Source organism: Gossypium hirsutum, chromosome A02 (genome assembly GCF_007990345.1).
Source record: "Gossypium hirsutum isolate 1008001.06 chromosome A02, Gossypium_hirsutum_v2.1, whole genome shotgun sequence".
Lineage (NCBI taxonomy): Eukaryota > Viridiplantae > Streptophyta > Magnoliopsida > Malvales > Malvaceae > Gossypium > Gossypium hirsutum.
In genome coordinates this window covers 75,247,678-75,314,453 of record NC_053425.1, presented here as the reverse complement: position 1 = coordinate 75,314,453, position 66,776 = coordinate 75,247,678, and the positions used below count along the sequence as shown (strand labels likewise).

Sequence of the window (66,776 nt, the reverse complement as noted above, 5' to 3'; positions counted from 1 at the left end):
TAGTTGGTTTATGACATCTTGGTCTATTCAAGAGATGAGACCGAACATGCTGAGCACCTGAGATTAGTGTTGTAAATTTTACAGGATAAGCAGTTATATGCTAAGTTCAGTAAGTGTGAGTTCTGGTTAAGAGAGGTTAGCTTCTTGGGCCACGTGGTATCCGCATCGGGTATTCGAGTTGACCCGAACAAAATTTCAGCCATACTTAACTAGAAGCCTCCGAGAAATATTACTGAGGTTCGGAGCTTTTTGGGACTTGCCGGTTACTACCGACGGTTTGTAAAAGGTTTCTCGATGATAGCCACACCGATGACGAAGCTACTTCAAAAGATGTTAAGTTCGAATGGACGGAAAAATGTCAGAAAAGTTTTGATCAACTGAAAACTTATTTGACCGAAGCTCCAATTCTAGTGCAGCCCGAATCAGGCAAAGAGTTTGTCATTTATAGTGATGCGTCCCTACTTGGGTTAGGTTGCGTATCGATGCAAGAAGGTTGAGTTGTGGCCTATGCGTCGAGACAATTAAAGCCACATGAGAAAAATTATCCGACCCATGATCTCGAACTAGCTGCCATCGTATTCGCTTTAAAAATATGGCGACATTACTTATTTGGTGAAAAGTGCCATGTATTTTCGGATCACAAATGTCTCAAATATTTGATGACTCAAAGAGACTTAAATCTGCGACAAAGACGTTGGCTCGAGTTGTTAAAGGATTATGAGCTTGTCATTGACTATCACCCGGGAAAGGCTAATGTGGTTGCGGACGCCTTAAGCCGGAAATCACTGTTTGCTTTACGAGCGATGAATGTACTCTTGTCTGTTCTACCCGACAATGTGTTAGTAGCTGAATTAAAGGCCGAACCATTATTGATTCATCAAATTCGTGAAGCTCAGAAAGTCGACGATGAATTGGTTGCAAAACGGGCTGAGTGTGTTCCGAACAAGGAATCGGAGTTTCAAATTGATGATGATGATTGTTTGATGTTCAGAAGTCGTTTGTGTGTTCCAAGGAATTCGGAACTCATTTCGATGATTCTGAACGAAGCCCATTGTAGCCGAATGTCAATTCACCCGGGGAGTACGAAAATGTACAATGATTTGAAACGTCGGTTTTGGTGGCATGGTATGAAACGAGACATCTCCGACTTTGTTTCAAGATGTTTAATATGTCAACAAGTGAAAGCGGAACATCAAGTGCCTTCAGGATTACTTCAGCCGATCATGATACCCGAGTGGAAATGGGATCGAGTCACAATGGACTTTGTGTTCGGACTGCCATTGTCAGCAAGTAAGAAGGATGGGATTTGGGTTGTTGTTGATAGACTGACTAAGTCGGCTCACTTTATCCCCGTGTGTACGGATTTTTCATTGGATAAACTAGCTGAATTGTACGTTTCTCAGATTGTGAGATTACACGGGGTACCTATTTCTATCGTGTCGGATAGAGATCCGAGATTCACCTCACGATTTTGGAAGAAATTGCAAGAAGCTTGGGTACCAAGCTGCATTTTAGCACTGCTTTTCACCCCCAAACCGATGGTCAATCTGAGCGGATAATTCAGATACTTGAGGATATGTTGAGATGTTGCATCCTCGAGTTCAGTAGTTCATGGGAACGGTATTTACCTTTGATTGAATTTGCTTACAACAATAGTTTTCAATCAAGTATTAAGATGGCACCTTACGAGGCTTTGTACGGTCGTAAATGCCGTACACCATTGTTTTGGACCGAGCTCGGTGAAAGTAAAATTTTCGGAGTTGATTTGATTAAAGATGCCGAACAGAAAGTAAAGGTAATCCGTGAAAGTCTGAAGGCAGCCACAGATCGTCAGAAATCGTATGCGGATTTGAAACGAAAAGACATTGAATATCAGGTGGGAGATAAAGTGTTTCTTAAAGTTTCGCCTTGGAAAAAGGTACTCAGATTTGGCCGTAAGGGTAAGTTGAGTCCGAGATTCATTGGGCCGTACGAAATCTCCAAACGAGTTGGTCCAGTTGCGTATAGATTGATTTTGCCCCTTGAACTTGAAAAGATTCACGACGTCTTTCATGTTTCGATGCTTCGACGTTATAGATCTGATCCGTCACACGTGATTAATCCATCAGAAGTTGAAATTCAATCTGACTTGAGTTATGAAGAAGAACCAATTCGTATCCTAGCTCGTGAAGTGAAAGAGTTGCGAAACAAAAGGGTTCCGTTAGTAAAGGTGTTATGGCTCAAACACGGAGTCGAAGAAGCTACTTGGGAAACCGAGAATGCCATGAAAGAACGATACCCAAACTTATTTACCGGTAAGATTTTCGGGGACGAAAATTTCTTAAGTGGGGGAGAGTTGTGACAGCCCAAAATTGACCCTAGTCGGGAAGTGGTTTCGGGACCGCTAAACCGAGTCACCGAAATGTTTGAATGTGATATTTATTGTCTAGAATATGTAATTATGAATGTGTGAAAATTTCAAGCTTCGATTTAGTCGATTGCATGTGAATTCAGTTAGTAGGATTTGTGTGACACTTTTGAAATGTGATAGGCTAATCTATAAGGATCTAATAGTGCATGTAATAAAAAGGGAGGACTTGCATGTCAAATTTCCCCCCTAATTAGTAGTGGCCGGCCATGCTATGAGTGGAAACATGTCACAAACATGTTATGTTAGTGAGGTATGTTAGGAAAAATAAAATAAGGAGTATGGGTAATAAAGAAATGGAAAAAAAAAAAAAGAATGTGTGTGAGTGTTCCCCCCCCCATTGCCGTGAGTTAAAGAAAAGAAAAAAAAAATTTGTTCATCCTTTTTCATTTCTTTTGGCCGAAAATTCTAAGGAAGGAGGAATTCATTTCTTTTGGCCGAAAATTCTAAGGAAGGAGGAAGTAGTTCTTGCTTCATGTTTGGTTTGGAAGAGGATTAGGAGGAGGTTTGGCCATACTTGTATCTAGATTAAGGTATGTTTGAGGTTGTGCCATGAGATTCATGCATGTTTTTAGTTGCTAGCTTGAGTTCTAATTAGCCCATGGTTCAAATCTTTGCTATGTCATGGGGATGATATTCGGCCTAGGTGGATTTTGTGTTAATGCCATTGCATGCTAAATATGAAGCTTGTTAATGATACATGTGATGGTGGATTGATGACTCTTGGATTTTTTTTTTAGCATTTTTGAGTGAGACATTAAGTTCTTTGTTTAACCATGACCAAAATTGAAATGGTATGGTGTTGTGATGTATTCGGCCATGGTATATCCATAAGTATTGTTTATGCTTATTGCATGGTAGGTAAGATTTGTGTTTTGGATTTATGTTCATGTTTAGTTATAATCAACTTTGAGATTCGGCTCTTGCACATATATATATATGTTTGCACATGACGTATTGGTATGACATATACAATATCTCAAGGTATATATTTACATATGATGGGGTTTCGGTTATGGAGTACATGATGGATGCGTATTGAGTTATAATATGTAATGCATTAGTTAGTAAAAGGTATGCCATTTGTGTGTGGTATTTAGTATATAATTGGCCTCAACATAGACATGCATAATTCGCCACATGAATGAGTACATAGGTTGATGTGTTGTTCGGCCATAGGTAAGCATATTGAAGGCTTTATCTTGACTTAGAAAATTCGGCTAAGGAGAGTATTAACTAATGTGTTGAGTTTGTTTCATGATTCCGTACATATGTGACTTTAATGTCTAATGAATATATGTGGGCCAAGTACCTTGAGTTCCTCTTTTCGATGCTCAAATGATTAAATCAATTTATTTGTTAAATTAAGCTCAAGAGCAAAGGGGAACTAAATCCGATAAAGGGAAGGAAAAAGTGGTCGAATAGCCATCGGAATCGTTCGACAACATCCGAGGTAAGTTTTCGAGTAATGGGTCTTAAATTATGAGTCGATTAGATTATGTCTTAAGTAAATCAAAATCATGCTCTTATATGTGGCTCTTGAGCCGAAATTGTAAATGTGATAAGTGTCTTGTGTTTGAGCTTTGGTAATGAAAATGAAATATGAATGTGTCATGATTTATTGATATATGTGCATGGTTACTCGAATGATATCCGGGCTAAGTCCCGAAGGCTTTTGTGCTAAGTGACTACATCCGGACTAAGATCCGAAGGCATTTGTGCTAGCGACTATATCCGGGCTAAGTCCCGAAGGCATTTATGCTAGTGACCATATCCGGGTTAAGACCCGAAGGCCTTGTGCGAGTGGTTATATCCGGATAAACCCCGAAGATGCTTGATTTGGGAACGAGTGATCTTGCTGTAAAAATTTAAATTAATACGCTCGTAAAATCCCAGCGATGAGGTATGTTTCGTGTGTGCTTTGAATTAGTTGATCCCTTACAAATCTGTATTCGCTCAGTCAATAAATGAGCTACCGGCCTTTGGCTAAGTTGATCTTTTGTGTATGAACATAAGGGTTGGTAATGTGAAGTAAGTATGATATTGAAAATTTGTGCATATGAAATTATCCGTTTAGCTATATGAATGCTATACTTTTGTTGTGCTGGAATCCCTTGCTCAAAACTTACTAAGCATAAATTGCTTACTCCGTTTCTTTGTTTCTCTGTTTTATAGATTTTGGCTCGTCACCTATCGGACTCGGGATTTTTGGAAGTCGAAGTCTCCCACACTATCAAAGCCCCCTTTTGGTACAATTTTGGTTGAACTTTGAAATGTCATGTATAGGACTACCCTTTTGTTGTTGGTCATGTACCCTTCGATTTTGTGTAAATTTGGATAGCCATGCGAAAATCGCTTAAATATACTTTGATCATAGCATTATAATCGTTTTGTATGTTGTCCGTCGAGAGGTATGGAAATGTTGGTAACGGTTAGCCATGGGAAGGGTTATTCTTGATCACTTTTGGAATATGTATGACAAACTCTAGTTGATCCATGGAGGATCATGAAATAGGTAAAGTTTACCTTAAAAAAAACAGATGCTTGCAGCAGCAGTGATGTGGATGTGAAAAATCACTAAAAATAGTAGGAATGGAATTAAATAGTGAATAAATTATGTAAACGAACCTTGATGAATCTATTTTCATAGGAAAGTAACGAAACGATCATATGGACAGTATGTTAAGAGATATTCAGGTTCTCGTGAGACAGGGCCAGAACGGTTTCTGGATTCCCTGTTCCGAATTTGGAAATTCATTATAAATTAACCAGAGATAATTAGAAGTCATGCCATATATTCATAGATTCATTTTTTAGTGTAGTTTCTATAGAAACAAACAACATCAGTATTGAAGCCCTGTACAGGGAGATATCCAAGTCGTAATGTGCAAAGGTCAGTGTAGTCGATCCCTGTAACATGGGAGACTTTGACTAATAAACTGTACTAATTGGCCCGAGAAAAAATTCTAGAAAAAAATTTGTAGATGCATCTATGAGTCTAGTTTCAGGGAAAAATAACGAAGCTGATTTTCGAGTTGTGAAACTCAAGATATGATTTTTAAGGTGACAGTGACGCAGTTTTTAGCTAAAATGCATTTTTCATCAAATGCATTTTTAGCTAAAATCATTTAACAAAACTTATGTAACTATCATCAAATATTCATTTTTCATCATCAAACATTCAAAAGCTCAAGTATTCATCAATGGCACTTCACAAAATCATGAACAAATTACAAAATCAAGGTATGGGCTAGCTAGAATACAAAGCAATGATTACAAAATCATAGAAATCATCGAAAACTGAGCAAAAAACATACCTTAATCAAGATCAATAAGGGTCGAACCCTAAAATGCTCTCAACCCTCTTTTATTTCATTTATTTCAGTTGTAAATTAAAGAAGATGACAAGCATTTTAAATTTTGTTTTGTTTTATTATACTAAATTCATAAATTACTAAATTAACCTTGGTTTATAAACATTTATATCATTAAATATAAGGCCATATTTTTCAAATTCCACTATCAATGGTCTAATAACATCATAAGGACCTTTCGTTTAATAAGTCATAGCAATTATGCACTTAAACAAATAAAATGCAACTTTTTGCATTTTACGCGATTTAGTCCTTTTATCAAATTAAGCATTCAAACGCTAAAATTATTTCACAAAACTTTCACACATATATATTCACATGTTATAAACACAAAAAATAATATTAAAATAATTTTTTGACCTCAGATTTATTGTTTCAAAACCACTGTTCCGATTTAGCTAAAATCGGGCTATTACAACTCTCCCCTCTTAGGGATTTTTGTCACTAAAAATCTTACTAGTGAATAGGTTTGGGTATTGGTTCCTCATAGCATCCTCGGGTTCCCACGTAGCTTCTTCAACCCCTTGTCGATGCCATAATACTTTCACTAATGCAATTCTCTTATTTCTCAGCTCTTTGATCTCACGAGCTAATATTCGAATCGATTTTTCACTGTACGATAAATCGAGCTGAATTTCAACTTCAGACAGGGAAATAACATGTGAAGGGCTAGATCGATATCTTCGTAGCATCGATGCATGAAACACATTATGCATCTTCTCTAATTCAGATGGTAAAGATAGTCGATAAGCAACTGGTCCGACTCGCTCAATAATCTCATACGGTTCGATGAATCGAGGACTCAATTTCCTTTTTCGACCAAACCACAATATATTTTTCCACGGCGACACTTTCAGAAACACTTTATCCTATATCTGAAACTCAATTTCTTTCCATTTCAAGTCTGCGTAAGATTCTGTCGATCTGATGCTACTTTCAAACTATCGTGAATTACTTTCACTTTTTCTTCAGTCTCTCTGATCAGATCAATCCCGCGAATCTTATTCTCGTTTAGCTCAGTCCAGTACAATGGTGTTCGATATTTATGACTGTATAGAGCTTCGTATGGTGCCATATTTATACATGATTGAAAGCTATTATTGTAAGAAAATTCAATTAACGGTAAATATTTCTCCCAGCTACCCCCAAACTCGAGAATGCAATGACGCAATATATCCTCAAGTATCTAAATAACTCGCTCAGATTGACCATTCGTCTACGGGTAAAATGCGGTACTGAAATGTAACTTTGTACCCAATGCCTCTTACAGTTTCTTCCAAAATCGTGAAGTGAATCTCGGATCTCTATCCGAAACAATAGAAGTAGGCACTTCGTGCAATTTCACAACTTCAGAAATATATAACTCAGCGAATCTATCGAGTAATAGTCTGTACGCATTGGAATGAAATACGTAGATTTCATTAATCAGTCAACAACAACCTAGATTGTATCTTTCTATATTTGAGTTAAGGGCAAACCTGAAACAAAATCCGTAGTTACTCTATCCCATTTCCCCTCAGGAATCATGATAGGCTGTAATAAACCTAATGATATGTAACGCCCCAATTTTCGGGAATTTTAAAAATGTTGGAAAATTTTAAAAATTCTGTGTCCTGTTTGTTTGTCGTAGGATTAAGTACGTTAGTGGGCCTCTAGAAGGCCCAAGCTTAAGGTAAAACCCGGTAGTTTTAATTAATTTTAATTCCATAAGAAAAAAGGGGTTCTGGGTAATTGGGCTTTTAGGTATTAATTGTGTAAAATAAATCACAAGGAAGCATGTGGTAAAGTGGCTAAGTGACGCCACTGGGAATGCTATAAGTGGCATGTGGATGATTGGGAGGACCCAGGTTCAAGTCACAATGACAGCAAATAAGGGATTAATTTTTATGAATGGAAAAGGTAAGTAGTGGAACTGAAGTGAAAGACTGTTAGGAAGAGTTGGAGTTGCTCAGGAGATTGAGTAAGGAGGGGATAAGGGAGAGAATTTAGGAGCTGATTAGGGAGAGCTGTGTTGGTCGAATAATGGACTCTTGAGGAGCAAGAGTTGGCCGGCCAAGGGGAGCTTTAGGGAGACAATTCGGCTAGGGTTAAGGTCAGTATAAATTCGGCATTAAGGGGAAGTTGGGCCATTTGCTGACCATTTCCCTCTTCATTTTTCTCCCCTCTCTTTATCAACCTTTTTCTTATTCTCCTTTCTCCTTCATAGCCGAACCCTTCTAACCTCTTGTTCATCTCCATCCTTCCCTTCAGACGTTTCAAAACCTTCATAGCCTCCATAAAAAGCCGAAATCCCGAAAGCTACACTTTCTTCTGTGCCGATTTTTCCTAGCAAAATTCTCTTATTTTGCTTATCACCTTTGGCCGATTCTTTCCTCCTTTAAACCTCAAGTTTTTGTCGACAAGACCACAGTAAAACCCTATTAATTCATCTTTTTCTACACAGTTGCAAAAAAATCGAAAACCCCACTTTCATAGGGACTTAGCCGAATATTGAAAACACTGAAGGCTTGACTTTGGTGATCGTTTGAGGGTAGAGCGGCATTGGATTTAAGTAGGCATCAATTGGAAACATTGGTCGAAGGAATCGGTGGTAAGTAGTTTCAAAACATAGTCTTTCTTTCGTATTTTAGGAAAGGCCGAAATCCCTAAATGTTAGGGAGGCTGTCGATTTGGACTTGTAGCCCTAAGGGGTTGTAATAACTGTTCTGCTTTGGTAAATGGTGTGATTTAGAGGCTGCTGATCAAGGGCTTGGACAAGTAGAACGATCAGATCTTTGGATTTAAGACATAGTTCGGCAACAAGGTAAGAGCAAGAAGGTTCTAAGCATGTTTGGCCGAATATGGTAAGGGGCTCTTTACTCAGTATTAATTTGATATCTAGAGTAATATGTTAGTGATTTAATTGTAGGCAGTTCATGCGTGGATCTCGACAATGAATCATCGCAAAACAGGTGTGTAACTAACACCCTCTCATAGACTAGATCGGCAAAAGCCGAAAAGCCAAAATGCCGGAAAGTTGGTATTTTGGGAATTTGCGAGTGTGCAAATGCTCGTAAGATAGTTGGGTTTGTATGTTTGGTATTCTGAAGGTAATAAACTGCAGTACGTGCGATTTCGTACATTTTGATAATGTGGGCTTAATGGGCCAAAAATCGGGTTCATGGGCCAACGAGCTCAATTTGGTAAGTATGCGCGGTAAGTATTCTGATAGTACGTAAATGGATAGGATATGCATGAAAACCCTAAAAGTAGCTAAATCACTACAATACCCTTATGTATGGAAAATTACCATGATACCCCTAAGTGTAAATGACCAATATGCCCCTAGGGTTAATTTTGTCTGAAAAGCATGTTGATTTAAATCTGTATGATGTATGCCATGAATGAATATTTATTGCATGGGGACATGGGTTATATTTTGGAGGAAGCGTCCTGGTGGCTATGCCACAATTATCTGATCTGGTGGCTCTACCACATATTTCTGTTCTGGTGGCTCTGCCACGATTATCTGTATCTGGTGACTCTATCACATTATCTGTTCTGGCAGCCATGCTGCATAATTCTGTGGCGTGTAGCGGTTGGGTGGGTCGAGTAGTCTCCCCACATGGTGAAAGGTTGGTAAGGGTGTGTATGTGGTTGGTTATGTGTTGGGTTTTGCATATACATGAAATATCTGATCTGATCTGTTATGGGCCTATGGGCTTAATTCTATATTCTGTTCTGGGCTAAGGCCAATTTATTTTGTTTCTGTGGTTTGAGCTGATATGGGCTATGGTTGGGTTAATTTTACACACTGAGTTTCCCCAAACTCATCCCCTATTTTCATCCATGTAGGTAATCCCCAGCCATAGTGGGCTTGGAGCTGCGAGGGATTTGGAGTGGCCACTCGTTCTGCAATATGGATTTCTTCTAGTGATTTGGACTTCAATTTTCTTTACTTTGACGATTTGGGTTTTGTTATGTAATAAGGCCGCTTATGATTATTTTTAATTGGGTTTCAATTTATAACTTATCATGATGACCTTAAATTATATTAACTATCAAAATGGGCTAGATCTAGGGTTCCTTTTCCAAAAACATAAACTGATTTCGAAGTAACACAATTACAAACAAGGCTTCTGCTATGATAACGTTTTACAAACTTAAATACGTTTTATTCTAAAATAGACATAATTTCAATGGTGACCTAAAAATATACGCGATGTTAGAGTGTGGCAATGGCGGTGTGCATGTCTAGGATTGGATCCGAAAGAGCTTGGTACTTAAGCAGTCCGATGGACTCACCTCCTTTTTCCGGTTTCCTACCTGGTGCACAGCTTCCATTCACTTTAACCCTCAATGAATTAATCCTTTGAACATCAAGTACGATTTCCTAGACTTAGAATGAAAAAATGTTTTAACGTTTTGATGTGGCACGTCGGATCCGGTCATAACGTCTAGGCCGGGTTTGGGGTGTTACATGGTACTTGATGCTCAGCTTTGCCTTGTTGACAAATCAAACATTTCGAAACAAATTCTGAGATGTCTCATTTCATGCCATGCCAGTAATTAAATTGTTTCAAATCATTATACATGTTCGTGCTTCCCGGGTGTACTGATAAACAATTATTATGTGCTTCATTCAAAATCATCTGAATCAACTCTGAATTTCTCGGAACACATATTTGATCTCTAAATCTCAAACAATCATCTGAGTCAACTTGAAACTCTGAATCAGAAATTGACTCACACTGAACCCGTTTAGCTTGTAACTCATTATCAAACTTTGGAGCTTCACAAATCTGTTGTAGAAATAAGGTCTCGCTTTCAACTCGGCTACTAATGAAACATCGTCAGACAAAGCCAAATGTGTGTTCAAAACACGTAAAGCAATCAAGGACTTTCAGCTCAAAGCATCAGCAACTACGTTTGCTTTCCTTGGATGATAGTCAATTACCAAGTCATAGTATTTTAGCAATTCTAACCATCTCCGCTATCGCAAATTCAAGTCTTTCTGAGTCATCAAATATTTCAAGCTCTTGTGATCGGTATAAATATAGCATTTCTCACCAAACAAATAATGGCGCCAAAATTTTAACGTGAACACAATCGCAGCCAATTCTAGATCGTGCATCGGACAGTGCTTTTTATACGGCTTCAACTGTCTCGAGGCATAAGCTACAACTTTGCCTTCCTGTACCAAATTACAACCCAGACCATTTAATGAAGCATCACTGAAAATTATGAATTCTTTACCCGACTCAGGCTGAACTAACACTGGACCTTCAGTCAATAAAACTTTTACCTGCTCAAAACTTTTCTAGCATTTATCTGACCACTCGAACTTAACATCTTTTTTAAGCAATCTTGTCATCGGGGTTGCAATCATCGAAAAGCGTTTTACAAACCATCTATAATATCCTGCTAGTCCCAGAAAACTACAGACCTCAGAAACTTTTCTCGGAGGCTTCCTATCTATAATCGCAAATATCTTACTCGGATCAACCCGAATACCATCAGTTGAAACATATGTCCCAGAAATCCAACCTCTCGTAGCCAAAACTCACATTTGCTAAACTTTGCAAACAACTGTTTATCTCACAAAGCTTGTAACACAATTTTCAAATGCTCGGCATATTCAGATTCATCACGAGAGTAAATCAAGATATCATCAATAAACACAACTACAAATCGGTCTAAATACTGCCTGAAAATCCTATTCATCAAGTCCATAAAAATAGCAGGTACATTCGTTAGTCCAAAAGGCATAACCAAAAATTCATAATGTCCATACCTTGTTCTAAATGTAGTTTTTCACACATCAGAGTCTTTAACTCGCAACTGGTAATAACCCGATCTCAAATCAATTTTTGAAAACATTGTTGCCTCTTTTAACTGATCAAACAAATCATCAATCCGTGGTAGAGGGTATTTGTTCTTTATAGTCACTTTATTCAACTGTCTGTATTTAATACACATTCTCATTGTGCCATCTTTCTTTTTCACAAATAACACAGGAGCACCCCAAGGCAAAAAACTCGGTCTACCAAAACCTTTATCTGTCAACTCTTGCAACTGAGCTTTCAATTCTTTAACTCTGCTCGGGCCATTCGTTACGGAGCTATCGATATCGGCATTGTACTCGATACTAATTCAATACCAAAGTCAACTTCTCTGATAGGTGGTAAACCTGGTAACTCTTCAGGAAATACATCTGGGTATTCACACACAACTGGTATTGATTCAATCTTTCTTTCTGTCACTTTCGTATCAAGAACATAAGCTAGGTAAGCTTCTCATCCCTTTTTCACAAATCTCTGAGGTAACATAGACAAGATCACAATTAGCAAACTATTCAGCTCATCAGATTCAATTCTAATAGTCTCGTTATTTTGACATTTCAGTTCAATTGTCTTTTGTCTACAATTCACTATAGCACTATGCATCGTTAACCAAAATCACATCAAATTCATCAAATGGAAACAACATCAGATTAGCCGAAAAACAAAAATCTTGATGCATTAATGGACAATTCTTGCAGACTTTGTCAACCAAAACACATTTTCCTAAGGAGTTCGATACTCTAATCATAAATTCAGTAGACTCTACAGGCAAAGTCTTACTAGATACTAAATTCATACATATATAAGAATGAGTTGATCTTGGATCTATCAATGCAATCACATTAGTATCATAGAGAGTGAAAGTACCGGTAATCACGTCTGACGAGGATGTCTCCTCCCATGCACAGATAGCATAAGCTCAAGCAGGTGCTCATGCCTCAGACTTCACAGTAGAGTCTTTTTTCGCTCTCTAACTACCACTCACATTACTAGAATATATGGGTGGTCTCCCTCTAACTGCAGTATTACTCAGCCTCATACTCTGAGCGTTATCTTTTTCAGCTAATTCTAGGCAACCTCTGATAAAATGATCTAACGATCCACATTTAAAACAAGCCCGATCATTCAATCTACAATCACTGAAATGTCATTTTTCACACTGTCTACATTTGGGTTGATTTGGTTTCACACTCCCGACACTAGCTATCGAGATAGCCGGATTATTAAAGCTTGAATGTTGTCTTTCACAATCTTTGTTTGAATGTCCCACTGATGCATTAGAATGATTAAACGAGTCTCATAATTTTTTCGATGAAGATTGATACGGCTTACTCATTGATTTTTTTCTCGAGTCTTTAGCTTTTGAATCTGCCTTTCTCTTTTGTTTACTATGATCCTCGGCTTTACAAGCTCTCTCAACTAGAACGACAAATTCTTTCAACTCTAGAATTTTGACTAGTAATTTTATATCTTCATTCAATCCATCTACAAATTGTTTGCACATGATTTCTTCAGTTGAAACATATTCTTGGGGATACTTGCTGAACTGTACAAATTCCCTTTCATATTCAGTGACAGTCATCCGACCTTGTTTTAACTCCTAAAACTCTTTATGCTTCTGATCAAGGAATCTTTGACTGATGTATTTATTTCAAAATTCAGATTGGAAAAACTCCCAAGTAACCCGTTCTCTAAGAACCACAGATATCAACATTTTCCACTAATGGCATGCATTATCTTTCAGCAAAGATAAAACACATTTGATAAATTCATTAGGAGTACAAGACAATTCACCAAATACTCTGATTGTATTTTTGAGTCAGAACTCAATCCGCATCATCATCAACAATAGCTCGAAACCCTTCAGCCTCATGTTTTCGAATCTTATCTACTGTCAGCTTGTTCATTCATATCGGATCTATAACTTGAGGAAAAACATGGATTGTTAAGGAACAGGTGGGGGTGGAGGTTGTTGAGTAGCCGGATTAGTACGAACGTATTGCGTAAACCATTCATTCATCATATGGAAAAAGGCTTCTTTAGCCTCACCTCCGTGACTATTCGACACAGGTCTAGATTCAGTAAGCGCTATCCCTTGAGCGGGAGCTGGCACATTACTTTCTACATCATTAACTATAGCTCTTTCGGGATCCATTGCTATACGAAAACACAGTTTAAACTGTCAGAAATCATCACACTATCGCAGAGTATATATAGCATGTATAGCTAGACTCACACACACACTAAGTTAGTCCTAGAATCGACTAAACCGTAGCTCTGATACCAATAAAATGTAACACCCCTGACTCGCATCCATCACTAGAATATGTTTACGAGGCATTACCTATCAAATCATAACATACAACATACATTTCTCATCCAAGAATCCATTAATACATAAACATCAATCCAATATAGTCACATTGTCCCTTAAAACTTGCATCACAAGGCCAAAAACACGCCCATGTGCCATGGTCGTGTGAAATCTAGAGGGTATATTGACTTGGGCATACGGCTGGCCACAAGCCCATGTGCCAACCCGTGTGTCACACACGACCAGTAGACATGGCCCGTGTGTCTAAGCCGTGTAACTCACTGACTTGTTTAATTAAGTTACAACAGACACACAGTCGAGTCACACGCCCGTGTGCTCAACCGTGTGGGGTGTAAATAGGCTTCGTTTAAGCCACATTTCTCACCCTCTTCAAGAAAACCAAAACCATATCATTTCATACCATTTCAATACATTTATAGGCAACCAAAACATGCTATTTCATATACAAATCATGTAATACCCCAAAAATTTTTATAGTAAAATATTATCCGTGATATAGTAAAATAAGGAAATAAAGTGACAAAAAGGGAATTTTTGAGTTATGTCAATATTGAGAAGTATATTATGATATATTAATTCAAGAAAGGACTAAATTGCAAAGATGAGAAAAGTCTTGTTGCACAAGAGTAAATACTTAAAATTTAAGGGGTTGAAGTGTAAATATAAAAAAGTTGAAGGACTAATGGTGCAAATATTTTAAGGGTGGAATGATCTAGAAACCAAGAAAAATTGATGAATTAGGACCAAATTGAATAGGTAAAAAATTATGAGGGACTAAATCGCAATTTTACCAAATTAAGTGATGACTCAATGATGGAATTCTAAAAGATCATGAAGGGCAAAATGGTCAATTAGTAAGCGAGAGAATTCTAGAATGTAATGATTATGTTGATGATATTTTAAATTAATTAATTAGATAAATATTATTTTATTAATATTTTATGAGATGTTTATTATTATATTATTATTTATTTAGTATAAAAGAAAGGAAAGATGAAGAATTATCAACACATTTCCTTTCCCATGCAAACTAACGTAAGATAAGAAGAAGAAAAGAAGTTTGTTTTTTTTACAATTTAGTCCTTCCACCAAAAATTCATTATTTTCACCTAAAAATTGAAAGAATTTCCATAGCCATCAAGAGAGAAAGATAGCAAGGAGATGATGGGGAGCAAGAATATCAAGTTGGATTCAATAAATCGAAGCTGGAGGAGAGAGAAAAATCAAGTTAAAGATTGACGTCAATAAGAAAAGGTAAGTACAACAAGATTTCAATATGTTTTTAAGTTTGTTATTATTGATAAAGCATGGAAATAATGTTATAGTAGAGTTTTCTTACATAAGGTCCTATGTTCTTGATATGTTAGTGAAAAAAAAAATAAGAGAAAGTGATGAGAAATGGTGTAGAAAAAAAAATAAGGATGTTATAACATGGTAATTAATATCTTGTACTAAAATAGTTCTGGACAGCAACAGTAGTCTAACTTTGAAAAATATCAAAAATTGTAGAAATCTAATTATAGGATGAATAAAATATAAAATTAAAGCTTATTAAGTCTAGTTTCTTATAGAATAAATTATGTATGCAATGGAATTCTAAATAATGAGATATGATGAATTTTGTGAGACAAGGTCAGAATGATTTCGGGTTCCCCTGTTTTGAATTTGTAAAATCATAAAAAAATTGGATAAAAACAATTATGGGCTTAAATTTATATGTTTAGAATCCTGAATGAGTATATTTTCAATAGAAACAAACATGAACATCATTCGAATTCTGTACAAGGAGATAATTAATTTTTAGTGAAGAAGGGTCACAACTGTCAGACAGCAGAATAGGGGTAACTTTAAAGAATAAACTGTACTTATTGACTAAACCAAAAATTCTTAAAATTTTCTGGTAAGAATATATATGAGTTTAGTTTCAGGGAAAATTAGTGGATCTTAATTTGGAGTCCTATATCTCTAGATATAAATAATTTAGTGACTATGACACAGATGGACAGCTTGAATATTCATAAAAGTAAATAATAAAGATTATAGATAATGTTACTTACAAGTGTGCTACATACATCAAGGATGTGGAATGGAGAGGAAGAGGAGGAAAACATATATGAATATTCATTAAGCATGGCTAATTTGCATATTTTAGGCTTAGGGACTAAATTGAATAAAAGTAAAACTTTATGGGAAATTTTGTAAAAATGTCAGAAATGACCAAATTGCATGAAATGGATTATTTTATTATTTAAATGACAAAATTGAATGAAATTATTAATTTAGTTCAAGATCGGGGGAAAACATGTTTTAGGGATTAAATTGAAAAGTGTTGAAATTATGGAAAATTCTGATATTTTATAGAATTCATGGACTGTCATCAATATATATGAGAATAATAGCTGGAAATAAGGATTAAATTGCAAGAATTTTATTTTCCTGACCCTAAGGATGAAATCGTCATTAATTAAAAGTTTAGGGGCAAAATGGTAATTTTGCCTAGAGCATTAGTTAAATGCATTAGAAGATGAAATGAATGAAAATGATGATCAAATTTATTTATAAAGATCCGAACGACTCAAATATGAGACTTGATCATGGAAAAGAAAAGATATCGGGTTAATGAAATTATAAACACAAACAAGCAATGAGGTAAGTTTGTGTAACTTGAATTGTATTTTAAATACTTGAAATATGTGGTTATGTGATGAAAATATGATTTGAATGTTCAATTAATGATGTTTAATGAAATATTGATAATACTCGATGTAAATTGAAAATAAATCTCAGTTGAATGAAAGGAAAATTCGATGGATCTCTAAAAAGGAATTGACAGTAAAAAGGATCTAGCCCGAACAGGTGATCCTATTCTGATATAGCCCTCCCGAAGAATACGTGTAAAATGGATTTAGTCCGGACGGGTAATCCGAATTAGGGTCTGAATTTAGCCTGGACTGGTAATTCAGATCCAAGCTCATTAGAGTAATTATCGTTGCAGGGGATTTAGCCTGGACTGGTAATCCCGACAATACTCTATGAGTTTATATTACAGGGGATTTAGCCTGGACTGGTAATCCCACTGTAAGGATGAGGTTCGCGGGAGTGTGCTCTCTGATATGAAATGTGTAAGACCATGGTTGAAAGATACCATGGCAGCCTGATATGAAATATGTAAGACCATGGTTGAAAGATACCATGGCAGCCTGATATGAAATGTGTAAGGCCATGGTTGAAAGATACCATGGCAACCTGATATGAAATGTGTAAGACCATGGTTGAAAGATACCATGGCAGCCTGATAAGAAATGTGTAAGACCATGGTTGAAAGATACCATGGCAACCTGATATGAAATGTGTAAGACCATGGTTGAAAGTGTAACGCCCCGTACCCGAGACCTTCGCCGGAGTCGAACACGAGGTGTTAACAGACTTAATTCATTACTTACACAGCTCAAACAATTTTTTTTTAAAATTTTCAGTCAAGCTAGCAATCTGCATCACAGTCGCTTAAAAATTCATATCTTGAGTTCCAAAACTCTAAATCCAATTCCGTAAATTTTCCCTAAAACTAGACTCATATATCTATTTACTAATTTTTTCTAGAATTTTCGGTCGAGCAAATTAGTATAGTTTATTAGTTAAAGTCTCCCCTATTTTAGGGTTTGACTGCTCTGAACTCTGTGTATTACAAATCAGATATCTCCCTATACAGAGTTGCAATGACTATGCCGTTTGCTTCTAATAAAACTAGACTCAATAAGGAATCTGTACATATAAATCATGACTTCTAATTATCTTTGAACAATTTATGGTGAATTTCCAAAGTTAGAACAGGGGATCCAGAAATCGCTCTGGCCCTGTTTCACAAAAATTTAAACATCTCATAAAATATAACTTATATACCTGTTTTGTTCCATCCATATGAAAATAGACTCATAATTCTTCAATTCCATATTTATTCATCATCTAATTGTATCTCTACTATTTTTAATTATTTTTCAAATTCACGTCACTGCTGCTGTCTGAATCTATTTTATTGTAAATTTTACCTATTTCATGGTTTCCATGAATTAGCTAGCAATTTAGCATACATAACACCAAATATGATCATGATTAGCCATTCCAATGGCTAATCATTACCAAGCATTTCCATACCACTCAATAACCATATCATAAGACCATATATACAAAATGATTATAATGCTATACATGCCATACTCAAAATATGCAAGCCATTATGCCAAGATGGTATACGGATAGTGTGAGCATGCCTCCGATCGTTCCCGATTTCCGAGCTGGCTTGTCAACACTACAAGGAATGAAAAGGAGGAAGTAAGCATAAATGCTTAGTAAGCTCACATGCAAATAGCAAGTAACACAACTATATAAGCAAACATAAAACATCATTTGCATAATCATCACCGAGACATTCATATCACATTTTCATTTATCATCTTACCATATTGTTGTTATATCGAGTTTTCAACCCGAGGGTTAAGTACATACCTGTTCAAAGTATTCATTTCACAACACTTACCAATACGTCCCTTTCATCTCGAGTATTTCTCCATTTGAGTAGAATTTTACCCGTTGAACACATCGGAATATAATTCGGATACATGTAAAGTTTGCACATAAGTGCCACATATGTAGCCAAGCTACCATGTAACCCACCCATAAGCGAACTCGGACTCAACTCAATGAGCTCGAGCGTTCGCATCCATAAGTGAACTCAGACTCAACTCAACGAGCTCGGATGCCTAGTTACATCTCTCGAACTCAGACTCAACTCAACGAGTTCGAACATTCGCATCCATAAGTGAACTCGGACTCAACTCAACGAGCTCGGATGCCTAGTTACATCTCTCGAACTCAGACTCAACTCAACGAGTTCGGACATTCGCATCCATAAGTGAACTCGGACACAACTCAACGAGTTCGGATGCCCAAATATCCTAGTGACATGTCACTTGTATCCTAATCCATTCCTAAGGTTCAACGGGACCTTTTTCCCAATCATGTGTCTCAACCATCTTCTACGGAATGCCGATACCGATACTCGGTAGTATTTCACATTTTCCAAGTATATCACACAATTTGACATATTATCAAACAATTATCACGAGTATAATATTTCATAATAATTATCATATCATTTAAATAACATAAAAACATTTAAAATAATAACTATGTTACCAACATTTACATATGAACTTACCTCGTATGTGAAAATGGCTACTTTTACCATTTCGTCCACAACTTGGTATTTTCCCCATTTTAGTCCGAATTTCAGTTTTCCTTGCTAATCGAGCTTGGAAGCTTGAAAAACCCTAGCCATGGTTTCTCCTTGCTATATTCGGCCATGGGGTTGAAGATGAGCAAAATTGGCTTTTAATTTTGTATTTTAATTCATTTTACCCCTAAATGACCAAAATACCCTTACTACTAAACTTTCCAAAAATTCCATCCATGTCCAATTTTTGTCCATAGACTTAGAAATTGGTAAAATTGCTATTTAAGACCTCCTAATTAATATTTCAAAACAATTTCATACTAGAAACTTCTAGAATGCAAGTTTTGCAAATTATTCGATTTAGTCCCTAATTTCAATTTAAGCACTTTATGCATAAAATTTCTTCACGAAATTTTCACACAATCATGCAATCATATCGTAGACCTAAAAATAATCATAAAATCTTTATTTCTATCTCAGATTTTGTGGTCACGAAACCACTATTCCGACTAGGCCCAAAATCAGGATATTACAGAAAGATACCATGGCAACGTGTTATGAAATGAACAAGACTGGTTGAAAGATACCATGGCAACATGACAGAAAATGAGTAAGACCATAGTTGAAAGACACTATGGCATCATGTCAAAGATAAATAAGACCATGGATGGGAGACGCTCTAACATCTGTTGAACAATTGATATTCAGGTAATATGTATCAGATGACGAATGGTTATATGAAATAATTATGCAGATAGATAAACGAAATAAGTATAAGTACATGGAATATAATTTATGTTAAGTTTGATATAAGCTATTGCCGGAATAAATATACATAAAATATATGGAAATGATGGAGCATGAAATATTGATATAATGAAATGAATGATATATGCTTATGAAGAAACGGTAAGAGCATGATATGTTTCATGACATGTACATATATGATTATCTTTGATATGTTGATACAAAGAAATTATGTAAGTTGAGACTATTATTAAACTCAAGTGCGATATGTCGAGAAAATAGATATATCAATGTTGAATTTATTGAAATATGTGCAAGTATACTAACAATGTTGCTGTTTGATGCTTATACAAGTGTCAAACTGTTGATTCAATGGTAATATATTTATTTATATGATGCATTGAATCAGTAAGTATTTAAATTTTTTTAGTGATCTGTAAATGGTAGTAATGCTTCGAAACCTGTTCTGGCAGTGGATACAGGTTAGGGGTGTTACAAATCATGCCATTTAAAATCCATCCATTTCACTACTCAAATCACAATCCAAAACATACTAAAACAATATGCCATTACCAACAACTTCACCTATCTTCTCTATGCATTTTTTTTCTCATCATCTTATCATCTATTTTAAGCCTCAAATCATACCAATTAATCATCACAATATCCATGACAAACATGTCAAAATGCAAGGCCATTTATATACATCATATTTCACTTACCAAACTCATAAAATAAGTCAACCCAAATGGCCAAATACACACCAACATTTACATCACTTATGAGCCAAATCTCATGGCTAATATCATATCTCAAAACACATCACATATCACTAGCCTATACATGCCATATACCATATTTACAAAGCATCAAAAGTACCAACAAGTTGATCGATAGTGTGACGGTGTTCCTGATGATCCCCGAGTCCGAGCTAGCTTCGATTATCTATAAAATAGGGAAATAACACACAAAGTAAGCTTTAAAAGCTTAATAAGCCATATACAAATAAAATTACCACATGAATCAACATCATTTCCATCCATAGGCAAACTATGAGTAAGCACATATATAAACTCACAAACTTTTCTCAATGTATTCATATTCAATATCATAAATGAATTCATTCAATACTTCCCTTTTAAATACTTGTATGAATCTCATATGTACCTAAGTCACTTAACTCATTTACACATTCTTTCTCGACTTGACTTTGCCCATTGAACCTTTTAGAATTGTTAAGGATACTCGAAAATCACATATAGCTCGTACAATGTCATATCTCAGATATTGTCTTACATGTTATCACATATCGATGCTGATAGCCTAGCTATGGTCTTACACGAAATAAATAACGATGCCAATGTCCCAGACATGGTGTTACACGTAATCACATAATGATGCCAGTGTCCCAGACATGGTCTTACACATAAACACATCTCGTTAATCCTAATGTCATGACATTCGTATCTTATACTATTCCTAAGGTTTGTACGGGACTTTCGTATATTGTAACCCTATCGTTTCTTGCTCTTATTTGATCATTCAACATTCATAGCAGTTCCATGATAATTAAACATATATAATTCAATTTAAAGCCATTTATTTGCATATGAACTTACCTAGTATTCGTGATAAACAGACTGGATCGACTATTCGATAACCTTTGATTTTCCCCGATCTAAATCTGATTTCTTTCGTTCTTGATCTATATACATTCAAAATTAACTCATTTATTCATCAAATCATTCAATTCAGTCCACAAACACATATTTGGGCATTTTTACACTTTAGCCCGTAAAGTTCCACATTTTTATAATTTAGTCCGTATTTCAGAAATACACAAAATTCACATACAATACTCATGCTTGGCCGAATTTCATATAAGTCCCTATTAGCCCAAAACTTTCATTTATTTCATCCACAAATTTACACTTTACACAATTAAATCCCTAAAATGCATTTTTAGCTAAAATCACTTAATAAAACTTATGTACTATCAACAAATATTTGTTTTTCATCATCAAACATTCAAAAGCTTAAGTATTCATCAATGGCACTTCACAAAATCATTAAAAATTTTCAAAATTAAGGCATGGGCTAGCTAGAATACAAAGCAAAGAACACAACTTAATCAAGATTAATAAAGGTCAAACCCTAAAATACTCTCAACCCTCTTTTCTTTCTTTTATTTTAGTTTTAAATTAAAGAAGATGAGAACCATTTTAAATTTGTTTTGTTTTATTATACTTAATTCATAAATTGCTAATTTAACCTTGGTTTATAAACATTTAAATCATTAAATATAAGGCCATCTTTGTCAAATTTCACTATCTATGGTCTAATAACATCATAAGGATGCTTCATTTAATAAGTCATAGCAATTATGCACTTAAACAAATAAAATGCAACTTTTGCATTTTACGCGATTTAGTCCTTTTATCAAATTAAGCATTCAAACGCTAAAATTATTTCACGAAACTTTCACACATATATATTCACTTGCTATAAACACCAAAAATAATATTAAAATAATTTTTTAACCTCAAATTTTTTGTTCCAAAACTACTGTTCCAATTTAGCTAAAACCGGGCTGTTACAATTCGTAAAAGGGCCTTGTGAGGAAATTGATCAAATGGTTAGATAGTTTGTTTGTGGGTTTTCTAACAGTGGAAAAAAGGTGGCATTGGTCAGCTGGGATAATATTTGTTAGCCTCGAGAACATGGCAGTCTTGGTTTTCGAAATCTGCAGGATCACAATACGTCATTAACGATAAAGCTGAGTTTTAATCTTATGAAAGATTTTAAGGTTTTGTGGGTCTAGGTACTTTGAGCCAAGTATAGGGTCACTAGATGTTTGCTAAAGGCAATTTCTCGTGGTAGATGCTCTTTTCTGTGGAGAGCCCTTGCAAAGCCTTAGCTACTTATCTAGGAGAACCTGCTTTGGTCAGTGAGGGATGAGAGGACTATCTGGTGTTGGCGTGATCTGTGGGTGCCGAATATAGGTCCTTTAATCGACTGTATTCTTGCATTATTGTCTTGATTTAAACTGTTTTGCTTAGTGATACCTCATAGATGTTGGTGATTGGAATCTTGATCTTTTTTTACTTTAGCTACCAAAGAAGGTGATTAGAATGATAGTAGGGATTCCCCCACCCCATGAGACAGCAAGGATTGATAAAGTTATTTAGGGTGGTACTTCGACGGGTTCTTTTTTTGTCAAGAGTGCACATAAAAAACTTCAAGAAAGTTCTTGGAGCTTGAAGGAGACGATGTGGCGAATTCCATGGAAATATCAAGGACCTCAAGGAGTTCGTTTCTTTATTTAGCTTACTTTCAAACAACAATTACTCATTAATACGGAGAGAGTTCATCAGGGTCTTGGACATAATATGGCTTGTGGAGTTTATGGACATATTTCAAAGGATGTAATTCATGCTATTAAAGATTTCCCTCAAGTGCGAAATATTTGGAATCAATTACTTCCTATTGGAAAGCACGATAGGTTTTATTATGGGAATTTGCAAGAATGGCTTAATGCCAAATTACAAAATATATAATTTAATTCATTAGGGGATGTAGATTGACAGTGCCTCTTTAGGATTATTATATGGTGTATTTGGAAAAACCAAATCCTATTCATTTTTCAAGGTACATCCTGGAGTAACAGTGAGATCATTAAGGCTTCCTACAGTTAGGATAAGCAGTATATATCAGCAAGTAAAGGACATGTGATTGAGCCATGCAAAGTGACACCTTGTCCAATTTTAATTAGAAATTGGGTTTGTTTGAATATTGATGGTGTTAGACATGAAGCTGGTTCTACAGGGTCACTATGGGAAGTGGTTATTTGGGTTTACCAAGTACTTGGGAAGTTGTTCAGTATTTGACGTGGAATTGTGGGTTTGGATGAGTTGACCTTTCTAATTGATCGGGGTATGATAATGTATTAATCTAGTCTAATAGTCTTGAGGTGGTCAAAGACTTCAGGAGAGTTCTGTGGAGGGTTCCAACTCTGCTCTGGTTAGGAGAATTCATTATTGTTATGATTTGGTTGCTGAAGTATTTGTCACATACATAGAGAAGACAATCAGGATGTTGATAGTTTGGTAAATATGGTACATGAGAGAAGGCACGGGTTGCTAATGTTCAAGGTTTCCTCATTTAGGAGAAGGTCTTAAGTCCACGTAACTAGTTTTTATTATACTTGTCACCAAAAAAAAATGGATCGAATCCATCAATCAAACCAAAAATCAATTTATATATTAATTTAAAATTTTATTTATTTTTTTAAATGAATATTTAAAATTGATAAAAATAAAAAATAGAAAATAAAATAAGTAATTGAATTAATTTTGTTTATGGTAAACTACCAATATAGTCACTTTTGGTTGTCTCAGGTTACACTTTAGTCACTTATGTTTGAAATGTTACGTTTTAGTCACTTACGTTATAATTTTGTCACATTTTGGTCACTGAGTTATTAACTATTGTTAATGGGCTAACGATAATCTGACGTGGCCCATTATTTCATCATATCAGACTAAAAATATAGGTCAAACTGTACAACTAGTCCTTGCACTTTTATTTTTTTGAACAAATTATTTTCTTTTTTTTCTTTATTTTCCTTCTCTTCTTATTCCCCTTTATTTTTCTCTCTTCTTATCTTCTTCATTGCAGAAGTATAATCTTTGTCCACCAAATAAAGTAAGTCATTGTTTCTTTCACAATATTCCTAAATTGATTTTCACTTAAATCTGAATACCAATCATTATTAATCAAATCTCGATTTGAATATAAACTAATTTTGAAATTAAAACTAGATCTAACTAATCAATATAAAAAACTATATCCTTAATCAAATATAAACAATAATTGAATTCTTTATATTCAAAACAATTTTTTTCCTTTTTCAAATTTTGACAGAATCGTGTAGGTTATTCATTTCCTTTTATTTTATTTTCTGACGAATAAAATTAAGCAAACGATAAATTTGATCTAAACCTTCTTGGATATTCCCAAGCAAACTTGATTGGAAGCCGAGCATCGATGAGTTGAAGAGAGAAAAGGAGCATGGAACTAAATTGGTTTGGGTAAAGTTGAGGGTAAGTTTCATATGGTGGTCATTGTAGTCATTGAGAGTGTTGAGCTCATTTGAAGAGAAATAACTAGTTTCGTGAAGGCGAGAATGTTGTAGGTAAGGTATATAAGGTGGTCATGGGAGTTGGTTAGGAGGTTAAGGGAATGGATTCGAGAAACTTTGTTGAGGGTGGACCGCTATAAGTCATGACTGGCGAGGTCTTCGAGTGAGGCGAGCTTGTGGACTAGGTCATTGAGAGATTCAAATTAGTCTGTCAAAACGACATTGGATGATAAGGGTTTGTAATTAGTTTCACCTTTTCTTGTTTCAAAAACATAAAAAGGTTATGTTAAAAGAAATGAAAAATATACTACGTTAAAAGAAATGGAGAAGGGAGGAAAACAAAGAAAGAAACAAGTGAGAATGGAAAATAAAGAAAAAAAGGAAAATTAAAAAAATAAAAGAAAAAAATTAAATTACTTAAAACAAAAAAATATAGGCGCCAATTGTATAATTTAACTTAATTTTTTTTGAAATAATGATTTAACGAGCCACGTCAGCTCATAAGTACGCCGTTAATAATAATTAACAGCTCAATTACCAAAATGTAACAAAACAAAACGTAATATTTCAAACATAAATGAATAAAATATAACTTCAGACAAATAAAAATAATTATTTTAATAATTTACCCGTTGTTATTGTTATGTTCCACCTCCTATCTAATTTTTAAAATATTGCTTAACACATTATTTCGTAAAAACAAAGTGCCAAAAATAAAAGAAGAAATTTTATTTTAGGAGCAGTCTCTCCCGAAAGAAATTCAAGGGTCTTCTTTTCTCATCAACTTTCTCTCCTAATACAAAAATGTTTTCCCTCTTTTTCTTTTTTTTTCCCCTCTCACTCTAAACAGCCACTAGTTCTACAGTCTGCTCCAAGTACTTGAAGAATTTGCCTCACATTTTCTATTCCTTTTCAATTGTAAGTCTTTTTTTTTGGGGGGGGGGGTTCTGTTGTCGTTTCTAATATCTGATTCTGATTTTTTTTCTTTAATGATTTTCGAAGAATCTTGCATTTTGTTTTTGTGGGTATCACTTAAATTTTTTTTCTCCAAACCTTCCATTTTCCAGTCTGGGTTTACTTCATTTCTTTGTCATATGGTTTTCTAGTTATATAGTATATATTGTTTATTCAATGATTAAATCATAAATGGTTCTTGTGTTTCCGTGTGTTTATGGTATTTTTTTTTTGGTATCTGCTTTTGGGTTGATTCAGTTTGGATTTTATGGTTTCTGTGTAGTATGAGGGCTTGTTTGGTTCTTGAGAAAATGGGAAAGTGGACAAGAAGTAGGGTGCCTGTTTAATATTGTATTCTAGTTGCTGAGGATAAATCAAATCTGCTAGCTGCTATTTTGTTTTGTTTTATTCCTTTTTTTGGTGACAATGGATGACTGCATGTTAAGGCCAGAATAGATTTTGCTCTTCATTTGCATCTTTTATTCAACTACTAAGAATTATACCTGTTACGTGTGTGCTTTGCTTTGGTATTTTTGGGTTCAAACCTCTTGGAATTTTAACTTGGTTTCTTGTTAATTTGGTTGGTTGCAATGATTTTGTGTCAATTTTTTACCAAGAAATGCGATCCCTTGTTATGTTATTATTGAATTTTCTATGATTTCAGCCATTATATTTTGGTTGACAGGTTTAGATGCCTTGACACTGTAATCCTAATAAATTTATTTAGTAATGGCTTTACTTTTGATCTTTTGAATTATGTTGCAGGCTTTAAACTTTGAATTATTAGCTTCTGCAAACATTGGGGTTTTACTTGAGTTTGGCCGCTAGGAACTGTTTGATGGTGGGTGGTTCTTGCTTCTCGTTTAAAATTGGCTGTGCTGACTGCTGGGTCAAGAAGATCTTTCGGTGATTGTTGCTATAATGGTAGGTCTTTGGCGTGAGTTGTTTTGACTTTAGGATTTAGTTGGAGTGTTGTTGGACATATTTGATTAAAGTTGTTTGGTTGAATTGGTGCAGGTTGAAGATTTTGGATGATAGTGAACAACTGATAAATAGGATAAGAGATCTGAGTGTTTAATCTTGAAATTCTGTCAACCATGGAGTGTAACAAAGAGGAGGCCATCAGAGCTAAGGGAATTGCTGAACAGAAGATGCAAAATGGCGATATTGAGGGTGCAAAGAAGTTTGCATTGAAGGCCCAGAAATTGTTCCCTGAGCTTGAGAACATAACACAATTGTTAGCTGTATGTAATGTTCATTATTGTGCAAAACACAACCTATATGGGTCAGAAAAGGATTGGTATGGGATTCTTCAGATTGAACAGTCAGCTGATGAGAGTTTAATAAAGAAGCAGTTCAGAAAACTCGCATTATTGCTTCATCCGGACAAGAATAAATTTCATGGTGCTGAGGCTGCTTTTAAGTTGATTGGGGAAGCAAACAGGGTACTTACAGACCAAACGTCACGTTCTCAATATGATTTGAAGTGCAGAGTCTCAGTAAAAACTGTACCAAAGCCAACTTCTCACCCAACAAGTAGGGCCTCCTCTGTCAATAGTCAGTCTGAGTTTGCAAGCAATTACAGAAATGGTTCTTCAAAGTTCACAGCTTCGAATTCCTTTCAGCAGGCACACCATCTAACATTTTGGACTCTCTGCAGTGCTTGTGGTTTCAAATTCCTGTGTAACAAAGATTTTGTGAACAGAATTTTACATTGTCTTTCATGTCGATCTTCCTTCATTGCTCATGACTTGGGTCCTCAAGGATACTCTTGGAGCCACTTCTCCAATCTGAAAGAGGTTCGAAACGAGGGTCCTTGTAAAGCATCTTCGCAACACAATAGCGGCAAGCCTTTTGGTGTTCACTTTCCGCATAAATTTGCAGGGTCTGCTCCTAGTCCAAAGGCAGGAAGCTCTCAGGCTGGTGATTCTAAGAAACAAGAGAAAGTAGGTGTTAGAGTGCAGCAGACTAAGGAGGGCTTTACAGCTCAGAAAGCAGATGAGTTTTCAAATGCGAGGGACAGAAAGAGAGGTATTGAAATGCCTAAGCCTAATTTGCCAAAGCCCAAGAAATCAGGAACTTCAAAAAATGCCAAGAAGAGAACAAGGAAATCAGTAGTGGAGTCTGATGAAAGTTGTGAGACTGCAAGTGGGATTAAAGTTGAAAATGTGGTCAGTCAGGAAGATTGCAGTAATAATACTGGGGTGAATTCAAATGTGAATGGAGGCCATCCTTCTAGGAGATCTTCAAGGCAAAAACAACCTGTTTCTTATGAGGAGAAGTTGGCAGATGATGATGATGACCTTGAAAGCCCCTATAAAAAATCTAAGGTAACGGCAGCACCCAATGCTAATGCAGAAAAGGTGAATAATGAGGTAATGAAAAAGGAAAATTCTGGTGGCTGTACTGCCCCTGCAGATGTATGTAACAAAGAAGTCAAACAGAAAGCAAGTGCCCCTTCTGAACACACTGTCTCCAACAAGAAAAGAAAAGCTGGAGAGTCGAAGGGGAAGGAAGAGGAAACTGTTGTACTTGATAGCAATAATATGGTGCACCAGTTTGATAGTGGTTTTGAGTCAAGTAGAGAAGTGAATCCATCTCCTCAGGTCCTTGAATACCCTGATCCAGAGTTCAGTGATTTTGAGAAGCACAAGGCAGAGAACTGTTTTGCTGTTAATCAAGTATGGGCTATATACGATACATTGGATGGCATGCCCAGATTTTATGCACGGGTGAAGAAGGTGTTTGATCCTGGCTTCAAGCTACGAATTACTTGGCTAGAGCCTGACCCAGAGGAGGCAAATGAGCAGAACTGGGTGGATCTGGATCTACCTGTTTCTTGTGGCAAGTACTGCTATGGGTCTTCAGAAGTATGCATAGATCGTCTAATGTTCTCTCATCGAATTGACCCTATAAAATGTTTTGGTAAATGCTTTTTCTTTGTCTATCCTCAAAAGGGGAAACTTGGGCTCTCTTCAAAGACTGGGATATTAAATGGGTTTCAGAGCCAGAAAAGCATAAACCACCATACCGGTATTATTTTGTAGAGGTTCTAACTGATTTTGACGAGGAACTTGGCATTGGGGTTGCGCATTTGGGTAAAGTGAAAGGATTTGTCAGTATTTTCCAACAAATTGAACGTGATGGGGTTATCTCATTTCAGGTCTCATCACGGGAGCTATATAGGTTTTCGCATCAAGTTCCCTCATTCAGAATGAGTGGCAAGGAAAGAGAGGGTATTCCTGTGGGATCTTTTGAGTTGGATCCTGCTTGTCTTCCTAGCTACCTTTTTGAGTTAGTTGATTCTGCTGATATGAAGCTGGATGATCACAACCTAGATAATGCAGAAAATTGTTCTAGCCCTGATCGTCCTCATAATCAAGCAAAAGCTACAATAGATTCAGAGAGGATTCTCACTCCTGTAAGTATTCAGAAGAGTGACGTTGAAAAAGAAGCCTCTGCATTCAGAAAGCCTATGAGAGGATCAAGTCGTACACTTAAGGATCATGGTCAAGTTGATGCAGTTCATTATAAGAACGAGGATGATAGTGTCGAAGTTATACCTGATTGCAACTTGAGCCAGCTTAAAGGAAGTTCTATTTCAGGTGATGCTGTTGAGAATATGAGCACCCCAAAAAAGTGTGAGAAAAGTGATCTCAATACAGATTGCTTAAAACCTCAGAGTTCCCCGAGATATTTGAGGAGAAAAGGCAGTCAAGTAAATGCAAGTCAACATGACACCCAGGAAGATGGCAAGAACCATTCAGTTTCCAATAAATATGAAATGCGTGGCAGTTTTGGTACTACGAAAGGAAGGGATTCCTTAAGTCCACCTATCGGTAACATGCATTTCCATGAGAGGGATGGTAGTGCAGTTGATGTTACTAAAAGCTCCAGTGTCTCTACACTGTTGTCTCCAGCTCGCAAAACTTCAAATTTAGAGCGCCATGACTTCAAAAGGGAGAAATCTGAGGACAAATTTGAGGTTGATCAAATATGGGCATTATATAGTAGGGATGGAATGCCGAAGGACTATGCTCAAGTTAAGAAGATCGAATCTACCCCTGATTTTAGATTGCATGTGGCACTGCTGTCGGTGTGCTCAAGACCCAAAGACTTGAAACTTCCTCTTTGTTGTGGGATATTTAAAGTTAAATCTGGTCAAACCAAGGTTGTCTCCTGTAATGATGTCTCTCATCAATTAAAAGCTGAGCCCAGTGGGAAGAACAGATACAAAATTTACCCTAGAAAGGGGGAGGTTTGGGCAATTCATAAGAGCTGGAACACCACAGATTCAGAATCTGGCAAGGGTGAATGTGACATTGTGGAAGTGTTGGAAGATAATGAGAAGAGCAAAAAAGTTATGGTTCTGTCATGTTTAAATAAACCTAAATCACTTTATAGGGCTCCAAGAAGTCAAAGATCTACAGCTAGTGTTGTTGAAATTCCTGAGACTGAATTTGCTAGATTTTCTCATCAGATACCTGCTTTCCAGCACACTGGAGATGATAGTCGCTGGAGAGGATATTGGGAGCTCGATCCCTTGGCCTTTCCTGGTATTATTTGTCTAGACTGAATCTGCTATTTCCTCGTCGCAGTGTAACCCAGAGTATGCTCCGTATGAGAAAATGGAATGAACTGACAGGAAACTCCCCCTTTGGAAATGATGCGTGGCCTTAACCGTTAATCATTTTGTTCTGGCCAAAAATGATGTTCAGGTCTTTTGGAGAGTGAACTAATATAAGTATTTAAGTTTTAGTTGCCAACTTGCAGTGATGATGAATTGAATTTTTATATGATCTGCATCAGGGCTTATCTTGAAGCTTTCTATTTGGGTAAAATGAACTGGTTTTTCATGTTATTTGCATATGCAACTGTTTTTCTGATATGAGAGGGATCTGTTTTTATTCTATTTGGCATTTTTAATGGTCTTTAGTTGGAATTTGATGCTGTTTTTACTGCTTTTTCATGACTATTTTTGAGTTATCTAGGCTCCATAATCTAAAATGTTGAAAATTCATCAGAAATTAGGAGTTTCAAAGAATGTGCTGTTTGCCTTGTCTTTTACCTCATTCTTAGGAGTTTCAAAGAATGTGCTGTTTGCCTTGTCTTTTACCTCATTCTTGCGTTGAAAATTTTAGTATACAAATGTGGTTCATACCATAAATGACATTGTTGGCACCTGCAAAAGTGGAGATGTAGAGCCAAAGCTTTTCTCTTGCGAAAAAGCCCAAATACCATCTCGTGCATTTATCCATTAGTAATTACAATGGAGAATGCTCAACTGTTTTCAAGGTACAATTTTAATGAATTTAAGAATTCAAATGAACTTTTTCAAAGATTCCCATAATGTCCAGGCCTAAATTAGGGCCATTAGAAGCAGAAGATCGAGGAGGGTCATGATGTGCAATGAGTGCTGCAACTAGACCAGCATTGCCTGCTATGCTCGGTTCTGTGAACCATGTCTTCTCCCTTTCATCAGAGAAATCATCAAATTGATCTGGTCCAGCTACCATTGCTCCCAAAAGTACATTCGGATTTTGATCTTGAGAGTGTAGCCATCTATCACCTTCAGCACAAGAGTGATATTGACCATCCCATGGAATCGATGCAGTCCGATGGTGAACATGTGTTGGATAATGATCTCCGAAGCCAACCATGTAGCTCATCTTTCTCGGATTATCTCCTAGAATGTAATTAATCTGTATAAACGAGGAAACAATAAAAACTGCTGTTTTAAAGACTTGCAGACTTATGGACAGATTATAGGCTTACCTGAGAAGTAGAGAAGCTTTGTAACATTTCCAAAGAAAACCCATCATTGGTGCAATTCCAACTAGATCTTCGAAAAAGTGTAAGGTAATCGTTATATAATTTACTCAAGAAAGATGCCGTCGCTGCAAACTGGAGTGGTCCGCCAGTACCAGGGCTTAAAAGGATCAATCCACCTACAGAAAATCATAGTGATGAAGTGGCTTTAGAAAGCATAGATCCATGTTACGTGCCTAATTCCAGGAATGAGACTTGAATCCTATGTTGAAAGTATGAGATTATCTTATGAGGTTCATTTGTTCTCCTCCGTATCAATCCATTTGCTTTAAAAAAACATACATGAAATGGTAATCCACTGAAAATGCTTTACCAGGTGTTCTATTGAAATTTTGCTTTGAAAGATATGAACACATGAGCTGATCAATCATATTGGTGGATAATGCCAGTACGTTTTCATAGGGAAATCCAAGATCACGAAAGAAACGAAGTCTAGTAAACAAAACCTACAAAAGCAAATATAACAGGAAATTTTTTTAACTCTATGTCTGCACCAAATGTAGGAATTGAACATTATAAAAACCACATGAAACATATTCACTAAGCTTACCGCATTGGCGGCAAGCTTGTTATTCCAATAGAAGATCCCTTTGTAAGTGGTTGTTTCATCATCAGCTGCTGCAGCAAAGTTTGTGGTGGCATAATCAAGAAAAGTATGGTTCCCTGTAGCAAAGAACAACCAAGTTGCTGCCCAGACCAACTCATCTTTGTACCCGGATGATCCGTAAAACTTTCTTGCTTCACCTCCACAAGCATCAATGGTGGTGTAAGTTATGGCTCTGTGAATCCGGTCTTCTTTTGCAGTTATCTCATATATCTGCTCTGCTTTTTTAAGCAATCTTTGTGAATATTCATTCTCTTGTTTGAATACTATTGAAGCTGCTGATAGTGCTGCAACAATTTCCCCTGCTAAATCAGAAGCTGTCTCATTACAAACTGAAACAGGCCTCTTGTACCTCATGTCTTCAGGCCTTTGCCAACAATTTATATCGTTAGGGACCGGATTTTTAGTGTCATTACCTGCACTTCCAACCTAAAGGCACGTCAACAAACAATCTCAAATGTCAGTATGTCACTGATATCCCATTTTGCCACTTTGAGGCACATAATTGATACAAGGCTTGCCTGTGAATACAATAAGCTAGGATCAGATTTTGCAGTTGGAGGAACAAAGACCTTGAGCAAGTAGTCACTGCCCCATTTGATGACATCTTTTATATGCTCTAGCTCACCAATATCTGCATATTTTCGATGGTATTCAACCACCGACCAACTCAACAGGGTGATGGTATAAGCTGCAGGGAAGGTGAATTTGATGTTGTTGCCAGAATCATAAAATCCACCAACAAGATCAGCATGGATATTGCTTGAATTCCCATCCTGCAAACCCGAACTTCCTCGGAAACTTATGGGACTGTTACTTGGATAACTCCCAGCTGCAGAAAAAAAAGTGTGGTAAGTTTCCATGGACGTCAGTGAATATTAATATACAACAAATTCACAAAGGAAAATTCTTACACTTTTGTGCATCAAAGAATGTTATAGCTTGGTTAAATGCAAGAGTGAAAATTCTTACACTTTTGTGCATCAAAGAATGCTATAGCTTGGTTAAGTGCAAGAGTGAGATTCTTGGAATGCCCATGGTGACGATTGTTTTCAGGCAGAAAATGCAGCACCAGACCAAGTGCTAGGACAACAAAAGCTAGAGTCAACGAAATATAAAGAAACCGTCTGTAATGTGTTTTATCAGCGATTACAAGCTCAAAAAGATAAGATTTAGAGTAGGGCGAAGGGAGGGAAACATCCAAATCAATTTCTTTGGAGTTGCATTTGGTTTCTGAAGTAAGAAGCCTTCCTGTCTCTGAGCTTGTATGAATAGAGCTTACAGGTGCTAAGTTACTTGAGCCTGCCATGGTTGATGAAGAAAGCTAGTTTGCAGGGAAAAGGAGAAAGAAAATAATAAATGGAAAGGTTAATTGATTGAGAGATTTATGTGTTTTAACGGCATTTCCGATGCAAGGTTTCAGCTTATATACATGGCATTTAGTTTAACAGTGAACCCAGAGATATGGACAAGCCTATGGACAAGCCTCTGCCGGCTGCCTATTCTCATAACATCTTAACTTTTCCTTCAACTTCATGTATTCCTGATATGTGTACCACACAGCTGTGAAAATCCAAATAAATACAAAAATAAGAATTGCGGATTGCTGAGTTCAAATAATATTGTTGAGATCACTAGCACTTTCTTGCATCTTTCTGTTTTCATGGAAGATCATTTTTGCTTTATAGATATGGTGAATATTCCATCATGGTTATTACTCCAATATCAAACTTAAGGATCCATTCTGATGAGATTGAAGAGAAAGATGACATTGGATACAGGTGAATTTAAAATAAGTTTTGTGATCTGTTTGAATTTATACGTAGTTATTGTGCTGAAATCATAAAAGAATAGAAAATCAGTTAAAATATGTTTATATATAATAAATTAGTTTTTTTACCCGTGTGTGCTGTATGTTTTAATTTTTAAAGATAATATATTTGTAATATTTCAAATATAATTTTGAATAATATTTGTTACATTATTATGGTATTTTTTAAACTTCACAAATTAGGGGTTGATTTAGAAAAAGAGAGATACATAATAATTTTTTAAAACTACTTGTAGAATAAAAAAAAGTACGTATACTAAATATTAACTCCTATAATTTATACAGAAAGAAAATTTGAATCATAAAATTGTTATAATATGTAAACATATAATTAATGATTCAAAATCTTTGTATATATATATATATATGTGTGTGATACAAGTAGGTATGCAAAATTACATATGAATTAGTTAAAGAAATATTTAGAAATTTGAAAGTATTTTAAAGCATATTATTTAGATTCGATTTTTAAAACTGAAGTAACGGAGAATTTTTTTTGAGAATGAGAAAAACACTTGTACGACTAAAGCATATTAGTTAGTATAATGTATAGAATTATAAGCATTTAATTTTAGGTTTAAGGGAATAAAAAGTCTTCAATTTTTTTAAAAAAAAGCAATTAAATTTTTTTTTTCACTCAACTAAGCAATTTAACTTTCAAAATGCATTAAAGGTCCTAAAACTTAAAAAAAAAAAATTAAGCCTCTACTTTTATTTTTACTCACTTAGGTATTTGAACTTTCAAAATACATAAAAAAGTCCCTCAAATTTTTTCAAATAAGCAATTAAGCCCATGCTCTTATTAAAAATTAGAAAAAAATAAAAAATTTTAGAAAAATTATTAAATTTTAATAAAAATATAAAAAATTAAAATTTAGAATTTTTTTATAAAATTTTTTAAAAAATAAAAAAAATTGAAAAATTTTATAAAAATCATAAAAAAATTTAACGACTCCTAGTTTTCTTTCCAATTAAAGTCATCACGTGTCGCAATACAGCGTGACATGTGGCGAAAAATGATAAAAAAATAAAAATCAATAAAAGTTATAGAAAAATTATAAAATGCTTCTTTTAGTACGATAATTTTTATAGTTTTTTTTTTACGAAATTTACATTTCTTTATATTTTGTATAATTTTCTTACTACTTTATAAAATTTTATAATTTTTTATATTTCTATATATTTTATAATTTTTACAATTTTAAATAAAAACAGGGGCTTAATTACTATTTTTGAAAATGTTTGAGGGTCTTTTTGATACATTTTAAAAATTCAAGTACCCAATTGAGTGAAAAAAAAGGGGCTTAATTGTTTTTCTTTGAAAAGATTTGAGGACTTTTTTGATATATTTTGAAAGTTGAACTACCCAAATGAGTGTAAAGTAAAAAAGTAGGAGCTTAATTATTATTTTTTTAGAAGTTTGACTTTTTTTCACCTTTAAGCCTTCAATTAATTATATGTGTAGTTTTGTAAAAAAAAATATATGTGTAATTATATAGAAGCGTAAAATAAAATAATTTGTAAATAAATTTTAATTGTATAATTTTTTTTACCGTGTAAATAATGTGTAACTATAAATTTTAATAATAAGTGAGTACATTATAATTTTATGTAAAGATTAAATGATTAATTATATACACAAATAACATTTATTTTTTGTAAATACATTTGGCCTATATTTGAAAGAAATAAACACTATTTGAAGTTAAAGATATCGTATCTATTTATTGACAATAAGTATCTAATTTAGTTAATGTTGCGAGTAAATAGTATTATAAAAATGTAACGAAGGAAGATAGATGTTATATAAAATTTGAATTAAGAAATAATTTTACATGATAAAAATAAAATTTTTTTATTGGTATTCTTAAAAAGTAAAATTTAAATTTTTCTTAAAAAAATTAAATTATTCTTAAACAAACAAATTTAAATTTTTAAAAAGAATTTTAACTTTTTTAAGGAATAGAGTTTTTGTTTTTTTGAAGAATTTAGGGAATAAAAGTTTTAAATCATATAAAGCAGTAACTTGGATATATTAAAAATGAATGTACGGAATGTTTTTTACTACAATGCCAAACCATTATACATGTTGTATAATTGTAAAAAAATGAGAACAAATGTAGCGAATTTGAGTTATCTTATAATTTTTAATTTTAGAAATTAAATTTTAAGTAATTTTATTGGTAAAAAGTATAGTTTTAAATATTGTAAAAATAAATTTGCCTTATGAAAAAAGAATTTACGAATTTTTGTTTGTAATATGGAAATAAATGAAACATGGTAAATTAAAATAGAAATTGGAAAAAGCATTAAAAAGTAAAAGATGTAAAATACTAACATAAATAATTTTAAAATAAAATTAAATATTTAATATATTCATATAATTCGATAAAAGATTATAATTCCATTGCGTCAAACATTTAATATTCAAAGGATCTTCTTCAAATATTTTTTAAGTTCTTCCTTGTAGCTACTAGACCTGATCATGGGTTGGGCCACCCGGCCTAGCCTGAAAGCCTGCCCAAAAAATGGGAGGTCCGGATAAAAATATAGGCCCGAAAAATAGTTTGGACAAAAAAATGAGGCCTGTTTAAACAAGGGCCGAGCCTCGGGTAAGATTTTTTTGGCCTGGGCCTGGCCTGAGTTATGTACTAAATATTTTATTTTATTTTTAATCATTTTTTATTTTTAACTTTATTTTTTTAGTTTCACTTTCACTTTCGTGCTTCCTCCCCCCCTTATTGCCAATTCCAGAATCAAAGTCCCCAACTTACCACCACCTCTATCGATCCAATAGTGCTGTCTCCCGGCGCTGCTCACCAGTCACCAGTCACCATATTCATCTCCACCTCCCACCGACTTCCTCTGTTGCTGGCGCCCACCGGATTTCCTCAACTGACTCAGGTAAGGAATATCATTTTCACTTTCTTTTTGTTTGGTCACCGAGAAAATGAAGGAAAGTTTTGATTCTGTTTTAGTATGTCTGTTTCATCTCTTCCAAAAGTTCATAAGCATTATCTAATAGACCAACAATACAACAGTGGTTTATAAGAACTCTTTTTGGTTGTAACTTTATTTCCTTAAATTAAAACTCTTTTTTTTTATGTTCCCATGCTTTATTCACTCTGTTTTTGTGTGGGATTGCTTATGGACGACACATCATGACAGTTAGGGTTTGCTGCACTTACAAAAAATCTACTAAAGTAAAATACAAGGTGGAGGATATATAAATTCTAGAAAATTTAGAGATAATTTAGGAACAAAAGAGGAATCAAAGATAGCTAGCTGCGAAATAACAACAAAGAAAGATGAATGAAAAGTTCAGTTTTTTTGAACTATAAGATAAGATGCTCTGGTTGAATTCATAAAAAAACCCAACCTAAAAGACAGTTACTGTAGAAGAAAACTGTGGTGTCTTGAGAAAGTGGTCGTTTTGTTTAACATTTTCCACAATTTGGAAAGAACATTAAACAGACACGTTAAATATTTGCAATAATCAGGAAGTTTCACTTTTTGTCTTTCAATTTTAAGATTTTTAGATTTTTAAAATATTCCCTTTCAACAACTTACCTTGGAATTTTGTTGAAATTCAAAACGAAATTAAGAGATTAGAGGAAGAAGATGTTTTGTTTGGTGGGGAAAGAAAGCAAATAACATTAACTAAGGTTTATCTTGAAATATTGGACCTCTAATTATTGCAAATAGTTGCAGTTGAGAAATAGGGGAAATGAATTAAACGTGGCAAATTTAATCAAACTAAAGGAAATTGAGATCTAGGTATTGGAAAGACTAGGTTTTTAAAGCTGAGTTTTGAATTTTGTGGAATTTAGTTAAGTAGAATTAAAGAATTGGAGCGTCTAAATTTCAAATAAACTGAATCTTCCTCTTTCTCTCTCTCTCTCTCCCTCTCCTTTTTTTTTCTTTGAGTTCCCTCTCTGACATTGATCTCTACATGTTTTTTTTTTCTCTTTTCTTTGGTCTGGACAATGGTTGAACTTTATGCAGATGAATTAGTCCCTGATAGGGTCCAATTTCTCCATATGTTTTCACCATTGATGGCTCAAAACATCAAAATCATATGAAAGTTTTGTTAATCAAACGGTGGATACTTGACGATAAAAATTGTAACAACCCATTTTTAGTCAAATCAGAATAGTGTTTTGACCACAATCTGAGGTCAAAATATTTATTTTATTATTATTTTAATGTTTACAGTATGATAGAATAATTGTGTGAAAATTTCGTTAAGAAATTTTATCGTTTAATTTGTTAATTTGGTAAAAAGGACTAAATCGCGTAAAGTGAAAAATTGTTCTACAAGCTAAAAGGGTTTATTAGCCATGAAATTAAATAGTGGATGTCCTTATGTTGTAATTAGACCATTTGAATTATAAGTGGATAAGTATGGACAAGTATTAAGTTATTTTTATGTTTTATAACCAATGTTAATTTTGGTATTTAGTTAATAAGCTTAAAATAAATAAAACAAAAACAATATTCATCTTTATTTCTCTATCTCCAACCGATTTTAAAGAGAAAAGAAGTCATTCTTTCAGGGTTTCAATCGGCCAAGCTTTCTAGCTCAATTATCAAGAAAAGCGAAATACGAACTTAGATTGGGGAAAGAACAAAGTCTCAGATTAGTTGACCCGTGTCATCGTTTTTACGTTCGAGGTAAGTTCGTATGTAATAAGCATTGATATAATTATGTTTTAAATGCTTTGATATTGTATGAATTTTAAATTTGACTCTACGGATACATTCGACGATGTTTCGACATTGAAACTCCCGGTTGAACTTTAGGAATAGATTAGGATACTAATGACTTGTCATTAGGAGATATATTGATTTGGCTTTGGGCCATGATATTGACACTTCAGCTGCGAGTTACTTTGATTTGGCTTTGGGCCATGATATCGGCACTTTGGGTGCGAGTTACTTTGATTTGGCTTCGGGCCATGATATCATCACTTCGGGTGCGAGTTACTTTGATTTGGCTTCAGGCCATGATATCGGCACCTCGGGTGCAAGCTTCACTGATTTGGCTACGGGCAATGATATTAGCACTTTGGGTGCGAGATATATTGAGTTGGCTTCGGGTCATGATGTGAGCACTTAGTGTGCAAGACTCCTGAGTTCCAACTTCTATTTCGAATGGTTTAACGAGTATATTGAAGATGTGAATTGGTGAGAAATAGATACGTATCGGTATTGGTATGTATGAGAAACTATTTGAGCAATGAATCGAAGGAAGTTGTAAGCTTATGATCAATTATGTGGTTAAATTCCATGTTAACTTGGTGTTTAATGTTTTGATGCAATTTGAGTTACTTATTTGAAAATGTAAATGGATGGTGAAATTTGCTTAATTATTTCATACGAGCTCACTAAGCTATAAATCTTACATTGTTTATTTTTCCGTGTTTTATAGTGATTTCTGAGCTAGCTCGGATTTAGGGATCATCAGAGACTTCATCACACTATCAAGCTATCAATTTGGTACTTTTAAGTTTATGTTTTGAGTATATGACATGTATAGTTATTTTGAGCCATCTTTATTATGGGTTGTTAATGATTGTAGCCATGTGAAATGTTTGTAAATGTATATGTTTTGACTTGTAAATATAGACATGAGAGTTGGCTTAATTTGGTTGATTTGGTTATGTAGAAATATGTGCATATATGTTTGTGTTGTGAGTTTATGGATGAATATATAATGCTTGGGAATTTTAAAGATTAGGATGTTAAGTGCTTGTGATTTTAGAGTAGTTACATGCTTGGTAAATAGCCTACTTTTGTCCACACAGGCAGAGACACGGGCGTGTGTCTTGGCCGTGTGTGATACATGGTCATGTACACGGTCGTGTGTCCCCTGGTGTTGAACTTAAAATCAATTTAGTATGCTCCACACGGCCTCACACATGAGTGTGTGACTTAGCCGTATGGCATAAGTCAGTAAACCCTATAGGTTTGGCAAGGCCTAGCATAAGACCTGGCACACGGGTGTGTATGGCCATTTTTAAGTCACACAGGCTAGCCACACGGGCGTGTGTGTTGGCCGTGTGACCCAAGTCAGAGAGTTACACGGGGTTGGACACGGGCTAGGACCTAGCCATGTACTCCTATTTTGAATGTCCACATGCCTTATGACACGGGTGTGTCTATTGACCGTGTGAGACACACGGCCGGGCAACACAGGCGTGGTCCCCTATTTTTGAGAAAAATTCTTAAGTCTTCAAAAAGTTTCTAAAGTTATCAATTTAGTCCCAAACCACTCCCAATGCATATTAGGGCTTTATAGGCTCGTATTAAGGATGAAATGTTTAATTGTGATTGAATTGTTTATGAATTGATTAATTGTATTAAATATGTATGTTTAAATGTGTGATAAGTTTGGTAATGCTTCGTAACCCTATTATGGCATTGAATACGGGTGAGGGGTGTTACATTTATTGGTATCAGAGTTACGGTTTAGTCGATTTATAGACTAACGTAGCGTGTGTGAGAGTCTAGCTATACATGTCATATATAAACTATGATAGTATGTTGACTCCTGACAATTTAAAATGTGTTTTCGTATAGTAAATGGATCCCGATCGAGCTGTAGCTAACGATGTTGAAAGTAATGCACCATCTCTTGCTTAAGGGACAACGCCTTCGAAATCTGGAAATATATCGAGTAGTCACAGTGGAGAGGCTAAAGAAGCCTTTTTCTAAATGATGAATGAATGGTTCACGCAATATGTCCGGACAAATTCAGCTACTCAACAACCTCCAGCCCCACCAAATCCCCAACCTAATTCTCGTAGCTCCTCAAGTTGTGGAACTTCAACAACTGAATAAGCCTCCAATTGATAAGATCCAAAAACACGGGGTTGAAGAGTTTAGAGCTGTCGTAGATGATGATACTCAACGAGCTGAATTTTGGCTTGAAAACACTATTCGGGTATTTGATGAATTGTCATGTACTCCAGCCGAGTGTTTGAAATATGCCATATCGTTATTGAGGGATACTGCGTATCAATGGTGGAATACTTTAGTATCTTGTTACCGAGAGAAAGAGTGACTTAGGATTTCTTTCAAGTTGAGTTCAGGAAGAAATACATAAGTCAGAGATTCCTCGATCAAAAGCACAAAGAGTTTCTAGAATTGAAACAGGGCTGAATGACTATGACCAAATATGAAAGAGATTTGTACAATTGAGCAAGTATGCTCGAGAGTATGTTTCTACTGAAGAAATCATGTGCAATCGGTTCGTTGATAGGTTGAACGAGGACATTAAACTTCTAGTCAAAATTCTAGAATTGAAAGAATTTGTTATTTTAGTTGATAGAGCTTGCAAAGTTGAGGAACTTAGTAAAGAAAAGAGAAAAGCAGATTCAGAGGCAAGAGACTCGAGAAAAATACCAATGAATAAGCCGTATCTGTCTTTGTCAAAGAAATCCAGAGATTTGTTTAATCGTTTAAATGCTTCAATCGGGTACTCGAACAGAGATTGCGGAAAACAATACTCAAGTCCTAAAGCTCAAGCTACATCAGTATCAAGTGTTGGCAATGTGAGAAACAATAAACCCGAATGTCAACAGTATGGGAGATGACATTTTGGAGAATGCTGGAATAAAATTAATAAAGCTTGTTTCAAATGTGGTTCATCAGATCATTTTATTTGGGATTGTCTTAGGTTAGCTGAGAAAGACAAATTCCAAAATGTAAGACCGAGTAACATAGCCACTAGAGGGAGGCCACCAAGAAATGCGAGAAATGTGACCAATAGTAGAGGTACAAAAAAAGACTCTGTCATGAGATCTGAGGCTAGAGCACTTGCTAGGGCTTATGCTATTCGTGCTCGCAAAGAGGCGTCGTCACCTGATGTTATAATCAGTACCTTTTCTCTTTACGACACTAATATGATTGCTTTAATTGATCCTAGATCGACACATTCATATGTTTGTGAGAATTTAGTGTCTAGTAAGAAATTGCCTGTTGAATTTACTGAGTTTATGATTAAAGTATCGAACCCCTTAGGCAAGTATGTTGTAGTTGATAAAGTTTGCAAGAATTGTCCTTTAATGACTCGGGGTTACTGTTTTCTAGCTGATTTAATGCTATTTCCATTTGATGAATTTGACGTAATTTTGGGAATGGATTGGTTGACTCTGCATGATGCTATTATTAATTGTAACGAAAGATTATTGAATTGAAATGTCAGAATAGTGAAATCATTCGAATTGAATTAGATGAATCGAGTGAATTGTCTGTTGTAATTTCATCTATGTCAACTCAGAAATGTGTGAGAAAAGGGTGTGAAGCTTATTTTACTTATGTTTTAGATACAAAGGTGTCTAAATCGAAGGTTGTATTAGTGCCGATAGTCTGTGAGTTTCCAGATTTGTTTCCAAAAGAAATACCAGGGTTACCACTGATAGGAGAGGTTGAATTTGCTATTGAATTAATACCTGAAACTTATTCGATATCAATAGCTCAGTACAGAATGGCTCCGATCGAATTGAAAGAGTTGAAATCTCAGTTGAAGAATTAACAGATAGAGGATTTGCACGACCTAGTTTTTCACTCTAGGGTGCACCAGTATTGTCCGTAAAGAAGAAGGACGGGTCAATAAGAATGCGTATTGACTATCGACAACTCAATAAGGTTATGATAAAGAACAAGTATCAATTGTCGAGAATAGATGACTTGTTTGATCAGTTGAAAGGGCTAATAGTGTTTTTGAAGATTGATTTGAGATCTGGCTATTATCAATTACGAGTGAAAGATTCAGATGTACCCAAAATTGCGTTCAAAATGTCGTACGAACATTATGAATTTCTTGTTATGCCTTTTAGATTGACTAATGTTCTTGCAGTTTTTATGGATTTGATGAATCGATTTTTAGATCTTATTTGGACAAATTCGTTACTGTGTTCATTGACGACATTCTGATCTATTCACGAGACGAGTCTGAACATGATGAGCATTTGAATATTGTGCTACTAACCTTGAGATATAAGCAACTGTATGCTAAATTCACTAAATGAGAGTTTTGGCTCAAAGAAGTCAGATTTTTGGGACACATTGTTTCAGCAGAAAGTATAACAATTGATCCGAGCAAGATTTCTGCAGTTGTTGATTGGAAACCACTGAGGAATGTATTCGAAGTCAGAAGTTTTCTAGGGTTAGCTGGTTATTATCGATGTTTTGTTAAAGGATTTTCGATGATTACTACACCGATGACCAGATTGCTACAGAAAGACATGAAGTTTGAGTGGTCTGAGAAATGTCAATAGAGTTTCGATCAGTTGAAAGCATTGTTAACTGAGGCACCAGTATTGGTTCAACCTGTGTCAGGTAAAGAATTTGTGATTTACAGTGACGCGTCATTGAACAGTTTGGGTTGCGTGTTGATGCAAGAGGGAAAAGTGATAACTTATGTCTCGAGACAATTGAAGCCGCATGAAGAGAACTATCTGACGCACGATTTAGAATTGGCTGCTATTGTATTTGCATTAAAAATTTGGCGACATCATTTGTACAGTTAAAAATGCCACATCTTTACGAATCACAAAAGTTTAAAGTATTTAATGACTCAGAAAGATCTAAACTTGCGACAACGAAGATGGCTTGAGCTATTGAAATATTACGAGTTAGTAATTGATTATCATCTAGGGAAAGTGAATGTAGTTGCAGATGCTTTAAGTAGAAAATCTCTGTTTGCTTTGAGGGTAATGAATACTCAACTAAGCTTGTTTGATGATGGTTCAATATTAGCAGAGTTAAAAGCTAAACCAGTTTTTCTTCAACAAATTCGTGAAGCTCAAAAGTGCGATACCGAGTTACAAGCTAAAAGAATGCAATGTGAGTCGAATAGTGATTCAGATTATCAGATTGGAGCCGATGATTATTTAATGTTCCGAAATAGAATTTGCGTACCAAAGAATTTCGAACTCATTCAGAAAATTTTGCACAAAGAACATAGTGGTTGTTTATCTATTCACCCGGGGAGTACCAAAATGTATAATGATTTAAAACTATTGTATTGGTGGTCAAGTATGAAATGAGACATTTCAGAATTCGTATCGACATGCTTGGTGTGTCAACAAGTTAAAGCTGAGCATCAAGTGTCTTCAAGATTGTTACAGCCTGTGATGATACCAGAGTGGAAATGAGATAGAGTTACGATGGATTTCGTATCAGGTTTTCCCCTATCTCCAAAACAGAAAGTTGTTATCTGGGTTGTCGTTGATCGACTAACAAAATCTGCACATTTCATTCCAGTACACTTGATAAATTGGCTGAGTTGTTGATACGAGTCACAAAAGCCCAAATTCTTGAAGGCGAGGCCCAATAAGAAGATTCCAAGCCCAATCAAGAAATCCACCCATACTTAGTTGAAAATCAGGCCAAATTGTCAAAGTGGCCCAAGTTGTAAAGTTTTATTTTTATTTATTTATTTATTTATTTTATTTAGTTTAAATTTTTATATTCAGTCCAAGAGTCCCAAATAAAAGACCCTTGGCCGAATTTCCATATTAAAATAATTAGGAGTTTTTTTTAGTTTTAGTTTTAGTGTTCTAATTAAATTAGGAAAACATTTGAAAGGCCTATTTATATGGCTTGGCCAGCCACCCTACATTACATTACAATTACATTGAAAATTTCAGATTTGATTTGAGTGAAAATTCTCTTTGAGTTCTTCAAGGATTTTCTCTTGAGTTTTCTTTAGAAGTTGTTTTAACAATCTTTTTGATTGTGGGAGCCATCTTCAACCTTCTTCTTGCCATTGATATTCTTTGGAGGGGAGATTAGAGCCGTTTGAAGGAAGTTGTGAGATCTTTCGAGATTTCAAGGCTTCTTAGGACTTATCTTTTAATTTCTTACTGTCAATTCTTTCTTTATTTCTACTTGTGCTGAATCATTATCTAATCTATTTTCTGTTCTTATTGTGTTTTCAGCCTTTTTCTATCTTAAGGAATCAGCCCAAAAAATCCCCAATTTCTAGGGTTCTTGCCGATTCATCCATACTCTTTTTGGGAGAAATTAGATTGCCGAAATTTGGGGAAAACTATCTTGGTGTTCAATTGGGCAGAATCGCAACCTCTTCTAGGGTTTCAAGATTCCTTATTAACACTTATTTCTATTCTCTATTTGATTCTTTACTGTTTTGGGGATTTTATTTCAGATCTGAAAATTCAAAAATCTAATCTTTTAATTTTCTGTTTCGTTTCAGATCTAATTGTTTAGGGTTTTCGTAGGAGTTTCTCGTGACTTGGCAACTCGATCTTGGTCCGTGCGCAACCCCGTATCATTTGGTATCAGATTTTGGGCGTTTTGGGTGTTCTTGGTTGATTTCTAAACTGATCTCTATTTTTTAAAGCATAAACGGCAGTTTTACCCAGAAAAATTGTTTAAAAAAAATTTATTTGAGTGGGTAAACGTTGTCCGATTGATCTGAAATTTTACATACATATTTTTGGCACTGTGATTGAATATAAAAAAATTATTCCCGCCAAAAAATCAGTCAAAAAAGTCAAAAAAATCAAAAAATATGAAATTCAATAAAAATTAAAAAAAAGATTTAGCGGGTTGAATTTGGTGCCCAAAATTTCCAGATCAAAAATTTAATATATAAGGACACTCCAGATTTAATTTCGTGATTTTTGGAGATCGGGAACACCTCGAACGAAGTTGTCAAGTTACTCCGCAGTTTTTCGGGTTTTCTATTTTCAGCAATTTTTATTGATTCTTAGCTGTAGGTTTTCATTTGTTTCCCTTTATTCTTCCTTTACGTTATCTAACACCTTCTTGTTTCTTGTGTTAGTAGGATTTAAACGTGTGCACAACTTCTTCCTCGGTGCAACACGAATCAATTGGTGTCTCGTCAGTTTTTAGCATCCTAGTGCAAATTAGGATTCTTTGGTAGTTTGGTTCACACTCTCTAATTGGTTGATATAAACTCTGATAAAGAACTCACAAGATTGAATTCGACCTCATTGAGAATTTGATTTTTTCTTTTTGAGTGATTAACAGTGAGGTTTGATAACTTTTATTTTTGAGTGTTGAGTGTTTTGCAGGTTTTAAAAAAAATGTCTACAGGTGATAATACTAGTGACATATTTAAAAAATTCCAACAACAGTTGGACGAACAGGCTGCTGCACTTCGAGTGTTGACTGCTACTATCAATGAGGTGCGGTTGAATCAAGAGCCTCAATATCGAGATCAAATTAAAGACGATGTGGATAACCAGCCTCCTGCTCATAGGCGCGCTCCTCGGCGTGTCCCTAGAACTGATTATGATCTTCATGATCGTGGACAACCCTCTTTGGCAAAACCAAAGAGCGAGCAGCAACGAGAACATCTCTTTCATACTCGCTGCCATGTACAAGGTAAGCTTTGTAGAGTTATTATTGATGGTGAAAGTTGCTCGAACGTAGCCAACACGACGATGGTGGAAAAGCTTTGCTTAACCACTACCAAGCATCCACGACCTTATCAACTACAAGGGCTTAGCAACGAAAGCCAATTTAAGGTCACTCAATAAGTGCGCATCGCCTTTTCTATCGGTAAATATCAAGACGAAGTCGTGTGCGACGTAGTACCTATTCAAGCCTGCCATTTATTGCTAGGAGAACCATGGCAACTGGATCGAAAAGTCACTCACGATGGTCGTACCAATAGGTATTCTTTCAAGCATCAAGGAAAGAAACTTACCTTAGTGCCGCTCACTCCGGAACAAGTCCATGAGGACCAAATCAAACTGAGAAATTCTGTTAAAACAAGTGAGGAAAAAGAAAAAGAGAATGAAAAAGAGCAAAAAGAGATTGAGAGTGAAAAGGAATGTGAAACAGATAAGAAATTTGAAAAAGAAGTTGAAGAAAGAAGAGAAAATGAGTTAGAAAAAGAAACAAAAGAAAAAGACGAGGAAAGGCTAGTGAGGAATGTTTCCACTAACCAAGATATGAATTTTTCTTGTGTTGCTACTTTTCAGGTTCCTGAAAGATCGAAAGATAACTTTCAACTTCAATACCTCTCAAATGAAAGACGCTTTCATACGATCAACTTAGGCAAAGATGCAATAACACTACATGATCCCGAAGGTAAGCGAGGTAAGGAAATTTTAGAAACCGAGTCCAGTGCAGATTTGAAAATTATTGATAAAACTTTTGGTGACTTAGTTCTTAAAAGATCCCCTCATTTTGATCCGATTAATTGTTACTCTTCGATTGTGGTTGATAAAGTCATTACGAAAAGAAGCGTGATTTGTTATTCTCTTGATTTACCTTGTGTAAAATCCTCGAATTTGTCCAAATCTGTTTTGGAGAATAAGGTAACGAAATTTTCCAAATTTGTTTTCAATTTATATTCGTGCCTTAAACAGTTTATGTGGTTGTACATGAAGTTTGAGTTCCATTTGACAAAGGTTAACTCAACAACGGAGATTCAACTACACTATGCCCCCGATGAGCGAAGGTTTGTTTTAAATGAAAAAGGTAAAATCGACCCTTATTCTTCTGCTTATCGAGGTAAGATGCTTGAAACCTTTGAAACACTTTTGTACTCCTCGGATAGTGATAAAGATCGTGTTGATGAACTCTTAGATCGAAACGTGCTTGACTGTCCTATTTTATTTATTGATGATCTATCTGTTTTGATGGTTGATAAAAAGATTCTTGTGTTTGATAATGCATGTGTGAGTGAATCTATAGACCGTCGATTAATGCATGGTATGATTATGCAACTCTGTGAACCATGTGAATCTTTTCAAATACCTACTTGTGACGATTATGTTTACCATTTGATTTATTACTCGCAATTTATTCATGGTTTGTGGGAACAATGTGAGACGACTGAATGCCTTAAAACATGTCCATCTTTGTTTCAAATATTTGACGAGGCAGTGGTGAGTAAATTAGATTGTTTGCATGGTAATCTGAATCTGTCCATTCACATGCGTTATACCTGTTCTGTTATACTTATGATTGGACTACAAGCTTGTTTCCGTTGCTATTTACTATCTCATGGCTATTCTTTTCAGTGGACTCAATTGCCATTAGTCCCGTTCGATAGAGGAAAGTCGAGTTCATTTGATTTTTCAGATTCGAGGACGAATCTTTTTGAGGAAGGGGGGAATGATACGAGTCACAAAAGCCTAAATTCTTGAAGACGAGGCCCAATAAGAAGATTCCAAGCCCAATCAAGAAATCCACCCATACTTAGTTGAAAATCAGGCCAAATTGTCAAAGTGGCCCAAGTTGTAAAGTTTTATTTTTATTTATTTATTTATTTATTTTATTTAGTTTAAATTTTATATTCAGTCCAAGAGTCCCAAATAAAAGACCCTTGGCCGAATTTCCATATTAAAATAATTAGGAGTTTTTTTTAGTTTTAGTTTTAGTGTTCTAATTAAATTAGGAAAACATTTGAAAGGCCTATTTATATGGCTTGGCCAGCCACCCTACATTACATTACAATTACATTGAAAATTTCAGATTTGATTTGAGTGAAAATTCTCTTTGAGTTCTTCAAGGATTTTCTCTTGAGTTTTCTTTAGAAGTTGTTTTAACAATCTTTTTGATTGTGGGAGCCATCTTCAACCTTCTTCTTGCCATTGATATTCTTTGGAGGGGAGATTAGAGCCGTTTGAAGGAAGTTGTGAGATCTTTCGAGATTTCAAGGCTTCTTAGGACTTATCTTTTAATTTCTTACTGTCAATTCTTTCTTTATTTCTACTTGTGCTGAATCATTATCTAATCTATTTTCTGTTCTTATTGTGTTTTCAGCCTTTTTCTATCTTAAGGAATCAGCCCAAAAAATCCCCAATTTCTAGGGTTCTTGCCGATTCATCCATACTCTTTTTGGGAGAAATTAGATTGCCGAAATTTGGGGAAAACTATCTTGGTGTTCAATTGGGCAGAATCGCAACCTCTTCTAGGGTTTCAAGATTCCTTATTAACACTTATTTCTATTCTCTATTTGATTCTTTACTGTTTTGGGGATTTTATTTCAAATCTGAAAATTCAAAAATCTAATCTTTTAATTTTCTGTTTCGTTTCAGATCTAATTGTTTAGGGTTTTCGTAGGAGTTTCTCGTGACTTGGCAACTCGATCTTGGTCCGCGCGCAACCCCGTATCAGTTGTACATTTATGAGATTGTTAGATTACATGGGGTGTCAATTTTGATTATTTCGGATAGAGATCCGAGGTTTATATCATGATTATGGAAGAAATTGCAAGAAGCTCTAGGTATGAGATTAAATTTTAGTACAACATTTCATCTGCAAATTGACGGTTAGTCTGAGAGAGTAATTTAGGTTCTCAAAGATATGCTCAGATGTTGTGTTTTAGAGTTCAAAGGTAACTGAGAGAAACATTTGTCATTGGTTGAATTTATGTATAACAATAGCTTTTAATCGAGTATAAATATGGCATCGTATGAAGTTTTGTATAGTCGCAAGTGTCGAAATCCGTTGTATTGGACCGAGTTTAGTGAGAAAAAGATTCACAGGGTTGACTTGATCCGAGAGACTGAAGAAAAAGTGAATCTAATTTAGAACAATTTGAAAGCAGCATCAGATCGACAGTAGTCGTATGCGGCTTTGAAACGGAAAGACATTGAATTTTAGATTGGTGATAAAGTGTTTCTGAAAGTATCTCTGTGGAAGAAAATTTTTCGTTTTGGTCGAAAAGGTAAGTTGAGTCCACGTTTCATCGGGCCGTACAGGATTATTAAAAGAATAGGGCCAGTGATATATCGACTAGCTTTACCGACCGAGTTAAAGAAGATCCATAATGTGTTTCACATATAGTTCCTATGTCAATATAGATCAGTTCCTTCACACGTAATTTCTCCGACACAGATTGAAATTCAACCGAATATGACATACAATGAAGAACCGATCAGAATTCTAGCTCAAGAGATTAAAGAATTGAGAAATAAGCGAATAACTTTGGTGAAGGTTTTGTGGCAACGTTACGGTGTCGAAGAGGTTACGTGGGAGCCCGAGAAAGCTATGAGAAAACAGTACCCTAACCTATTCACTGGTAAGATTTTCGGGGACGAAAATCCCTAAGGGGGAGAGTTGTAATAGCCTGTTTTTAGTCAACTTGGAACAGTGGTTCCGAGACCACAAATCTGACATCAAAATATTTATTTTATTATTATTTTAATGTTTATAGTATGATAGAATAATTGTGTGAAAATTTCATTAAGAAATTTTATCGTTTGATTTGTTAATTTGGTAAAAAGGACTAAATCGCATAAAGTGAAAAATTGGAGTTCTATAAGCTAAAAAGGTTTATTAGCTTAAAATAAATAAAACAAAAACAATATTCATCTTTATTCTCTATCTCCAACCGATTTTAAAGAAAAGAGAAGTCATTCTTTTAAGGTTTCAATCAGCCAAGCTTCCTAGTTCAATTATTAAGAAAGGCGAAATACGAACTTAGATTGGGGAATGAACAAAGTCACGGATTAATTTATCCGTGTCATCATTTTTACGTCTGAGGTAAGTTCGTATGTAATAAGTATTGATATAATTATGTTTTAAATGCTTTGACATTGTATGAATTGTGAATTCGACTCTATGGATACATTCGATGATGTTTTGGGATTGAAACTCTCGGTTGAACCTTAGGAATAGATTAGGATACAAGTGACATGTCATTAGGTGATATATTGATTTGCCTTCAGGCCATGATATCCGCACTTCGGGTGCGAGTTACTTTGATTTGGCTTCGGGCCATGATATCGGCACTTCAGGTGCGAGTTACTTTGATTTGACTTCGGGCCATGATATCGGTACTTCGGGTGTGAGTTACTTTGATTTTGATTCGGGCCATGATATCGGAACCTAGGGTGCGAGATTCACTGATTTGGTTATGGGCCATGATATTAGCACTTTGAGTGCGAGATATATTGAGTTGGCTTTGGGCCATGATGTGACCACTTAGTGTGTGAGACTTCTGAGTATCCGACTTCTATTCCAAATGGTTCAACGGGTATATTGAAGATGTGAATTGTTGAGAGATAGATACATATCGGTACTGGTATGTACGAAAAACTATTTGAGTAATGAATCAAAGGAAATTGTAAGCTTATGATCAATTATGTGGTTAAATTCCATGTTAACTTGGTGTTTAATGTTTTGATGCAATTTGAGTTACTTATTTGAAAATGTAAATGAATGGTGAAATTTGCTTAATTATTTCATACGAGTTTACTAAGCTATAAAGCTTACATTGTTTTTTAATCAATGGTTAAGCAAATCCAAGAGAAATTTAATAAATATTTGACTGAGTATTCGTTGATATTGTCATGTGCTGCAATTTTAGATCCTTGTTACAAGTTGAACTGTAACAGTCTGGTTTTGACCCTAGTCGGAATAGTGGTTTCAGGACCACAAATCCGAGTTACAAAAATATTTTAAATATTATTTTCTGTGCTTGTGATATGTGAATTAGCATGTGTGAAAGTTTCATATTAAAATTTAATCGTATATGTGTTTAATCTGATAAAAGGATCTAATCGGGTAAAATGTAAAAGCTATGTGCTAGATGTTAAAAGTGCCTATTTGACTTGGCTTTGTTTATGAAAGGTCCTTATGTGGTTATTATACCTTTTAAAAGGTTAATGGACATCAATGACCTTTGTAAAATGGTTTGTTAATGTTTTATACTAAGGGCAAAATGGTAAACTAATTATAAAATGAATTATAATTAAAATAAGGTATGGAAATAAGCCATTATAATGTTCTTTACCGAAAATAAGAGAAAAAGAAAAGGGAAAAGCTTTGGCTAGGGTTCGGCACTTGCAAGCTTTGATTTAGGTATGTTTTTGCTTCGGTTTTTGATAATTTCTACGTTTTTGTAATCGTTACTTCGTATATTATCGAACCTATGCCTCAATTTTTGATTTTGTTGATGATTTTGAAATGACAAGCCAAGGTCCTGAAAGAATCACTAACAAAATACCGAACCTAGAAGCCCATTTACTCCACAATTTAGATAAAATGGAATTGTGATGCTGGGATCTTGGGTGGAGATAGACGATATTTTAGTAGGTAAATTAACGCCTCAGGTGGTGAAAGAATCATCGTATGCTCCAGAAATTACTTCTTTCACGACGAGGGAATCGCGTCCGCATCAGTCGAAGTGGTGGAATCCCCCCGAGTCAAAGGGGGAGCTTCCGCACCTCTCTCCAAGAGATACGATTCGGTATCTGAATCGACTGAAGGAGAGTGAAGAGGAGGCTACTCCCCCAGCCCACGGGAAAGCCTCGTCTTTCTGGTCTACATCAAGTGCATTGAATACCCCATAATCTGAATCAAAGAGGATGGGTAAAGGAGAGGTTTGGGACAAAACCAGAATGGATCTGCGGCAAAGCAGAGCCTCCGGAGGTAAGGTGGCTTGTGCTATGCTGTCATTTTGGATTCCAGACCGAACAAAATTCACTTAATGAAATCCAAAAAAGAGGGTGTGGATGATTCATATCTAGCTTTGTATAAATTTTTCTTTATTATTTCCTCCCCTCTCTTTTGGTCTATTCAGACTTTTATTTTTAAAAAATTTATTATTCTTATTTCTTATTCCTTTGCTACTATAGAATATTGCTACTATAAAATATAGAATACGGTGTTCTATAACAACAAAACCCGATTTTATTGAGCCAATTTTATTGATAGAAAATAGAGAGAAAAAAGATCAAGTGAATAAATGAAGTGATGGATTCATGAGCTTTGTGATGTTATAAGATGAAATATTAAAGTTTGATATTTGGTTTACATGTTTTGTCTTTAGATTTTTGATGAAATTTAGTATTTTGGGCTAATTTGTAAAAATGTTATTTTGAGGGACTAAAATGTAAAATAAATGAAATGTATGGACTTGTATGAGAGCTATGAAAATTCGGCTAAGCTTTTGTATAAGCAAATTTTGTGTATTTTGTGATTTTGTGAATTAGGGACTAAAGTGTCGAAATGTGAAAATGAGAGGGCTAGTTTGTAAAATGCTCCAAATATGTGTTTATGGATTGTTTTGAATAATTTGGTGAATAAAAGGGTTAATTTTGAATACATTTAGATCAAGAAAAGAAGAATTCGGATTTAGACCGAGGGAAGTCGAAGATTGTAGAGTAAACAGTCTAAGTCGATAATTCAGAGTACGGGGTAAGTTCGTACATAAAACATGGTGTTATAAATATATTTTGTTGTTTTGATTATGCCTAGATTTTATATATATTTGATTTGGATGAATAAGTTGATAAACCAAGGGTATTTAGCACTAAGTGTGCGATCTAAACTAGCTTCGACTATATGAGGCACTAAGTGTGCGATACCGAAATAGATTCGATTAATTGAGATGGCATTAAGTGGGCGAAAATATTATAGCTTTGGCTAACCTTAAAAGTACTAAGTGTGTGGATGATTAAAGCATTTGTGATCTTCAGAAAATTTTAAATATCCGAACAAGAGGTGAGAATGAAAACGAATGAATACGAGAATGTTCAGGTAAGTATAATACCTATGTGGTAGATGGTATACTGCATAAAAAGCTTATTGAATTTGGTATAAACATATGGATGATGTTGGCATGGACTTGACGAATGAGTTGAGAATATATAAGTACTTATGTGTTGATGTCTCATATTTTATGTACTATTGATGTTTTTAGTACGAGCTTACTAAGCTTTTGAAAGCTTACTTTGTGTATGTTTGCATTGTTTTATAGATATCGATGCTACTGCAAGCTCGGGGATCATCGAGGATCATCACCACACTATCGAACCTCATTTTGGTACTTTTGAGAATGAATATTTTTAAAGTATGGCATGTATAGGCTAGTGGTTGTGGGATCATGTTTTATGATGTGTATACTTAGCCATGTGATTTGGCTAGTTGATTTTTAAACTCATAATTGACATGGCTTATGGTATGTGATGTTAATATGCAATTGTGGTATGTTATAGTAGGTAAGTTTTGGTAAGTTTAGTTTGAGATTGAATGATGTATGGAAGGAAATGTTTTGATATAATCTTATCTTATGTTGGCATGAATTGGTAAGGTTTATAAGTAGGAAATGGCTGATATTGTTATGATATAAATGATGAATGTTTTGGCATAAAAATTGGCTGAAATGGTGATGCATATATGTTTGTTTCTTTGCTTGTAGGTTGACCTAAATTTGGGGTGGCAAATTGGCTATTCAAATGGCCTATTTTTGTCCACACGGGCAGAGACACGGGTGTGTGTCTCAGCCGTGTGCGACACACGGCTATGTTGCACGGTCGTATGTCCCCTGGGGTACCTTACAATTGTAAGTTAGGCCTGGACACAGCCAACGTACACGGGTGTGTGGCTAGCCGTGTGGCCCAAGTCAGGCTCGACCACGGCCAAAGCACACAGGCATGTCTTGTAGCCGTGTGAGCAAGTCAGTAGCTATGCCCTGTTTTGACACGGCTTAGACACATGGGCGTGACTAAGGCTGTGTAAGGCACACTGTAACATCCTGATTTTCGGGTTTTTCGCGATTCTTGATATTTTAAGTAAGTTTCTAAAATTTGGTATTTGATTATGGAATTCATAATTTGAGTATGTAAATGGGCTTATGAAAGGCCCATGTGTTGGCCAAAACCCGGTAGAATTTTTAAAATTTGGACTTAAGAGTTAGGGGTTCTGGCTAGGTGACCTTATGTAAAGTTGTGGGAGAAATGTATCACAAAAAGAGCTTTGGTAAAGTGGCAAGGGTGACGCCACTAAGCTCCTAAAAAGGTGGCGTGTGGAGCTTAAGGGAGGACATGGGATCGATTCCCTGTGTTGGCAAATAAGGGTAATTTATTTTTATGTGCAGGAAGGGTAAGTGATGGAACCCAGGTGGATTCTGTTGGAGGAGTTTCAATTAGTCAAGTGCATGGATTAAGGAGGGATAAGGGGAGATATTTTAGGGATTTGATATGAAGATAGAGTTGGTTGAATAAGGGAGATTGGAGAGGGGAGGCAGAGGGGTTTAGTTAGGGATTTTCGGCACTTAGGTACTTGTGTGCCGTTTTCTCCCTTTAGGTTAGTCTTTTCTCTCTTTTTCTTTTTGTAGCCGAATCTATTATCTCTCCATTCACCTTTTCTTCCTTCCCCTTCTTTCAAACCAGCCCACTATTTCCCTCTATTCATCCATTGTTTCTTTTCTTTATCTCCACTTCTGCCGAAATACCGCAAAAGCCGAAATCAGTGAAGTTAGGGGGGTGCCGAATCTTTGTTGACCAGCAACTCTCTATTTCCTTTTCAATTGTTGGTGTTCAATTCCCTTATCTTTTAGGCATAACGAATTCAAGAGGAGAAAGACTGTGGTAAGTGCTCGAACTCTAAACGATTCCTAGAGTAACTATTGGCCAAAAGCCGAAACCCCTCTAGTTTAGGGAGGTGGCCAAATATGGGTATAGGCTTTATCGGGTTCTTCTTTTAATATTTTTATGGTTTATATAATGGAGGAGCAGCAAGGCGTAGTGTCGACATGGATTAGCTCGACTCATCGAAGTGACTAGATCTAGTCATCAACTTCGGCAAAGGTATGGATTCTAAGGCCATTATGGAGGGTGGCCGAATGTGTAAGTATTGTTATAGATGGTTTTCGATTTGGTTCTTTTATTGTGAGCTGATCTATTAACGGTTGATTATAGGAGAAATCATATAGGAGATCTCGTCGAGGAATATCACAAAACAGATGTGTAACGAACCCTTTTCATAGCTTAAAGCGATAAATGCCGAAAAGCCGAAATGCCGAAATTCTGGCATTTCGAGGACTTGTGAGCAAGCGAACGCTCATTAGTTAGTTAGATTCATTGAGATGATGATTGGGAACATTGGAAACGGTAAGAATGCGATTTTTTCTGTTCACGGTAAGTTGGGCCTCGAGAAGCCGAAGTGGGGCCCAATGGGCTTTCGGGCCCATTTGTAGAAAAATTGGTAGAAAAGGGGAACCTGTTAAATTACGCATCGGGACTGATAAAACCATTACGGAATATAGGCTAAATGGGCTTAGATGACGAAATTGGCTAAGTAGGGCCCATTAGGGGTTTTAGGCCCAATAACTCGATTTCGCTAAAAATGGGCCAGAATCACTGTTTGCACCCATGAATTGTTAGTAACCGTTAATGGACATGGAAACCCTAATTTTCGGTAAAATTACAGAATTACCCTTATAATATGAAAATGACCGTTTTGCCCCTAGGTAAAAATGACCATTATACCCCTAGGTTTAAATATGATTTTAATACATGGGATTTTGATTAACATGGTATGTATGATATGCACATGACATGTATGATATGCACATGATATGTATGATATGCACATGATGTATTCATAAATGCATTGGGTTGGGTTTTTATATGAATGGAGGAAGTGCAAAAGGGCTTATGCCCCAGTTATTAAAAGAGGCTAGGCCTCCAGTTATATGATAAAGCAGCTATGCTGCCAGTGGAGAGTTATGGTTGGGTGGGTTGAGTTATTCCCCACATGGTGTGTTGGTTGGTACGGGTGGAGAGTAGCGGATGGTGGGTCGAGTAGTCTCCCCAAATGGGCTTGCATTCATTTGTTTTTTATTAGCGATACATGTGATATTAAAATGGGCCTATGGGCCATACCGTTTACAGTAAAAGGCTTCGGCCCAGTTATATGATTTATGAAAAGGCTACGGCCCACTATATGTTGAGATTGGACTTGGGCTAAGGCCCAGCAGGCTGATATTGTTTTGGGCTCTGAAAGGGGCTTGTTGCACACTGAGTTTCCAAACTCACCCCCTTTCCTTAACCTTGCAGGTGAGCCTTGATATGGGGACTTGGAGCCGGAGGGGATTCAGAGTGGCCACGGTGATCGCTATTGGGCTTTTAAATAAGCGTTGGTTTTCTTTAAATTTCCTTTAATTATTATTTATTTCTTGGGTTGTAATAAGGCCATTTTACTTTTCTTTTATTTCTTTTCGGGATTATTTTATTTTTAATAACTTTAAAACTGGTTGATAATTATACAAATGGGCTAGACTTGGGATGTGTTTTCAAAATGATACTTGATTTCAAAATATCAGAACACCACGATTATTCGATTTATAAAAGACGTCCACTTAAACAAATTTAAACTCGATATAACAAAGTGTGGCAATGGTCGTGGGCATGTCTAGGATTGGATCCAATCGAAGAGCTTGGTACTTAAGCAGCCTTCATGGCTCACCTCCTCTGTCTCGGATACCTACCTGGTGCCCAGCTTCCATTCACTTTGTTAACTTAACAAAATATATGGTTTTTAAAACACTAAAATGGAACATGGGTTTTCAACTCCAATGTGGCACGTCAGATTCGGCCATAACGTCTGGGCCGGGTTTCGGGTGTTACACACACAGCCTGTTCACAAGGGCGTGTGATCTTTGAAAAACTAAAAATTTTATAAGTTCTGAAACTTTTATATGTTATCAATTTAGTCCCTAATGCACGTTAAAGTATTGTATGCTCGATTTTATGTTCTTAATGAATGTGAATGAATGACATTTACTGTAATGATTTGATATTTGATTTGAATTGTGTTGTGGGTTTAGTAATGCCTCCTAATCTATGGTATTCATGCTTCAGATTTTGTTGAAACCATTCTTAGCAGTCTTAGACTCCTGTTTGACGAGTATGTTAAGAAATCCAAATCCATGTCTTCCTCTTTGGCTGAAAGTTCTAATGTTTTGGATAAAGATCCTGTTGATTCTAGTTTGCATCAACACTGATGCGTACTCGTATTCATGAATTCAATTACAAGATGCTGAATTTCCCGATCGTCTAATTTCAGTATCATTTCAAGTTGAAATTCAAAATGAAATTATGAGTAATGGAAAATAGGTTAAATGAAAACAACAAAGAAGGTTTCGAAAGGATGACTTGTACGAATTAAACATTAGAAAAGAACTAATGATATAAATGATCGTGACCCAATTTCTACATAGTGAAATAACAAACAAGTCTTTGAAGAAGAGGTAAACTGTGACCCGCTATTTAGCAATATAGGAACCAACAATATCTTAGAATGTGTAACACCCCTATCCGTATCCGTCACTGAAACAGGGTTTCGAGGCATTACCAACTTACATCACAAACAAGCATACAATTTCGAGTTATAAATTTACGTCGAAATTAAAAACCATTTGTAATTAATCATAAAGTTCGTAATACAAGCCTACGAGGCTCAAAACATGCCTTGGAAGTGATTCGGGACTAAATCAAGAACTTTAGAAATTTTTACAAAACTTAGAAAATTTTCCACTATACAGGGGTCACACGACTGTGTGAATATGGGACACGTCCGTGTGGGCAAACTGTGTGGTCACACACGCCCGTGTCCTGACCTCGTGTAACTCTCTGACTTCTAACTCATAAACAAATTGAGATCACATGGCCAAGTCACACATCTGTGTGTTAGGACATGTGATTAATTAATTTAATTCGAATTAGGTGCAGCCTTCACACGGCCAAGACACACGCACCTATTCTAGGCCATGTGGGCCGTGTCTCTGCCCGTGTGCCCAATTCTGAGCATTTTGTTTCTCAAAATTAAGGTGCAGGGGACACACGACCTAACCACATGCTTTTGTTACTAGGCCATGTGTCACACATGGTCTAGACACGCACCCGTGTGGACAAAATAAAGCCATTTCCTGGCTTCATTTCTCATCCAAAATCACCCAAAAACTTGCACATGAAACACTTAACCAATTCCAACCATTTCAAGCTTTCAAATTTGGCAATTCCATCATTCATCAAGGCCTACCATTTCATGCATACATGGTTACAAACTCACCTTAGCTTAATTTAGGCATTAACAACATATGATCACATGAACTTAGCATAACACATGTGTATATATATATCATAATAGCTTACTAAATCATACCCAAAATGAACCATCACTAGCCATTCCAATGGCTAGGTTACAAAATAACTTTCAAGCCACTATTGACCAAGTTTCCCTATACATACCATTATACCAAAATGATTTCACTAAATATACCCAAAATGCTAAACGATAGTGTGACGATGGTCCAACTATCTTTCCAACCTTCACGAGCTTCTGAGCGCTATAAAACAGGGGAAAATAAAAGGAGTAAGCATTACATGCTTAGTAAGTTCGTATAACAGAAATTAAACTTACCAATCTTGATTATTAAATCTAAACATACAATATCGTATTTCCATCCATGTGACTAAATTTTCCTAAGCACATACATTCAACCAAACATGTTAGTCACCAAAATCTTCACATAAATCAAGTAACATAGATGAGTTCATCAAGCAATATTCTTTCAAGTCTTTATTAATTCATCTCAAAGTTTTTGTGCCACGTCAAGAGTTTTATGTCTGTTGAACAATTGAATTCCAATGAATGCTCATGTAACGCCCCCGTACCCGAGACCATCGCCGGAGTAGAGCACGAGGTGTTAACGGACTTAATTCATTAATTAAACAGCTCCAACAATTTATTTTAGAATTTCCAGACAAGCTGGCTAACTGCGTCAAAGTCACTAAAAAATCCATATCTCGAGGTACGAAACTCGAAATCCAATTCTGTGAATTTTCCCTGAAACTAGACTCATATATCTACATACTAATTTTTTTCTAAAATTTTTGGTCTGGCCAATTAGTACAGTTTATTAGTTAAAGTCTCCCCTGTTTCAGGGTTTGACTACTCTGGCCCCTGTGTATTACGAATCAAATATCTCCCTGTATAGAGTTTCATTATGCTGTTTGTTTCTCATAAAACTAGACTCAATAAGGGTTTCATACACGTAAGGTAAAACTCCTAAATGTTTTTTTTACAATTTATGGTGAATTTTTAAAGTCAAAATAGGGGATTCAGAGATAGCTCTAACCCTGGTCCACCAAAACTTATATATCTCATAAAATATAACTCATTTACCTATTTCGTTTCTTCCATATGAAAATAGACTCATCAAGCTTCGATTCCATAACTTATTCATCATTTAATTCCATTTCTACTATTTTTAGTGATTTTTCAAATTTACATCATTGTTGCTACCTGATTCTATTTTGTGGCAAATTTTACCTTTCCAAGGGTTTTCATGGTTTAGTTAAGACATAAAGTATACATGTTATCATATATAAACTTGATTAGCCATTCCAATAGCTAATCATTCTTAAACATTTCCATTCCATCCATGGGCCATATCGTAAGATTATACACACAAAATGATTGGAATGCTATACATGCCATATTTCTAAAAATTACAAGTCATTATACCGCGATTGTCCAGTGATAGTGTGAGTGTGCCTCCGACCGTCCTGATCTCCAAATTGACTTTTCAAAACTGTAAAGAATGAAAAGTGGGAGTAAGCATAGATGCTTAGTAAGTCCACATGAAAATGACAAATAACTTAACAAAGCAATTATACGAACCAACATTAGCATAATATCACCAAAACATATATCACATTTCTATTCATCATTCATCATCTTACCATATTATTGTTGTCTTATCAAGTCTCAACCCGAGGGTTAAGTACATACCTATCCAAAATGCCCATTCCACAACACTTACCAATACGTCACTTGCATCTTGAGTATTCTTCCATTTCACTAGAATTTTACCCATTGAACACATCAGAATATAACTTGGATACATGGAAAGTTTGCACATAAGTGCCACATATGTAGCCAAGCTACCATGTAACCTGCCCATAAGCAAACTCGGACTCAACTCAATGAGCTCGGGCGTTCGCACCCATAAGTGAACTCAAACTCAACTCAATAAGTTCGGATGCCCAAATATCCTAATCTATTCCTAAGGTTCAACGGGATTTTCCTCGTTCGTACTCCTTTACCATTCTCCTTGGAATACTAATGACGATACTTCGGTAGTCTTTCACATTTTTCACATAATTCATAAGATTTTTGCATGTTGTCCAACAATGACAACAAAGCATAGAATTGCATGATAACAATCATAATATCCTATAAAGAGCATTAAATAATTTAAAATAACAGTTATATTACAATATTTACATATGAACTTACCTCGATACAAAATGAGAATAGTCGAGCCTATTCCTCGTAAACTTTATTTTTCCCCGATCTCGACTCGAATCTCTTTTCTCTTAATCTATAATACTAAATTAATTTATTTAATACACACATTCATCAAAACAGCCCCTAGTACGAACTTTGGCAAAATTACCATTTTGCCCCTAAACTTTCACATATTTACACTTTTTCCCCAAGGCTCGTAAATTAAACCTCATCCTATTTTCTTATGTTTTATGACATGCTGATCATTTTTCCCTTCTGTAGCAACATCAAATTCACACTCTAACATGTACTTATGAATATTAGATATTTTTACCAATTATGTCATTTTACTCGTTTTTACAAAAAATCACTTAGGAAAAGCTATTTAACACAATCTCAAACTTCATATTCTACCATAAAACATCAAAATTCATACATATCATCCATGGGTAAAATTTTAAATATAAACCCTAGCTCAAAATATTGGTAGAAATAGGTAAACCGAGCTACGAGGATTTCAAAAATGTAAAAAACATTAAAAACGGGCATAGAATGGCTAACACAAAAGATGAAAGAAGAGAACTAAATGTGAGGGAAAAATAGGAAAGAACCTTGTACTCAAATCTGATTGATCAAAGATCAATTGCCCAAAACCGCATAGAGAAGGAAAGAGATGAGGTATTCGATCACAATAGAAAGATGAAAAGAAAGGAAATATGTTAATCACGAAGGGAGTCCAAAGAGGGGAAATAGGTATATTTGACCAAGAGAGGGAATAGATTGGGGAAAGAGAAGAAGAGGAGTCAATGAGAACTTGCCCAAAACCGAACACAAAAGTAATAGAGAGAATGTAATAAGAGGGAGAGTATTTCGCAAAAGCTAAGAACAAACACACCAAAATACCCGAATGGTCAGTAGCCAATTTTGACTGCCCCAAAACAAAGAAGGAACGAACTCGAAAGTAAAATTAAAAGCTGAAAGTGAGGGAAGAGCAAAAGCATGCACTAAAATCGAAACAACACTTACCCCAAAAGTAGAATTTCTCCCCTAAATCAATTCCAAAAGGAGTCTACAATCCCAATTCGGCCCAAACGCTCCGTCAACTTCACAACCCCTTGATTTTCTCATAAAATTTCTCCACAACATGCTCAAACCGATCACCATCCAAATCCCCCCTTTCTCTTCCTAAATTTCGGTTACACAATCCCTTACACCTCTTAAACACTCCAACTGCCCACTAGCTTCAGAGTTCCACTGGTATTCAATCTCTTACACGGCACTGCAGTAAAGTAAAACACCCAATGCGGCTACCAGAATTCGAACCTCAGACCTTAGGCAAACACTACATGCCACCTATCCCTCAGACCACCAGGCCCATTCTATCATGTTTTACTGACATTTATTTAAGAAGTCTACTAACTAGAGACAGCGTTTAACCAAGTAAAAACAAAATTTTGCACAAGCCAAGGCTTGAACTTAGAAGTTCTTCAACACTTCTCAGGACACTTAACCATTGAGGCAAGTATGCAATAATGCAACACAACATACAAAATTAATCACTTAAGATTTAGGGCGTTACAACTCTACCCCCTAAAAGAAAATTTTGGCCTCGAAATTTACCTGGTCAAAACAGATGAGGGTATTATTGTCGCATCGCCTCTTCGGGTTCCCACATGGCCTCCTCTAAACTGTGATTACGCCAAAGTACCTTAACCAGTGGGATGGACTTCTTCCTCAGAACCTTTAAATCACGGTCTAGAATCTGAACCGTCTCTTCCTCAAGCAGATTTGGCCTAACCTTAATCTCCTTAGTCGAGATAATATATGCAGGATCAGAGCGATAACGCCTCAGCATAGAGACGTGGAACACATCATGAATCTAATCAAACTCTGGAGGTAACTCAAGTTGATAGGCAACCTGTCCCACACGCTTCAGTATGCGGTAAGTCCAATAAACCTAGGGGTTAGCTTGCCCTTCCGTCCAAACCTCAGTACCTTCTTCCATGGTGAGACCTTGAGAAATACTAAGTCCCCCACAAAATACACCTTATGCTTCAGATCCGCATATGACTTCTGTCTGTCAGATTTCGCATTCAATTGATCCTGAATTAGTCTAACTTTATCCTCAGTATCAGAAACCAATTTAGGGCACAAAACATGCTGCTCACCGAATTCAGTCCAACACGAAGGTGTACGACACCTACGACCATATAATGCCTCGTATGGTGCCATATGTATGCTAGACTGATAGCTATTGTTATACGCAAACTCTGCTAATGGCAAGTAATCCTCTCAACTACCTCGAAACTCTAACACACAACTCCTTAACATGTCCTCCAGTATTTGAATCACCCGCTCTGACTGACCATCTATCTGAGGATGGAATGCCGTATTGAAGTCCAACCTTGTTCCCAAAGCCTCGTGTAACCTCTTCCAGAACCGAGACGTGAAGCGAGAATCTCTATTAGATATTATGGAAATCGATACCCCATGTAGTTGCACTATTTCAGGCACACAGAGTTTAGCCAGCTTCTGCAACAAGTAATTAGTACGACCAAGCATGAAATAGGCATATTTGTTCAATCGAAGTCCATAGTCATCTCTCCCACTTCCAAAGTGGAATTTTAACTAGCTGAAGCAACCCAGAAGGTAATTAATGTTCCGCATTGACCTGCTGGCAAGTAAGGCATTTGCTTACAAAGTTGATAACTTCACGCTTAAGACCTGGCCACCAATATAACTCACAAAGGTCTTGGTACATCTTATTCCCACTAGGATGCATAGCATAAAGACTACTATGCACATCTCGCAGTATAGACTGCCTCAAATCAGTATCGCTCGATACATAGACTCTCCCATGGAAACACAGTACCCCTTTGCTATTCAGTCCAAAATTTGAAGTTTCCCCACTCTCAATCTATCGGAATCGAGGACCTAGTGACTCATCTTCCAACTATTTACCCTTAATCTGCTAAATTCATATCGGTTTAACCTGAAGTTCTACTAATAGACCACCATCATCAAACAAGCTGAGATGAGCAAACATTGCCCTCAGATCCATCATAGCCCTATGGCTCAGTGCGTTAGCCACCACAGTGGCCTTACCAGGATGCTATTCAATTGAGCAATAATAATCCTTAAGTAGTTCAATCCATCTACGCGGCCTAAGATTTAGCTCCTTCTGAGTGAGAAGGTACTTGAGGCTCTTCTGATCCGTATAAATGATACACTTCTCACCGTACAGGTAATGTCTCCAAACTTTCAGTGCGAATACCACCGTAACCAACTTCAAGTCATGCGTCAGTTAATTCGCCTCATGAGTCTTAAGCTGGCGAGACGCGTGAACCACCACCTTACCCTCTTGCATCAACACATAACCGAAACCGACATGTGATGCATCACTGTAGACAGTAAATTCTTTCCCAGACTCTGGCTGTACCATGACAGGGGCCCCCAGTCAAAACTTTCTTATGTTTCTCAAAACTTTATTGCTGAGTATCAGTCCAGTTAAACGGCACACCCTTACGCAATAGCATAGTCAGAGGTGCAGCAATCAATGAAAACCCTTCAACAAACTTGTAACACCCCTAACCTATATCCGTCACCAGATTAGGGTTACAAGGCATTATCGATCATAACACAGTTCAATACAATCATTCATTTCAAAAAATGCATAAAAATTATACCAACTTATTTATAATAGTTATAAAACTAGATTAGTAACCATCTATTCAATCATGTAAATCATAATCACATACATAAGAATTTTTTATTTATTATTTATTAAATCACTTATTCGATTCAGCTAACAAACATCATATCATCATACATATACATTATTACTCCAATAGCTAAACCATATGACCAATAATCACAACATTCAAATTTTTAAATAATAATCAAACATGTTTCATTATATCCATTTGTAAACGTCTATTTTATAAGTAAATTACTAATCATATCACATATATATCGACAATTCTTTAGGAAACACATTCGGATACTCGCACACAACCGGTACTGATTCAATCTTTCTTTCAGCCACTTTACTATTGAGCACATACGCAAAGTAAGATTCACAACCCTTTCTCACATACTTTTGACCTAACATCAAAGATATCACTGTTGGATTCAAATCACTAGATTCAATTCGGATAATCTCATCATTCTGGCACTATAAAATCAATAGTTTTTCTTTTGCAGTTTACAACAGCATCATGCAAAGTCAACCAATCCATACCAGAATTATATCGAACTCATCAAATGGAAACAACATCAAATTGGCCGGAAAACACGAATCTCAAATCATTAAAGGACAATTCTTACACACTTTGTCAACCAAAACAAACCGGCCCAAGGGGTTTGATACTCTAATCACAAACTCAGGAGACTCAAGAGCAAAGTCTTACTTAATACTAAAGTCTCACACACATAAGAATGAGTCGAACCAAGATCAATCAATGTAATTACACTAGTATCATAGAGAGTTAATGTACCAGTAATAACATCTGGGGATGAAGCCTCCTCACGTGCGCATATAGCATAGGCTTTGGCAGGTGCACGAGCCTCGGATCTAACTACTGCATCTTTAGTCCTGCGCTGACTACTACTCACATTACTCGTATTTCTGGATGGTCTACCTCAAACTACAGTGTTACCTTATCTCGTGTTCTGTACTAGATTTTGTTCAGCTAATTCAAGGTATTCACGAACAAGAGATCTATCGATCCACATTTAAAACAGGCTGATCATGCAATCTACAACTTCCAGGATGTCGTTTACCGCAATGTTTACACTTAGGTTGATTCGATCTGACATTACCAACACTAGCTACTGAAGTAGCTTTCGGGCTTACAAGTAGTCTATCTCGATCCCACTTAAAATAACTCGAAGTAGCCTTAGAACGACTAAAATCATCTTAAAACTTTTTTTATGTCAACTGAAATGACTTATTCGACGATCTCTTATGTGAATCTTTAGCTTCAAAGTCAGCTTTTCTTTTCTCTTTCCCGATCTCTTCGGCTTTGCAGGCTCGCTCAACCAATACTACGAACTCTTTTATTTCAAGTATGCCAACTAGTAGTTTAATGTCTTCATTCAACCCGTCTTCGAATCTTTTATACATTATAGCTTCAGTTGAAACACACTCTCGGGCATATCGACTGAGTCTCAAAAATTTTCGTTCATATTCTATCACAGTCATGCGACTTGTTTCAATTCCAAAAATTCTTTGTGCTTCTGGTTGATAAATCTTTGGCTGATATATTTCTTACGAAACTGTGATATCCCGAATTAGGGCCTAATCAGAATAGTGGTTTTGGGACCACAAATTTGAGATAGAAATAATTATTTTATGATTATTTTGAGGTCTATGATATGATTGCATGATTGTGTGAAAATTTCGTGAAGAAATTCTATGCATAAAGTGCTTAATTTGAAGTTAGGGACTAAATTGAATAAGTTA

The 66,776-nt window shown here is 35.7% G+C and overlaps 3 protein-coding genes and 1 long non-coding RNA gene across 4 annotated transcripts; 3 read left to right on the top strand and 1 right to left on the bottom strand.

Moving 5' to 3' along the window:
• The first annotated feature begins 25,750 nt into the window (after positions 1–25,750).
• On the top strand, positions 25,751–30,919 carry LOC107951885 (uncharacterized). Its single transcript, XM_016887055.2, has 3 exons — positions 25,751–25,973; positions 26,775–26,933; positions 27,027–30,919. Exon 3 carries the CDS (start codon positions 27,107–27,109, stop codon positions 29,054–29,056), a length of 1,950 nt encoding a protein of 649 aa, XP_016742544.2. The 5' UTR covers positions 25,751–25,973; positions 26,775–26,933; positions 27,027–27,106; the 3' UTR covers positions 29,057–30,919.
• On the top strand, positions 29,224–30,585 carry LOC121211367 (uncharacterized). The gene has a single exon (XM_041084123.1). It carries the CDS (start codon positions 29,224–29,226, stop codon positions 30,583–30,585), a length of 1,362 nt encoding a protein of 453 aa, XP_040940057.1.
• Positions 30,920–30,978: 59 nt separating the features above from the next.
• Positions 30,979–33,935, bottom strand: LOC107951884 (endoglucanase 25). The gene is made up of 6 exons (XM_016887054.2): positions 33,415–33,935; positions 32,964–33,274; positions 32,389–32,871; positions 32,152–32,284; positions 31,785–31,957; positions 30,979–31,711 (listed from the first exon to the last, which is right to left on the bottom strand). Exons 1-6 carry the CDS (start codon positions 33,749–33,751, stop codon positions 31,322–31,324), a joined length of 1,827 nt encoding a protein of 608 aa, XP_016742543.1. The 5' UTR covers positions 33,752–33,935; the 3' UTR covers positions 30,979–31,321.
• Positions 33,936–37,029: 3,094 nt separating this feature from the next.
• LOC121212907 (uncharacterized) lies at positions 37,030–39,913 on the top strand. The gene is made up of 3 exons (XR_005908284.1): positions 37,030–37,177; positions 38,830–38,947; positions 39,705–39,913. It is a non-coding gene; the product is annotated as an uncharacterized lncRNA (long non-coding RNA).
• Positions 39,914–66,776: the final 26,863 nt, after the last annotated feature.

What these genes read in the sequence shown, in the direction of transcription:
- LOC107951885 (XM_016887055.2), top strand. Translation starts at nt 27,107, where the DNA reads ATGGAGTGTAACAAAGAGGAGGCCATCAGAGCTAAGGGAATTGCTGAA.
- LOC121211367 (XM_041084123.1), top strand. Translation starts at nt 29,224, where the DNA reads ATGAGTGGCAAGGAAAGAGAGGGTATTCCTGTGGGATCTTTTGAGTTG.
- LOC107951884 (XM_016887054.2), bottom strand. Translation starts at nt 33,751, where the DNA reads ATGGCAGGCTCAAGTAACTTAGCACCTGTAAGCTCTATTCATACAAGC. An exon ending in CTAGCTTATTGTATTCACAG is followed by an intron (nt 32,872 to 32,963) that starts GCAAGCCTTGTA and finishes ACGTGCCTTTAG; the next exon opens with GTTGGAAGTGCAGGTAATGA. An exon ending in AAAGCTTCTCTACTTCTCAG is followed by an intron (nt 31,712 to 31,784) that starts GTAAGCCTATAA and finishes TCGTTTATACAG; the next exon opens with ATTAATTACATTCTAGGAGA.